Genomic DNA, 72,089 nt, shown 5'->3' on the forward strand with positions numbered 1-72,089 from the left:
GCCTTTATAGTCCTCTGTCAGCTTCGTGGCAGTGGTCCTTCTTCCCTCCCTCCTGGGTCCACTTCACGGTCCATTTTTGCCTCCAGGATGATGATGTCCATGGTCCTAATTGTATATATAAAGAATAAATTCATGTTTGAAATCACTGATATTGATTAGATATTTAATGAATGCCAAAAGTATGTATATACATGTATACAGAATTATTGAAGCACTTGTATCCTGAAATGCATGTTGTAACGAGCACATGACATCATATTGTAGATGAAAAGATTGAAAAGCTTGCCTCCCTGGTCCTCTGTCGGCTTTGTAGCACTCGTCCTCCCTCCCTCCCTCACTCCTGGGTCCACTTCTATCCATGGAGTTCTTCTCGGCAGTCGTCACTGCCTCTGGGGGACGTCATGGTCCATTTCTGCCCCCAGGATGATGATGTCCATGGTGCTGAGAGCAAAGATAATGAGAAGTTTAATGTTTAAAATAACTGATGTTAATTGATGTCTACTTGCCTTTATGGTCCTCTGTCAGCATCGTGGCAGTGATCCTTCGTCCCTCCCTCCTGGGTCCACTTCACGGTCCATTTTTGCCCCCAGGATTATGATGTCCATGGTCCTAATTGTATATATAAAGAATAAATTCATGTTTGAAATCAGTGGTATTGATTACATAGGTAATGAATCTCAAAAGTATGTATATACATGGATGTAGAATTATGGAAGCATTTGTATCCTGAAAAGCATGTTGTGACGGGCACATGACATCATGTTGTAGATGAAAAGATTGAAACGCTTGCCTCCCTGGTCCTCTGTCGGCTTTGTAGCACTCGTCCACCCTCCCTCCCTCACTCCTGGGTCCACTTCTATCCATGGAGTTCTTCTCGGCAGTCGTCACTGCCTCTGGGGGACGTCATGGTCCATTTCTGCCCCCAGGATGATCATGTCCATGGTGCTGAGAGCAAAGATAATGAGAAGTTTAATCTTTGAAATAACTGATGTTTTTTGATGTCTACTTGTCTTTATGGTCCTCTGTCAGCTTCGTGGCAGTTGTCCTTCGTCAATCCCTCCTGGGTCCACTTCACGGTAGATTTTTGCCTCCAGGATTATGATGTCCATGGTCCTAATTGTATATATAAAGAATAAATTCATGTTTGAGATCATTGATATTGATTACATAGGTTATAAATGCCAAAAGTATGGATATACATGGATATAGAATTATGGAAGCATTTGTATCCTGAAATGCATGTTGTAACGGGCACATGACATCATATTGTACATGAAAAGATTGAAAAGCTTGCCTCCCTGGTCCTCTGTCGGCTTTGTAGCACTCGTCCACCCTCCCTCCCTCACTCCTGGGTCCACTTCTATCCATGGAGTTCTTCTCGGCAGTCGTCACTGCCTCTGGGGGACGTCATGGTCCATTTCTGCCCCCAGGATGATCATGTCCATGGTGCTGAGAGCAAAGATAATGAGAAGTTTAATGTTTGAAATAACTGATGTTAATTGATGTCTACTTGCCTTTATGGTCCTCTGTCAGCATCGTGGCAGTGATCCTTCGTCCCTCCCTCCTGGGTCCACTTCACGGTCCATTTTTGCCCCCAGGATGATGATGTCCATGGTCCTAATTGTATATATAAAGAATAAATTCATGTTTGAAATCACTGATATTCATTACATATTTAATGAATGCCAAAAGTATGTATATACATGTATGCAGAAATATGGAAGCATTTGTATCCTGAAATGCATGTTGTGACGGGCACATGACGTCATGGTGAACATGAAAAGATTAAAACACTTGCCTCCCTGGTGCTCTGTCGGCTTCGTGGCACTCTTCCTCCCTCCCTCCCTCCCTCCTGGGTGCACTTGTGCCCATGGAGTTCTTCTCGGCAGTCGTCACTCCCTCTGGGGGACGTCACGGTCCATTTCTGCCCCCAGGATGATGATGTCCATGGTGCTGAGAGCAAAGATAATGAGAAGTTTAATGTTTGAAATAACTGATGTTATTTGATGTCTACTTGTCTTTATGGTCCTCTGTCAGCTTCGTGGCAGTGGTCCTTCGTCCCTCCCTCCTGGGTCCACTTCACGGTAGATTTTTGCCTCCAGAATTATGATGTCCATGGTCCTAATTGTATATATAAAGAATAAATTCATGTTTGAGATCATTGATATTGATTACATAGGTAATAAATGCCAAAAGTATGGATATACATGGATATAGAATTATGGAAGCATTTGTATCCTGAAATGCATGTTGTAACGGGCACATGACATCATATTGTAGATGAAAAGATTGAAACGCTTGCCTCCCTGGTCCTCTGTCGGCTTTGTAGCACTCGTCCTCCCTCCCTCCCTCCCTCCTGGGTCCACTTGTGTCCATGGAGTTCTTCTCGGCAGTCGTCACTGCCTCTGGGGGACTTCGTGGTCCATTTCTGCCCCCAGGATGATGATGTCCATGGTGCTGAAAGCAAAGATAATGAGAAGTTTAATGTTTAAAATAACTGATGTTTTTTGATGTCTACTTGTCTTTATGGTCCTCTGTCAGCTTCGTGGCAGTGATCCTTCGTCCCTCCCTCCTGGGTCCACTTCACGGTAGATTTTTGCCTCCAGGATTATGTCCATGGTCCTAATTGTATATATAAAGAATAAATTCATGTTTGAAATCACTGATATTCATTACATATTTAATGAATGCCAAAAATATGTATATACATGTATGCAAAATTATGGAAGCATTTGTATCCTGAAATGCATGTTGTGACGGGCACATGACATCATATTGTAGATGAAAAGATTGAAAAGCTTGCCTCCCTGGTCCTCTGTCGGCTTTGTAGCACTCGTCCACCCTCCCTCCCTCACTCCTGGGTCCACTTCTATCCATGGAGTTCTTCTCGGCAGTCGTCACTGCCTCTGGGGGACGTCATGGTCCATTTCTGCCCCCAGGATGATCATGTCCATGGTGCTGAGAGCAAAGATAATGAGAAGTTTAATGTTTGAAATAACTGATGTTAATTGATGTCTACTTGCCTTTATGGTCCTCTGTCAGCATCGTGGCAGTGATCCTTCGTCCCTCCCTCCTGGGTCCACTTCACGGTCCATTTTTGCCCCCAGGATGATGCTGTCCATGGTCCTAATTGTATATATAAAGAATAAATTCATGTTTGAAATCACTGATATTCATTACATATTTAATGAATGCCAAAAGTATGTATATACATGTATGCAGAAATATGGAAGCATTTGTATCCTGAAATGCATGTTGTGACGGGCACATGACGTCATGGTGAACATGAAAAGATTAAAACACTTGCCTCCCTGGTCCTCTGTCGGCTTCGTGGCACTCTTCCTCCCTCCCTCCCTCCCTCCTGGGTGCACTTGTGCCCATGGAGTTCTTCTCGGCAGTCGTCACTCCCTCTGGGGGACGTCACGGTCCATTTCTGCCCCCAGGATGATGATGTCCATGGTGCTGAGAGCAAAGATAATGAGAAGTTTAATGTTTGAAATAACTGATGTTATTTGATGTCTACTTGTCTTTATGGTCCTCTGTCAGCTTCGTGGCAGTGGTCCTTCGTCCCTCCCTCCTGGGTCCACTTCACGGTAGATTTTTGCCTCCAGAATTATGATGTCCATGGTCCTAATTGTATATATAAAGAATAAATTCATGTTTGAGATCATTGATATTGATTACATAGGTAATAAATGCCAAAAGTATGGATATACATGGATATAGAATTATGGAAGCATTTGTATCCTGAAATGCATGTTGTAACGGGCACATGACATCATATTGTAGATGAAAAGATTGAAACGCTTGCCTCCCTGGTCCTCTGTCGGCTTTGTAGCACTCTTCCAACCTCCCTCCCTCAATCCTGGGTGCACTTGTGCCCATGGAGTTCTTCTCGGCAGTCGTCACTGCCTCTGGGGGACGTCATGGTCCATTTCTGCCCCCAGGATGATCATGTCCATGGTGCTGAGAGCAAAGATAATGAGAAGTTTAATGTTTGAAATAACTGATGTTAATTGATGTGTACTTGCCTTTATAGTCCTCTGTCAGCTTCGTGGGAGTGGTCCTTCTTCCCTCTCTCCTGGGTCCACTTCACGGTCCATTTTTGCCTCCAGGATGATGCTGTCCATGGTCCTAATTGTATATATAAAGAATAAATTCATGTTTGAAATCACTGATATTGATTACATATTTAATGAATGCCAAAAGTATGTATATACATGAATGCAAAATTATGGAAGCATTTGTATCCTAAAATGCATGTTGTAACGAGCACATGACATCATATTGTAGATGAAAAGATTGAAAAGCTTGCCTCCCTGGTCCTCTGTCGGCTTTGTAGCACTCGTCCACCCTCCCTCCCTCACTCCTGGGTCCACTTCTATCCATGGAGTTCTTCTCGGCAGTCGTCACTGCCTCTGGGGGACGTCATGGTCCATTTCTGCCCCCAGGATGATGATGTCCATGGTGCTGAGAGCAAAGATAATGAGAAGTTTAATGTTTAAAATAACTGATGTTAATTGATGTCTACTTGCCTTTATGGTCCTCTGTCAGCATCGTGGCAGTGATCCTTCGTCCCTCCCTCCTGGGTCCACTTCACGGTCCATTTTTGCCCCCAGGATTATGATGTCCATGGTCCTAATTGTATATATAAAGAATAAATTCATGTTTGAGATCATTGATATTGATTACATAGGTAATAAATGCCAAAAGTATGTATATACATGGATATAGAATTATGGAGAATTGGTATCCTGAAATGCATGTTGTAACGGGCACATGACGTCATGGTGAACATGAAAAGATTAAAACACTTGCCTCCTTTTTCCTCTGTCGGCTTCGTGGCACTCGTCCTCCCTCCCTCCCTCCCTCCTGGGTCCACTTGTGTCCATGGAGTTCTTCTCGGCAGTCGTCACTGCCTCTGGGGGACTTCGTGGTCCATTTCTGCCCCCAGGATGATGATGTCCATGGTGCTGAAAGCAAAGATAATGAGAAGTTTAATGTTTAAAATAACTGATGTTTTTTTATGTCTACTTGTCTTTATGGTCCTCTGTCAGCTTCGTGGCAGTGATCCTTCGTCCCTCCCTCCTGGGTCCACTTCACGGTAGATTTTTGCCTCCAGGATTATGTCCATGGTCCTAATTGTATATATAAAGAATAAATTCATGTTTGAAATCACTGATATTCATTACATATTTAATGAATGCCAAAAATATGTATATACATGTATGCAAAATTATGGAAGCATTTGTATCCTGAAATGCATGTTGTGACGGGCACATGACATCATATTGTAGATGAAAAGATTGAAAAGCTTGCCTCCCTGGTCCTCTGTCGGCTTTGTAGCACTCGTCCACCCTCCCTCCCTCACTCCTGGGTCCACTTCTATCCATGGAGTTCTTCTCGGCAGTCGTCACTGCCTCTGGGGGACGTCATGGTCCATTTCTGCCCCCAGGATGATGATGTCCATGGTGCTGAGAGCAAAGATAATGAGAAGTTTAATGTTTGAAATAACTGATGTTAATTGATGTCTACTTGCCTTTATGGTCCTCTGTCAGCATCGTGGCAGTGATCCTTCGTCCCTCCCTCCTGGGTCCACTTCACGGTCCATTTTTGCCTCCAGGATGATGCTGTCCATGGTCCTAATTGTATATATAAAGAATAAATTCATGTTTGAAATCACTGATATTGATTAGATATTTAATGAATGCCAAAAGTATGTATATACATGTATACAGAATTATGGAAGCATTTGTATCCTGAAATGCATGTTGTGACGGGCACATGACGTCATGGTGAACATGAAAAGATTGAAACACTTGCCTCCCTGGTCCTCTGTCGGCTTCGTGGCACTCTTCCTCCCTCCCTCCCTCCCTCCTGGGTGCACTTGTGCCCATGGAGTTCTTCTCGGCAGTCGTCACTGCCTCTGGGGGACGTCATGGTCCATTTCTGCCCCCAGGATGATCATGTCCATGGTGCTGAGAGCAAAGATAATGAGAAGTTTAATGTTTGAAATAACTGATGTTAATTGATGTCTACTTGCCTTTATAGTCCTCTGTCAGCTTCGTGGCAGTGGTCCTTCTTCCCTCCCTCCTGGGTGCACTTCACGGTCCATTTGTGCCCCCAGGATGATGATGTCCATGGTCCTAATTGTATATATAAAGAATAAATTCATGTTTGAAATCATTGATATTGATTAGATATTTAATGAATGCCAAAAGTATGTATATACATGAATGCAAAATTATGGAAGCATTTGTATCCTGAAATGCATGTTGTAACGAGCACATGACATCATATTGTAGATGAAAAGATTGAAAAGCTTGCCTCCCTGGTCCTCTGTCGGCTTTGTAGCACTCGTCCACCCTCCCTCCCTCACTCCTGGGTCCACTTCTATCCATGGAGTTCTTCTCGGCAGTCGTCACTGCCTCTGGGGGACGTCATGGTCCATTTCTGCCCCCAGGATGATCATGTCCATGGTGCTGAGAGCAAAGATAATGAGAAGTTTAATGTTTAAAATAACTGATGTTAATTGATGTCTACTTGCCTTTATGGTCCTCTGTCAGCATCGTGGCAGTGATCCTTCGTCCCTCCCTCCTGGGTCCACTTCACGGTCCATTTTTGCCCCCAGGATTATGATGTCCATGGTCCTAATTGTATATATAAAGAATAAATTCATGTTTGAGATCATTGATATTGATTACATAGGTAATAAATGCCAAAGGTATGTATATACATGGATATAAAATTATGGAAAATTGGTATCCTGAAATGCATGTTGTAACGGGCACATGACGTCATGGTGAACATGAAAAGATTAAAACACTTGCCTCCTTTTTCCTCTGTCGGCTTCGTGGCACTCGTCCTCCCTCCCTCCCTCCCTCCTGGGTCCACTTGTGTCCATGGAGTTCTTCTCGGCAGTCGTCACTGCCTCTGGGGGACTTCGTGGTCCATTTCTGCCCCCAGGATGATGATGTCCATGGTGCTGAAAGCAAAGATAATGAGAAGTTTAATGTTTAAAATAACTGATGTTTTTTGATGTCTACTTGTCTTTATGGTCCTCTGTCAGCTTCGTGGCAGTGATCCTTCGTCCCTCCCTCCTGGGTCCACTTCACGGTAGATTTTTGCCTCCAGGATTATGTCCATGGTCCTAATTGTATATATAAAGAATAAATTCATGTTTGAAATCACTGATATTCATTACATATTTAATGAATGCCAAAAATATGTATATACATGTATGCAAAATTATGGAAGCATTTGTATCCTGAAATGCATGTTGTGACGGGCACATGACATCATATTGTAGATGAAAAGATTGAAAAGCTTGCCTCCCTGGTCCTCTGTCGGCTTTGTAGCACTCGTCCACCCTCCCTCCCTCACTCCTGGGTCCACTTCTATCCATGGAGTTCTTCTCGGCAGTCGTCACTGCCTCTGGGGGACGTCATGGTCCATTTCTGCCCCCAGGATGATCATGTCCATGGTGCTGAGAGCAAAGATAATGAGAAGTTTAATGTTTGAAATAACTGATGTTAATTGATGTCTACTTGCCTTTATGGTCCTCTGTCAGCATCGTGGCAGTGATCCTTCGTCCCTCCCTCCTGGGTCCACTTCACGGTCCATTTTTGCCTCCAGGATGATGCTGTCCATGGTCCTAATTGTATATATAAAGAATAAATTCATGTTTGAAATCACTGATATTGATTAGATATTTAATGAATGCCAAAAGTATGTATATACATGTATACAGAATTATGGAAGCATTTGTATCATGAAATGCATGTTGTGACGGGCACATGACGTCATGGTGAACATGAAAAGATTGAAACACTTGCCTCCCTGGTCCTCTGTCGGCTTCGTGGCACTCTTCCTCCCTCCCTCCCTCCCTCCCTCCCTCCTGGGTGCACTTGTGCCCATGGAGTTCTTCTCGGCAGTCGTCACTGCCTCTGGGGGACGTCATGGTCCATTTCTGCCCCCAGGATGATCATGTCCATGGTGCTGAGAGCAAAGATAATGAGAAGTTTAATGTTTGAAATAACTGATGTTAATTGATGTCTACTTGCCTTTATAGTCCTCTGTCAGCTTCGTGGCAGTGGTCCTTCTTCCCTCCCTCCTGGGTGCACTTCACGGTCCTTTTGTGCCCCCAGGATGATGATGTCCATGGTCCTAATTGTATATATAAAGAATAAATTCATGTTTGAAATCATTGATATTGATTAGATATTTAATGAATGCCAAAAGTATGTATATACATGAATGCAAAATTATGGAAGCATTTGTATCCTGAAATGCATGTTGTAACGAGCACATGACATCATATTGTAGATGAAAAGATTGAAAAGCTTGCCTCCCTGGTCCTCTGTCGGCTTTGTAGCACTCGTCCACCCTCCCTCCCTCACTCCTGGGTCCACTTCTATCCATGGAGTTCTTCTCGGCAGTCGTCACTGCCTCTGGGGGACGTCATGGTCCATTTCTGCCCCCAGGATGATCATGTCCATGGTGCTGAGAGCAAAGATAATGAGAAGTTTAATGTTTAAAATAACTGATGTTAATTGATGTCTACTTGCCTTTATGGTCCTCTGTCAGCATCGTGGCAGTGATCCTTCGTCCCTCCCTCCTGGGTCCACTTCACGGTCCATTTTTGCCCCCAGGATTATGATGTCCATGGTCCTAATTGTATATATAAAGAATAAATTCATGTTTGAGATCATTGATATTGATTACATAGGTAATAAATGCCAAAAGTATGTATATACATGGATATAGAATTATGGAAAATTGGTATCCTGAAATGCATGTTGTAACGGGCACATGACGTCATGGTGAACATGAAAAGATTAAAACACTTGCCTCCTTTTTCCTCTGTCGGCTTCGTGGCACTCGTCCTCCCTCCCTCCCTCCCTCCTGGGTCCACTTGTGTCCATGGAGTTCTTCTCGGCAGTCGTCACTGCCTCTGGGGGACTTCGTGGTCCATTTCTGCCCCCAGGATGATGATGTCCATGGTGCTGAAAGCAAAGATAATGAGAAGTTTAATGTTTAAAATAACTGATGTTTTTTGATGTCTACTTGTCTTTATGGTCCTCTGTCAGCTTCGTGGCAGTGATCCTTCGTCCCTCCCTCCTGGGTCCACTTCACGGTAGATTTTTGCCTCCAGGATTATGTCCATGGTCCTAATTGTATATATAAAGAATAAATTCATGTTTGAAATCACTGATATTCATTACATATTTAATGAATGCCAAAAATATGTATATACATGTATGCAAAATTATGGAAGCATTTGTATCCTGAAATGCATGTTGTGACGGGCACATGACATCATATTGTAGATGAAAAGATTGAAAAGCTTGCCTCCCTGGTCCTCTGTCGGCTTTGTAGCACTCGTCCACCCTCCCTCCCTCACTCCTGGGTCCACTTCTATCCATGGAGTTCTTCTCGGCAGTCGTCACTGCCTCTGGGGGACGTCATGGTCCATTTCTGCCCCCAGGATGATGATGTCCATGGTGCTGAGAGCAAAGATAATGAGAAGTTTAATGTTTGAAATAACTGATGTTAATTGATGTCTACTTGCCTTTATGGTCCTCTGTCAGCATCGTGGCAGTGATCCTTCGTCCCTCCCTCCTGGGTCCACTTCACGGTCCATTTTTGCCCCCAGGATGATGCTGTCCATGGTCCTAATTGTATATATAAAGAATAAATTCATGTTTGAAATCACTGATATTCATTACATATTTAATGAATGCCAAAAGTATGTATATACATGTATGCAGAAATATGGAAGCATTTGTATCCTGAAATGCATGTTGTGACGGGCACATGACGTCATGGTGAACATGAAAAGATTAAAACACTTGCCTCCTTTTTCCTCTGTCGGCTTCGTGGCACTCTTCCTCCCTCCCTCCCTCCCTCCCTCCTGGGTGCACTTGTGCCCATGGAGTTCTTCTCGGCAGTCGTCACTCCCTCTGGGGGACGTCACGGTCCATTTCTGCCCCCAGGATGATGATGTCCATGGTGCTGAGAGCAAAGATAATGAGAAGTTTAATGTTTGAAATAACTGATGTTATTTGATGTCTACTTGTCTTTTTGGTCCTCTGTCAGCTTCGTGGCAGTGGTCCTTCGTCCCTCCCTCCTGGGTCCACTTCACGGTAGATTTTTGCCTCCAGAATTATGATGTCCATGGTCCTAATTGTATATATAAAGAATAAATTCATGTTTGAGATCATTGATATTGATTACATAGGTAATAAATGCCAAAAGTATGGATATACATGGATATAGAATTATGGAAGCATTTGTATCCTGAAATGCATGTTGTAACGGACACATGACATCATATTGTACATGAAAAGATTGAAACGCTTGCCTCCCTGGTCCTCTGTCGGCTTTGTAGCACTCGTCCAACCTCCCTCCCTCACTCCTGGGTGCACTTGTGCCCATGGAGTTCTTCTCGGCAGTCGTCACTGCCTCTGGGGGACGTCATGGTCCATTTCTGCCCCCAGGATGATGATGTCCATGGTGCTGAGAGCAAAGATAATGAGAAGTTTAATGTTTGAAATAACTGATGTTAATTGATGTGTACTTGCCTTTATAGTCCTCTGTCAGCTTCGTGGGAGTGGTCCTTCTTCCCTCTCTCCTGGGTCCACTTCACGGTCCATTTTTGCCTCCAGGATGATGCTGTCCATGGTCCTAATTGTATATATAAAGAATAAATTCATGTTTGAAATCACTGATATTGATTAGATATTTAATGAATGCCAAAAGTATGTATATACATGTATACAGAATTATGGAAGCATTTGTATCCTGAAATGCATGTTGTGACGGGCACATGACGTCATGGTGAACATGAAAAGATTGAAACACTTGCCTCCCTGGTCCTCTGTCGGCTTCGTGGCACTCTTCCTCCCTCCCTCCCTCCCTCCTGGGTGCACTTGTGCCCATGGAGTTCTTCTCGGCAGTCGTCACTGCCTCTGGGGGACGTCATGGTCCATTTCTGCCCCCAGGATGATCATGTCCATGGTGCTGAGAGCAAAGATAATGAGAAGTTTAATGTTTGAAATAAATGATGTTAATTGATGTCTACTTGCCTTTATGGTCCTCTGTCAGCTTCGTGGCAGTGGTCCTTCTTCCCTCCCTCCTGGGTCCACTTCACGGTCCATTTTTGCCCCCAGGATGATCCTGTCCATGGTCCTAATTGTATATATAAAGAATAAATTCATGTTTGAAATCACTGATGTTGATTACATATTTAATGAATGCCAAAAGTATGTATATACATGTATACAGAATTATGGAAGCATTTGTATCCTGAAATGCATGTTGTGACGGGCACATGACGTCATGGTGAACATGAAAAGATTGAAACACTTGCCTCCCTGGTCCTCTGTCGGATTTGTAGCACTCGTCCACCCTCCCTCCCTCACTCCTGGGTGCACTTGTGCCCATGGAGTTCTTCTCGGCAGTCGTCACTGCCTCTGGGGGACGTCATGGTCCATTTCTGCCCCCAGGATGATGATGTCCATGGTGCTGAGAGCAAAGATAATGAGAAGTTTAATGTTTGAAATAACTGATGTTAATTGATGTCCACTTGCCTTTATAGTCCTCTGTCAGCTTCGTGGCAGTAGTCCTTCTTCCCTCCCTCCTGGGTCCACTTCACGGTCCATTTTTGCCTCCAGGATGATGCTGTCCATGGTCCTAATTGTATATATAAAGAATAAATTCATGTTTGAAATCACTGATATTGATTAGATATTTAATGAATGCCAAAAGTATGTATATACATGTATACAGAATTATGGAAGCATTTGTATCCTGAAATGCATGTTGTGACGGGCACATGACGTCATGGTGAACATGAAAAGATTGAAACACTTGCCTCCCTGGTCCTCTGTCGGCTTCGTGGCACTCTTCCTCCCTCCCTCCCTCCCTCCTGGGTGCACTTGTGCCCATGGAGTTCTTCTCGGCAGTCGTCACTGCCTCTGGGGGACGTCATGGTCCATTTCTGCCCCCAGGATGATCATGTCCATGGTGCTGAGAGCAAAGATAATGAGAAGTTTAATGTTTGAAATAACTGATGTTAATTGATGTCTACTTGCCTTTATAGTCCTCTGTCAGCTTCGTGGCAGTAGTCCTTCTTCCCTCCCTCCTGGGTCCACTTCACGGTAGATTTTTGCCCCCAGGATGATGCTGTCCATGGTCCTAATTGTATATATAAAGAATAAAATCATGTTTGAGATCATTGATATTGATTACGTAGGTAATGAATGCCAAAAGTATGTATATACATGTATACAGAATTATGGAAAAACTAGTTTCCTGAAATCCATGTTGTAACGGGCACATGACGTCATGGTGTACATGAAAAGATTAAAACACTTGCCTCCCTGGTCCTCTGTCGGCTTCGTGGCACTCTTCCTCCCTCCCTCCCTCCCTCCTGGGTGCACTTGTGCCCATGGAGTTTTTCTCGGCAGTCGTCACTGCCTCTGGGGGACGTCATGGTCCATTTCTGCCCCCAGGATGATGATGTCCATGGTGCTGAGAGCAAAGATAATGAGAAGTTTAATGTTTGAAATAACTGATGTTTTTTGATGTCTACTTGTCTTTATGGTCCTCTGTCAGCTTCGTGGCAGTGGTCCTTCGTCCCTCCCTCCTGGGTCCACTTCACGGTAGATTTTTGCCTCCAGGATGATGGTGGCCATGGTCCTAATTGTATATATAAAGAATAAATTCATGTTTGAAATCAGTGGTATTGATTACATAGGTAATGAATGCCAAAAGTATGTATATACATGGATATAGAATTATGGAAGCATTTGTATCCTGAAAAGCATGTTGTAACGGGCACATGACATCATATTGTAGATGAAAAGATTGAAAAGCTTGCCTCCCTGGTCCTCTGTCGGCTTTGTAGCACTCGTCCACCCTCCCTCCCTCCCTCCTCGGTCCACTTCTATCCATGGAGTTCTTCTCGGCAGTCGTCACTGCCTCTGGGGGACGTCATGGTCCATTTCTGCCCCCAGGATGATGATGTCCATGGTGCTGAGAGCAAAGACAATGAGAAGTTTAATGTTTGAAATAACTGATGTTAATTGATGTCTACTTGCCTTTATAGTCCTCTGTCAGCTTCGTGGCAGTGGTCCTTCGTCCCTCCCTCCTGGGTCCACTTCACGGTCCATTTTTGCCCCCAGGATGATGATGTCCATGGTCCTAATTGTATATAAAAAGAATAAATTCATGTTTGAAATCACTGATATTGATTAGATATTTAATGAATGCCAAAAGTATGTATATACATGTATACAGAATTATGGAAGCATTTGTATCCTGAGATGCATGTTGTGACGGGCACATGACGTCATGGTGAACATGAAAAGATTGAAACACTTGCCTCCCTGGTCCTCTGTCGGCTTCGTGGCACTCTTCCTCCCTCCCTCCCTCCCTCCTGGGTGCACTTGTGCCCATGGAGTTCTTCTCGGCAGTCGTCACTGCCTCTGGGGGACGTCATGGTCCATTTCTGCCCCCAGGATGATCATGTCCATGGTGCTGAGAGCAAAGATAATGAGAAGTTTAATGTTTGAAATAACTGATGTTAATTGATGTCTACTTGCCTTTATGGTCCTCTGTCAGCTTCGTGGCAGTGGTCCTTCTTCCCTCCCTCCTGGGTCCACTTCACAGTCCATTTCTGCCCCCAGGATGATCCTGTCCATGGTCCTAATTGTATATATAAAGAATAAATTCATGTTTGAAATCACTGATATTGATTACATAGGTAATAAATGCCAAAAGTATGTATATACATGGATATAGAATTATGGAAGCATTTGTATCCTGAAATGCATGTTGTAACGGGCACATGACATCATATTGTAGATGAAAAGATTGAAAAGCTTGCCTCCCTGGTCCTCTGTCGGCTTTGTAGCACTCGTCCACCCTCCCTCCCTCACTCCTGGGTGCACTTGTGCCCATGGAGTTCTTCTCGGCAGTCGTCACTGCCTCTGGGGGACGTCATGGTCCATTTCTGCCCCCAGGATGATGATGTCCATGGTGCTGAGAGCAAAGATAATGAGAAGTTTAATGTTTGAAATAACTGATGTTAATTGATGTCTACTTGCCTTTATAGTCCTCTGTCAGCTTCGTGGCAGTGGTCCTTCTTCCCTCCCTCCTGGGTCCACTTCACGGTAGATTTTTGCCTCCAGGATTATGCTGTCCATGGTCCTAATTGTATATATAAAGAATAAATTCATGTTTGAGATCATTGATATTGATTACATATTTAATGAATGCCAAAAGTATGTATATACATGTATACAGAATTATGGAAAAATTGGTATCCTGAAATGCATGTTGTAACGGGCACATGATGTCATGGTGTACATGAAAAGATTGAAACACTTGCCTCCCTTGTCCTCTGTCGGCTTCGTGGCACTCGTCCTCCCTCCCTCACTCGTGGGTCCACTTCTGTCCCTGGAGTTCTTCTCGGCAGTCGTCACTGCCTCTGGGGGACGTCATGGTCCATTTCTGCCCCCAGGATGATCATGTCCATGGTGCTGAGAGCAAAGATAATGAGAAGTTTAATGTTTGAAATAACTGATGTTAATTGATGTCTACTTGCCTTTATAGTCCTCTGTCAGCTTCGTGGCAGTAGTCCTTCTTCCCTCCCTCCTGGGTCCACTTCACGGTAGATTTTTGCCCCCAGGATGATGCTGTCCATGGTCCTAATTGTATATATAAAGAATAAAATCATGTTTGAGATCATTGATATTGATTACGTAGGTAATGAATGCCAAAAGTATGTATATACATGTATACAGAATTATGGAAAAACTAGTTTCCTGAAATCCATGTTGTAACGGGCACATGATGTCATGGTGTACATGAAAAGATTGAAACACTTGCCTCCCTGGTCCTCTGTCGGCTTCGTGGCACTCTTCCTCCCTCCCTCCCTCCCTCCTGGGTGCACTTGTGCCCATGGAGTTTTTCTCGGCAGTCGTCACTGCCTCTGGGGGACGTCATGGTCCATTTCTGCCCCCAGGATGATGATGTCCATGGTGCTGAGAGCAAAGATAATGAGAAGTTTAATGTTTGAAATAACTGATGTTTTTTGATGTCTACTTGTCTTTATGGTCCTCTGTCAGCTTCGTGGCAGTGGTCCTTCGTCCCTCCCTCCTGGGTCCACTTCACGGTAGATTTTTGCCTCCAGGATGATGGTGGCCATGGTCCTAATTGTATATATAAAGAATAAATTCATGTTTGAAATCAGTGGTATTGATTACATAGGTAATGAATGCCAAAAGTATGTATATACATGGATATAGAATTATGGAAGCATTTGTATCCTGAAAAGCATGTTGTAACGGGCACATGACATCATATTGTAGATGAAAAGATTGAAAAGCTTGCCTCCCTGGTCCTCTGTCGGCTTTGTAGCACTCGTCCACCCTCCCTCCCTCCCTCCTCGGTCCACTTCTATCCATGGAGTTCTTCTCGGCAGTCGTCACTGCCTCTGGGGGACGTCATGGTCCATTTCTGCCCCCAGGATGATGATGTCCATGGTGCTGAGAGCAAAGACAATGAGAAGTTTAATGTTTGAAATAACTGATGTTAATTGATGTCTACTTGCCTTTATAGTCCTCTGTCAGCTTCGTGGCAGTGGTCCTTCGTCCCTCCCTCCTGGGTCCACTTCACGGTCCATTTTTGCCCCCAGGATGATGCTGTCCATGGTCCTAATTGTATATATAAAGAATAAATTCATGTTTGAAATCACTGATATTGATTAGATATTTAATGAATGCCAAAAGTATGTATATACATGTATACAGAATTATGGAAGCATTTGTATCCTGAAATGCATGTTGTGACGGGCACATGACGTCATGGTGAACATGAAAAGATTGAAACACTTGCCTCCCTTGTCCTCTGTCGGCTTCGTGGCACTCGTCCTCCCTCCCTCACTCGTGGGTCCACTTCTGTCCCTGGAGTTCTTCTCGGCAGTCGTCACTGCCTCTGGGGGACGTCATGGTCCATTTCTGCCCCCAGGATGATCATGTCCATGGTGCTGAGAGCAAAGATAATGAGAAGTTTAATGTTTGAAATAACTGATGTTAATTGATGTCTACTTGCCTTTATGGTCCTCTGTCAGCTTCGTGGCAGTGGTCCTTCTTCCCTCCCTCCTGGGTCCACTTCACAGTCCATTTCTGCCCCCAGGATGATCCTGTCCATGGTCCTAATTGTATATATAAAGAATAAATTCATGTTTGAAATCACTGATATTGATTACATAGGTAATAAATGCCAAAAGTATGTATATACATGGATATAGAATTATGGAAGCATTTGTATCCTGAAATGCATGTTGTAACGGGCACATGACATCATATTGTAGATGAAAAGATTGAAAAGCTTGCCTCCCTGGTCCTCTGTCGGCTTTGTAGCACTCGTCCACCCTCCCTCCCTCACTCCTGGGTGCACTTGTGCCCATGGAGTTCTTCTCGGCAGTCGTCACTGCCTCTGGGGGACGTCATGGTCCATTTCTGCCCCCAGGATGATGATGTCCATGGTGCTGAGAGCAAAGATAATGAGAAGTTTAATGTTTGAAATAACTGATGTTAATTGATGTCTACTTGCCTTTATAGTCCTCTGTCAGCTTCGTGGCAGTGGTCCTTCTTCCCTCCCTCCTGGGTCCACTTCACGGTAGATTTTTGCCTCCAGGATTATGCTGTCCATGGTCCTAATTGTATATATAAAGAATAAATTCATGTTTGAGATCATTGATATTGATTACATATTTAATGAATGCCAAAAGTATGTATATACATGTATACAGAATTATGGAAAAATTGGTATCCTGAAATGAATGTTGTAACGGGCACATGATGTCATGGTGTACATGAAAAGATTGAAACACTTGCCTCCCTTGTCCTCTGTCGGCTTCGTGGCACTCGTCCTCCCTCCCTCACTCGTGGGTCCACTTCTGTCCACGGAGTTCTTCTCGGCAGTCGTCACTGCCTCTGGGGGACGTCATGGTCCATTTCTGCCCCCAGGATGATCATGTCCATGGTGCTGAGAGCAAAGATAATGAGAAGTTTAATGTTTGAAATAACTGATGTTTTTTGATGTCTACTTGTCTTTATAGTCCTCTGTCAGCTTCGTGGCAGTGGTCCTTCGTCCCTCCCTCCTGGGTCCACTTCACGGTAGATTTTTGCCTCCAGGATGATGGTGGCCATGGTCCTAATTGTATATATAAAGAATAAATTCATGTTTGAAATCAGTGGTATTGATTACATAGGTAATGAATGCCAAAAGTATGTATATACATGGATATAGAATTATGGAAGCATTTGTATCCTGAAAAGCATGTTGTAACGGGCACATGACATCATATTGTAGATGAAAAGATTGAAAAGCTTGCCTCCCTGGTCCTCTGTCGGCTTTGTAGCACTCGTCCACCCTCCCTCCCTCACTCCTGGGTGCACTTGTGCCCATGGAGTTCTTCTCGGCAGTCGTCACTGCCTCTGGGGGACGTCATGGTCCATTTCTGCCCCCAGGATGATGATGTCCATGGTGCTGAGAGCAAAGATAATGAGAAGTTTAATGTTTGAAATAACTGATGTTAATTGATGTCTACTTGCCTTTATAGTCCTCTGTCAGCTTCGTGGCAGTGGTCCTTCTTCCCTCCCTCCTGGGTCCACTTCACGGTAGATTTTTGCCTCCAGGATTATGCTGTCCATGGTCCTAATTGTATATATAAAGAATAAATTCATGTTTGAGATCATTGATATTGATTACATATTTAATGAATGCCAAAAGTATGTATATACATGTATACAGAATTATGGAAAAATTGGTATCCTGAAATGCATGTTGTAACGGGCACATGATGTCATGGTGTACATGAAAAGATTGAAACACTTGCCTCCCTTGTCCTCTGTCGGCTTCGTGGCACTCGTCCTCCCTCCCTCACTCGTGGGTCCACTTCTGTCCCTGGAGTTCTTCTCGGCAGTCGTCACTGCCTCTGGGGGACGTCATGGTCCATTTCTGCCCCCAGGATGATCATGTCCATGGTGCTGAGAGCAAAGATAATGAGAAGTTTAATGTTTGAAATAACTGATGTTAATTGATGTCTACTTGCCTTTATGGTCTTCTGTCAGCTTCGTGGCAGTGGTCCTTCGTCCCTCCCTCATGGGTCCACTTCACGGTCCATTTTTGCCGCCGGGATGATGATGTCCATGGTCCTAATTGTATATATAAAGAATAAATTCATGTTTGAGATCATTGATATTGATTAGATATTTAATAGATGCCAAAAGTATGTATATACATGGATATAGAATTATGGAAAATTGGTATCCTGAAATGCATGTTGTAACGGGCACATGACGTCATGGTGAACATGAAAAGATTGAAACACTTGCCTCCTTTTTCCTCTGTCGGCTTCGTGGCACTCGTCCTCCCTCCCTCCCTCCCTCCTGGGTCCACTTCTGTCCCTGGAGTTCTTCTCGGCAGTCGTCACTGCCTCTGGGGGACTTCGTGGTCCATTTCTGCCCCCAGGATGATGATGTCCATGGTGCTGAGAGCAAAGACAATGAGAAGTTTAATGTTTGAAATAACTGATGTTAATTGATGTCTACTTGCCTTTATGGTCCTCTGTCAGCTTCGTGGCAGTGATCCTTCGTCCCTCCCTCCTGGGTCCACTTCACGGTCCATTTTTGCCCCCAGGATGATGATGTCCATGGTCCTAATTGTATATATAAAGAATAAATTCATGTTTGAAATCACTGATATTCATTACATATTTAATGAATGCCAAAAGTATGTACATACATGTATGCAGAATTATGGAAGCATTTGTATCCTGAAATGCATGTTGTGACGGGCACATGACGTCATGGTGAACATGAAAAGATTGAAACACTTGCCTCCCTGGTCCTCTGTCGGATTTGTAGCACTCGTCCACCCTCCCTCCCTCACTCCTGGGTGCACTTGTGCCCATGGAGTTCTTCTCGGCAGTCGTCACTGCCTCTGGGGGACGTCATGGTCCATTTCTGCCCCCAGGATGATGATGTCCATGGTGCTGAGAGCAAAGATAATGAGAAGTTTAATGTTTGAAATAACTGATGTTAATTGATGTCTACTTGCCTTTATAGTCCTCTGTCAGCTTCGTGGCAGTGGTCCTTCTTCCCTCCCTCCTGGGTCCACTTCACGGTCCATTTTTGCCTCCAGGATGATGCTGTCCATGGTCCTAATTGTATATATAAAGAATAAATTCATGTTTGAAATCATTGATATTGATTACAGAGGTAATGAATGCTAAAAGTATGTATATACATGTATACAGAATTATGGAAAATTGGTATCCTGAAATGCATGTTGTGACGGGCACATGACGTCATGGTGTACATGAAAAGATTGAAACACTTGCCTCCCTGGTCCTCTGTCAGCTTCGTGTCACTCGTCCTCCCTCCCTCCCTCACTCCTGGGTCCACTTCTGTCCCTGGAGTTCTTCTTGGCAGTCGTCACTGCCTCTGGGGGACTTCATGGTCCATTTCTGCCCCCAGGATGATGATGTCCATGGTGGTGAGAGCAAAGATAATGAGAGGTTTAATGTTTGAAATAACTGATGTTAATTGATGTCTACTTGCCTTTATGGTCCTCTGTCAGCTTCGTGGCAGTGGTAATTCGTCCCTCCCTCCTGGGTCCACTTCACGGTCCATTTTTCACCCAGGATGATGATGTCCATGGTCCTAATTGCATATATAAAGAATAATTTCATGTTTGAAATCATTGTTATTGATTACATAGGTAATGAATGCCAAAAGTATGTATATACATGTATACAGAATTATGGAAGCATTTGTATCCTGAAATGCATGTTGTGACGGGCACATGACGTCATGGTGTACATGAAAAGACTGAAACACTTGCCTCCCTGGTCCTCTGTCGGCTTCGTGGCACTCGTCCTCCCTCCCTCCCTCCCTCCTGGGTCCACTTCTGTCCCGGGAGTTCTTCTCGGCAGTCGTCACTGCCTCTGGGGGACTTCATGGTCCATTTCTGCCCGAAGGATGATGATGTCCATGGTACTGAGAGCAAAGATAATGAGAAGTCTAATGTTTGAAATAACTGATGTTATTTGATGTCTACTTGCCTTTAAGGTCCTCTGTCAGCTTCGTGGCAGTGGTCCTTCGTCCCTCCCTCCTCGGTCCACTTCACGGTCATTTCTTGCCCCCAGGATGATGCTGTCCATGGTCCTAATTGTATATATAAAGAATAAATTCATGTTTGAGATCATTGATATTGAATACATAGGTAATGAATGCCAAAAGTATGTATATACATGTATACAGATTTCTGGAAAAATTGGTATTCTGAAATGCATGTTGTAACGGGCACATGACGTCATGGTGTACATGAAAAGATTGAAACACTTGCCTCCCTGGTCCTCTGTCGGCTTCTAGGCACTCGTCCTCCCTCCCTCCCTCAATCCTGGCTCCACTTCTGTCCCTGGAGTTTTTCTCGGCAGTCGTCACTGCCTCTGGGGGACTTCATGGTCCATTTCTGCCCCCAGGATGATGATGTCCATGGTGCTGAGAGCAAAGATAATGAGACTGCATATATAAAGAATAAATTCATGTTTGAAATCATTGATATTGATTACATAGGTAATGAATGCCAAAAGTATGTATATACATGTATACAGAATTATGGAAGCATTTTTATTCTGAAATGCATGTTGTGACGGGCACATGACGTCATGGTGTATATGAAAAGATTGAAACACTTGCCTCCCTGGTCCTCTGTCGGCTTCGTGGCACTCGTCCTCCCTCCCTCCCTCCCTCCTGGGTCCACTTCTGTCTCGGGAGTTCTTCTCGGCAGTCGTCACTGCCTCTGGGGGACTTCATGGTCCATTTCTGCCCCCAGGATGATGATGTCCATGGTGCTGAGAGCAAAGATAATGAGAGGTTTAATGTTTGAAATAACTGATGTTAATTGATGTCTACTTGCCTTTATGGTCCTCTGTCAGCTTCGTGGCAGTGGTCCTTCGTCCCTCCCTCCTAGGTCCACTTCACGGTCATTTCTTGCCCCCAGGATGATGCTGTCCATGGTCCTAATTGTATATATAAAGAATAAATTCATGTTTGAGATCATTGATATTGAATACATAGGTAGTGAATGCCAAAAGTATGTATGTACATGTATACAGATTTCTCGAAAAATTTGTGTCCTGAAATGCATGTTGTAACGGGCACATGACGTCATGGTGTACATGAAAAGATTGAAACACTTGCCTCCCTGGTCCTCTGTCGGCTTCGTGGCACTCATCCTCCCTCCCTCCTGGGTCCACTTCTGTCCCTGGAGTTCTTCTCGGCAGTCGTCACTGCCTCTGGGGGACTTCATGGTCCATTTCTGCCCCCAGGATGATGATGTCCATGGTGTTGAGAGCAAAGATAATGAGACTGCATATATAAAGAATAAATTCATGTTTGAAATCATTGATATTGATTACATAGGTAATGAATGCCAAAAGTATGTATATAGATGTATACAGATTTATGGAAAAATTGGTATCCTGAAATGCATGTTGTAACGGGCACATGACGTCATGGTGTACATGAAAAGATTGAAACACTTGCCTCCCTGGTCCTCTGTCGGCTTCGTGGCACTCGTCCTCCCTCCCTCCCTCCCTCCTGGCTCCACTTCTGTCCCTGGAGTTCTTCTCGGCAGTCGTCACTGCCTCTGGGGGACTTCATGGTCCATTTCTGCACCCAGGATGATGACGTCCATGGTGCTGAAAGCAAAGGTAATGAAAAGTTTAATGTTTGAAATAACTGATGTTAATTGATGTCTACTTGCCTTTGTGGTCCTCTGTCAGCTTCGTCCACTTCTGTCCCTGGAGTTCTTCTCGGCAGTCGTCACTGCCTCTGGGGGACTTCATGGTCCATTTCTGCCCCCAGGATGATGATGTCCATGGTGCTGAGAGCAAAGATAATGAGACTGCACATATAAAGAATAAATTCATGTTTGAAATCACTGATATTGATTACATAGGTAATGAATGCTAAAAGTATGTATATACATGTATACAGAATTATGGAAGCATTTGTATCCTGAAATGCATGTCCCTGGAGTTTTTCTCGGCAGTCGTCACTGCCTCTGGCGTGTTTCATGGTCCATTTCTGCCCCCAAGATCATGATGTCCATTGTGCTGAGAGCAAAGATAAGGAGAAGTTTAATGTTTAAAATAACTGATGTTAATTGATGTCTACTTGCGTTTGTGGTCCTCTGTCAGCTTCGTGGCAGTGGTCCTTCGTCCCTCCCTCATGGGTCCACTTCACGGTCCATTTTTGCCTCCAAACATGACGATGTCCATGGTCCTAGTTGTATATATAAAGAAGAAATTAATGTTTGAAATTATTGATATTGATTACATAGGTAATGAATGCCAAAAGTATGTATATACATGTATACAGAATTATAGAAGCATTTGTATCCTGAAATGCATGTTGTAACGGACACATGACGTCGTGGTGAACATGAAAAGATTGAAACACTTGCCTCCCTGGTCCTCTGTCGGCTTCGTGGCACTCGTCCTCCCTCCCTCCCTCCTGGGTCCACTTCTGTCCCTGGAGTTCTTCTCGGCAGTCGTCACTGCCTCTGGGGGACTTCATGGTCCATTTCTGTCCCCAAGATGATGATGTCCATGGTGCTGAAAGGAAAGATAATGAAAAGTTTAATACTTGAAATAACTGATGTTAATTGATGTCTACTTGCCTTTATGGTCCTCTCTCAACTTCGTCCACTTCTGTCCCTTGAGTTCTTCTCGGCAGTCGTCACTGCCTCTGGGGGACTTCACGATCCATTTCTGTCGCCAGGATGATGATGTCCATGGTGCTGAAAGCAGCGATAATGAGAAGTTTAATGTTTGAAATAACTGATGTTAATTGATGTCTACTTGCCTTTATGGTCCTCTGACAGCTTCGTGGCAGTGGTCCTTCGTCTCTCCGTCCTGGATCTACTTCACGGTCCATTTTTCCCGCCGGGATGATGATGTCCATGGTCCTATCTGTATACATAAAGAATAAATTAATCTTTAAAAATCATTGATGTTAATTGTATATTTAATGAATGCCAAAAGTATGTATATACATGTATACAGAATTATGAACAAATTTGTATACCGAAATGCAGGTTGCAACGGGTACATGACGTCATGGTGAACATGAAAAGATTGAAACACTTGCCTCCCTGGTCCTCTGTCGGCATCGTTGCACTCGTCCTCCCTCCCTCCCTCCATCTTCGGTCGATTTCTGTCCATGGAGTTCTTGTCGGCAGTCGTCACTGACTCTGGGGGACTTCATGGTCCATTTCTGCCCCCAGGATGATGATGTCCATGGTGCTGAGAGCAAAGAAAATGAGAAGTTTAATGTTTGAAATAAATGATGTTAATTGATGTCTACTTGCCATTATGGTCCTCTGTCAGCTTCGTCCACTTGTGTCCATGGAGTTCTTCTCGGCAGTCGTCACTGCCTCTGGGGGACTTCATGGTCCATTTCTGCCTCCAGGATGATGATGTCCATGGTGCTGAAAGCCAAGATAATGAGAAGTTTAATGTTTAAAATAGCTGATGTTGACTGATGTCTAGTTACCTTTATGGTCTTCTGTCAGCTTCGTGGCAGTGGTTCTTCGTCCCTCCCAAATGGGTCCACTTCACGGTCCATTTTTGCCGCCGGGATGATGATGTCCATGGTCCTATTTGGATACATATAGAATAAATTAATCTCTGAAATCATTGATATTGATTACATATTTCATGAATGCCAAGAGTATGTATATACATGTATACAGAATAATGAACAAATTTGTATCCCGAAATGCATATTGTAACGGGCACATGACGTCATGGTGAACATGAAAAGATTGAAACACTTGCCTTCCTGGTCCTCTGTCGGCATCGCTGCACTCGTCCTCCCTCCCTCCCTCCCTCCTGGGTCCACTTCTGTCCATGGAGTTCTTCTCGGCAGTCGTCACTGCCTCGGGGGGACTTCATGGTCCATTTCTGCCCCCAGGATGATGATGTCCATGGTGCTGAGAGCAAAGATAATGAGAAGTTTAATGTTTGAAATAACTGATGTTAATTGATGTCTACTTACCTCCCTGGTCCTCTGTCAGCTTGGTCCACTTGTGTCCCTGGAGTTCTTCTCGGCAGTCGTCACTGCCTCTGGGGGACTTCATGGTCCATTTCTGGCCCCAGGATTATGATTACCATGGTGCTGAAAGCAAAGATAATGAGAAGTTTAATGTTTGAAATAAATGATGTTAATTGATGTCTACTTGCCTCCCTGGTCCTCTGTCAGCTTCGTCCACATGTGTCCATGGTGTTCTTCTCGGCAGTCGTCACTGCCTCTGGGGGACTTCACGGTTCATTTCTGCCCCCAGGATGATGATGTCCATGGTGCTGAAAGCAAAGATAATGAGAAGTTTAATGTTTAAAATAACTGATGTTAATTGATGTCTACTTGCCTTTATGGTCCTCTGTCAGGTTCGTGGCAGTGGTCCTTCGTCCCTCCGTCCTGGATCTACTTCACGGTCCATTTTTGCCGCCGCGATGATGATGTCCATGGTCCTAATTGTATACATAAAGAATAAATTAATGTTTGTAATTACTGATATTGATTACATAGGTAATGAATGCCAAAAGTATGTATATACATGCATACAGAATTATGAACAAATTTGTATCCCGAAATGCACATTGTGACGGGCACAAGACGTCATTGTGAACATGAAAAGATTGAAACACTTGCCTTCCTGGTCCTCTGTCGGCATCGCTGCACTCGTCCTCCCTCCCTCCCTCCCTCCTGGGTCCACTTCTGTCCCTGGAGTTCTTCTCGGCCGTCGTCACTGCCTCTGGGGAACTTCATGGTCCATTTCTGCCCCCAGGATGATGATGTCCATGGTGCTGAAAGCAAAGATAATGAGAAGTTTAATGTTAAAAATAACTGATGTTGACTGATGTCTACTTGCCTTTATGGTCCTCTGTCAGCTTCGTCCACTTCTGTCCATGGAGTTCTTCTCGGCAGTCGTCAATGTCTCTGGGGGACTTCATGGTCCATTTCTGGCCACAGAATGATGATCTCCATGGTGCTGAAAGCAAAGATAATGAGAAGTTTAATGTTTAAAATAACTGATGTTAATTGATGTCTACTTGCCTTTATGGTCTTCTGTCAGCTTCGTGGCAGTGGTCCTTCGTCCCTCCCTCCTGGGTCCACTTCACGGTCCATTTTTGCCGCCGGGATGATGATGTCCATGGTCCTAATTGCATACATAAAGAATAAATTAATCTTTGAAATCATTGATATTGATTACATAGGTAATGAATGCCAAAAGTATGTATATACATGTATACAGAATGATGAGCAAATTTGTATCCCGAAATGCATATTGTAACGGGCACATGACGTCATGGTGAACATGAAAAGATTGAAACACTTGCCTCCCTGGTCCTCTGTCGGCATCGTTGCACTCGTCGTCCCTCCCTCCCTCCCTCCCTCTTGGGTCCACTTCTGTCCATGGAGTTCTTCTCGGCAGTCGTCACTGCCTCTGGGGGACTTCATGGTCCATTTCTGCCCCCAGGATGATGATGTCCATGGTGCTGAGAGCAAAGATAATGAGAAGTTTAATGTTTGAAATAACTGATGTTAATTGATGTTTACTTGCCTTTATGGTCCCCTGTCAGCTTCGTCCACTTGTGTCCATGGAGTTCTTCTCGGCAGTCGTCACTGCCTCTGGGGGACTTCACGGTTCATTTCTGCCCCCAGGATGATGATGTCCATGGTGCTGAAAGCAAAGATAATGGGAAGTTTAATGTTTGAAATAACTGATGTTAATTGATGTCTACTTGCCTTTATGGTCCTCTGTCAGCTTCGTCCACTTCTGTCCATGGAGTTCTTCTCGGCAGTCGTCACTGCCTCTGGGGGACTTGATTGTCCATTTCTGCCCCCAGGATGATGATGTCCATGGTGCTGAAAGCAAAGATGATGGGAAGTTTAATGTTTAAAATAGCTGATGTTGACTAATGTCTAGCTACCTTTATGGTCTTCTGTCAGCTTCGTGGCAGTGGCTCTTCGTCCCTTCCAAATGGGTCCACTTCACGGTCCATTTTTCCCGCCGGGATGATGATGTCCATGGTCCTATTTGGATACATAAAGAATAAATTAATCTTTGAAGTCATTGATATTGATTACATAGGTAATGAATGCCAAGAGTATGTATATACATGTATACAGAATTATGAACAAATTTGTATCCCGAAATGCATATTGTAACGGGCACATGACGTCATGGTGAACATGAAAAGATTGAAACACTTGCCTTCCTGGTCCTCTGTCGGCATCGCTGCACTCGTCCTCCCTCCCTCCCTCCCTCCTGGGTCCACTTCTGTCCCTGGAGTTCTTCTCGGCCGTCGTCACTGCCTCTGGGGAACTTCATGGTCCATTTCTGCCCCCAGGATGATGATGTCCATGGTGCTGAAAGCAAAGATAATGAGAAGTTTAATGTTAAAAATAACTGATGTTGACTGATGTCTACTTGCCTTTATGGTCCTCTGTCAGCTTCGTCCACTTCTGTCCATGGAGTTCTTCTCGGCAGTCGTCAATGTCTCTGGGGGACTTCATGGTCCATTTCTGGCCACAGAATGATGATCTCCATGGTGCTGAAAGCAAAGATAATGAGAAGTTTAATGTTTAAAATAACTGATGTTAATTGATGTCTACTTGCCTTCATGGTCTTCTGTCAGCTTCGTGGCAGTGGTCCTTCGTCCCTCCCTCCTGGGTCTACTTCACGGTCCATTTTTGCCGCCGGGATGATGATGTCCATGGTCCTAATTGCATACATAAAGAATAAATTAATCTTTGAAATCATTGATATTGATTACATAGGTAATGAATGCCAAAAGTATGTATATACATGTATACAGAATGATGAGCAAATTTGTATCCCGAAATGCATATTGTAACGGGCACATGACGTCATGGTGAACATGAAAAGATTGAAACACTTGCCTCCCTGGTCCTCTGTCGGCATCGTTGCACTCGTCGTCCCTCCCTCCCTCCCTCCCTCTTGGGTCCACTTCTGTCCATGGAGTTCTTCTCGGCAGTCGTCACTGCCTCGGGGGGACTTCATGGTCCATTTCTGCCCCCAGGATGATGATGTCCATGGTGCTGAGAGCAAAGATAATGAGAAGTTTAATGTTTGAAATAACTGATGTTAATTGATGTTTACTTGCCTTTATGGTCCCCTGTCAGCTTCGTCCACTTGTGTCCATGGAGTTCTTCTCGGCAGTCGTCACTGCCTCTGGGGGACTTCACGGTTCATTTCTGCCCCCAGGATGATGATGTCCATGGTGCTGAGAGCAAAGATAATGGGAAGTTTAATGTTTGAAATAACTGATGTTAATTGATGTCTACTTGCCTTTATGGTCCTCTGTCAGCTTCGTCCACTTCTGTCCATGGAGTTCTTCTCGGCAGTCGTCACTGCCTCTGGGGGACTTGATTGTCCATTTCTGCCCCCAGGATGATGATGTTCATGGTGCTGAAAGCAAAGATGATGGGAAGTTTAATGTTTAAAATAGCTGATGTTGACTAATGTCTAGCTACCTTTATGGTCTTCTGTCAGCTTCGTGGCAGTGGCTCTTCGTCCCTTCCAAATGGGTCCACTTCACGGTCCATTTTTCCCGCCGGGATGATGATGTCCATGGTCCTATTTGGATACATAAAGAATAAATTAATCTTTGAAGTCATTGATATTGATTACATAGGTAATGAATGCCAAGAGTATGTATATACATGTATACAGAATTATGAACAAATTTGTATCCCGAAATGCATATTGTAACGGGCACATGACGTCATGGTGAACATGAAAAGATTGAAACACTTGCCTTCCTGGTCCTCTGTCGGCATCGTTGCATTTGTCGTCCCTCCCTCCCTCCCTCCTGGGTCCACTTCTGTCCCTGGAGTTCTTCTCGGCAGTCGTCACTGCCTCTGGGGGACTTCATGGTCCATTTCTGCCCCCAGGATGATGATGTCCATGGTGCTGAAAGCAAAGATAATGAGAAGTTTAATGTTTAAAATAGCTCATGTTGACTGATGTCTACTTGCCTTTATGGTCCTCTGTCAGCTTCGTCCACTTCTGTCCATGGAGTTCTTCTCGGCAGTCGTCAATGTCTCTGGGGGACTTCATGGTCCATTTCTGGCCACAGAATGATGATCTCCATGGTGCTGAAAGCAAAGATAATGAGAAGTTTAATGTTTAAAATAACTCATGTTGATTGATGTCTACTTGCCTTCATGGTCTTCTGTCAGCTTCGTGGCAGTGGTCCTTCGTCCCTCCCTCCTGGGTCCACTTCACGGTCCATTTTTGCCGCCGGGATGATGATGTCCATGGTCCTAATTGTATACATAAAGAATAAATTAATCTTTGAAATCATTGATATTGATTACATATGTAATGAATGCCAAAAGTATGTATGTACATGCATACAGAATTATGAACAAATTTGTATCCCGAAATGCATATTGTAACGGACACATGACGTCATGGTGAACATGAAAAGATTGAAACACTTGCCTCCCTGGTCCTCTGTCGGCATCGTTGCACTCTTCGTCCCTCCCTCCCTCCCTCCCTCTTGGGTCCACTTCTGTATATGGAGTTCTTCTCGGCAGTCGTCACTTCCTCTGGGGGACTTCATGGTCCATTTCTGCCCCCAGGATAATGATGTCCATGGTGCTGAGAGCAAAGATAATGAAAAGTTTAATGTTTGAAATAACTGATGTTAATTGATGTCTACTTGCCTTTATGGTCCCCTGTCAGCTTCGTCCACTTGTGTCCATGGAGTTCTTCTCGGCAGTCGTCACTGCCTCTGGGGGACTTCACAGTTCATTTCTGCCCCCAGGATGATGATGTCCATGGTGCTGAGAGCAAAGATAATGGGAAGTTTAATGTTTGAAATAACTGATGTTAATTGATGTCTACTTGACTTTATGGTCCTCTGTCAGCTTCGTCCACTTCTGTCCATGGAGTTCTTCTCGGCAGTCGTCACTGCCTCTCGGGGACTTCACGGTGCATTTCTGCCCCCAGGATGATGATGTCCATGGTGCTGAGAGCAAAGATAATGGGAAGTTTAATGTTTGAAATAACTGATGTTAATTGATGTCTACTTGCCTTTATGGTCCTCTGTCATTTTCGTGGCAGTGGTCCTTCGTCCCTCCCTCCTCGGTCTACTTCACGGTCCATTTTTGCCGCCGGGATGATGATGTCAATGGTCGTAATTGTATACATAAAGAATTAATTAATGTTTGAAATCACTGATATTGATTAGATAGGTAATGAATGCCAAAAGTATGTATATACATGTATGCAGAACTATGGACAAATTTGTATACCGAAATGCATGTTGTGACGGGCACATCACGTCATGGTGAACATGAAAAGATTGAAACACTTGCCTCCCTGGTCCTCTGTCGGCATCGTTGCACTCGTCCTCCCTCTCTCCCTCCCTCCTGGGTCCACTTCTGTCCAGGGAGTTCTTCTCGGCAGTCGTCACTGCCTCTGGGGGACTTCATGGTCCATTTCTGCCCCCAGGATGATGATGTCCATGGTGCTGAGAGCAAAGATAATGAAAAGTTTAATGTTTGAAATAACTGATGTTAATTGATGTCTACTTGCCTTTGTGGTCCTCTGTCAGCTTCGTCCACTTGTGTCCATGGAGTTCTTCTCGGCAGTCGTCACTGCCTCTGGGGGACTTCATGATCTATTTCTGCCCCCAGGATGATGATGTCCATGGTGCTGAAAGCAAAGATAATGAGAAGTTTAATGTTTAAAATAACTGATGTTAATTGATGTCTACTTGCCTTTATGGTCCTCTGTCAGCTTCGTCCACTTGTTTCCATGGAGTTCTTCTCGGCAGTCGTCACTGCCTCTGGGGGACTTCATGGTCCACTTCTGCCCCCAGGATGATGATGTCCATGGTGCTGAAAGCCAAGATAATGAAAAGTTTAATGTTTGAAATAACTGATGTTAATTGATGTCTACTTGCCTTTATGGTCCTCTGTCAGCTTCGTCCACGTGTGTCCATGGAGTTCTTCTCGGCAGTCGTCACTGCCTCTGGGGGACTTCATGGTCCATTTCTGACCCCAGGATGATGATCTCCATGGTGCTCAAAGCAAAGATAATGAGAAGTTTAATGTTTAAAATAACTGATGTTAATTGATGTCTACTTGCCTTTATGGTCCTCTGTCAGCATCGTGGCAGTGGTCCTTCGTCCCTCCCTCCTGGGTCTACTTCACGGTCCATTTTTGCCGCCGGGATGATGATGTCCATGGTCCTAATTGTATACATAAAGAATAAATTAATCTTTGAAATCATTGATATTGATTACATAGGTAATGAATGCCAAAAGTATGTATATACATGTATACAGAATTATGGACAAATTTGGATCCTGAAATACAGGTTGTAACGGGCACATGACGTCATGGTGAACATGAAAAGATTGAAACACTTGCCTCCCTGGTCCTCTGTCGGCATCGTTGCAGTCGTCCTCCCTCCCTCCCTCCCTCCTGGGTCCACTTCTGTCCATGGAGTTTTTCTCGGCAGTCGTCACTGCCTCTGGGGGACTTCATGGTCCATTTCTGCCCCCAGGATGATGATGTCCATGGTGCTGAGAGCAAAGATAATGAGAAGTTTAATGTTTGAAATAACTGATGTTAATTGATGTCTACTTGCCTTTATGGTCCTCTGTCAGATTCGTCCACTTGTTTCCATGGAGTTCTTCTCGGCAGTCGTCACTGCCTCTGGGGGACTTCATGGTCCATTTCTGCCCCCAGGATGATCATGTCCATGGTGCTGAAAGCCAAGAAAATGAAAAGTTTAATGTTTGAACTAAATGATGTTAATTGATGTCTACTTGCCTTTATGGTCCTCTGTCAGCTTCGTCCACATGTGTCCATGGAGTTCTTCTCGGCAGTCGTCACTGCCTCTGGGGGACTTCATGGTCCATTTCTGCCCCCAGGATGATGATGTCCATGGTGCTGAAAGCCAAGATAATGAGAAGTTTGATGTTTAAAATAACTGATGTTAATTGATGTCTACTTGCCTTTATGGTCTTCTGTCAGCTTCGTGGCAGTGGTCCTTCGTCCCTCCCTCCTGGATCTACTTCACGGTCCATTTTTGCCGCCGGGATGATGATGTCCATGGTCCTAGTTGTATACATAAAGAATAAATTAATCTCTGAAATCATTGATATTGATTACATATTTAATGAATGTCAAAAGTATGTATATACATGTATACAGAATTCTGAACAAATTTGTATCCCGAAATACAGGTTGTAACGGGCACATGACGTCATGGTGAACATGAAAAGATTGAAACACTTGCCTCCCTGGTCCTCTGTCGGCATCGTTGCACTCGTCCTCCCTCCCTCCCTCCCTCCTGGGTCCACTTCTGTCCATGGAGTTTTTCTCGGCAGTCGTCACTGCCTCTGGGGGACTTCATGGTCCTCTTCTGCCCCCAGGATGATGATGTCCATGGTGCTGAGAGCAAAGATAATGAGAAGTTTCATGTTTGAAATAACTGATGTTAATTGATGTCTACTTGCCTTTGTGGTCCTCTGTCAGCTTCGTCCACTTGTGTCCATGGAGCTCTTCTCGGCAGTCGTCACTGCCTCTGGGGGACTTCACTTTGGATTTCTGCCCGAAGGATGATGATGCCCATGGTGCTGAGAGCAAAGATAATGAGAAGTTTAATGTTTAAAATTACTGATGTTAATTAATGTCTACTTGCCTCTATGGTCTTCTGTCAGTTTCGTGGCAGTGGTCCTTCGTTCCTCCCTCCTGGGTCCACTTCACGGTCCATTTTTCCCACCGGGATGATGATGTCCATGGTCCTAATTGTATACATAAAGAATAAATTAATCTTTGAAATGATTGATATTGATTACATATTTAATAAATGCCAAGAGTATGTATATACATGTATACAGAATTATGGACAATTTTGTATCCCGAAATGCACATTGAAACGGGAACATGACGTCATGGTGAACATGAAAAGATTGAAACACTTGCCTCCCTGGTCCTCTGTCGGCATCGTTGCACTCGTCCTCCCTCCCTCCCTCCCTCCTGGGTCCACTTCTGTCCATGGAGTTCTTCTCGGCAGTCGTCACTGCCTCTGCGGACTTCATGGTCCACTTCTGCCCCCAGGATGATGATGTCCATGGTGCTGAGAGCAAAGATAATGAGAAGTTTAATGTTTGAAATAACTGATGTTAATTGATGTCTACTTGCCTTTGTGGTCCTCTGTCAGCTTCGTCCACTTGTGTCCATGGAGCTCTTCTCGGCAGTCGTCACTGCCTCTGGGGGACTTCATGATCCATTTCTGCCCCCAGGATGATGATGTCCATGGTGCTGAAAGCAAAGATAATGAAAAGTTTAATGTTTGAAATAACTGATGTTAATTGATGTCTACTTGCCTTTGTGGTCCTCTGTCAGCTTCGTCCACATGTGTCCATGGAGTTCTTCTCGGCAGTCGTCACTGCCTCTGGGGGACTTCACTTTGGATTTCTGCCCCCAGGATGATGATGTCCATGGTGCTGAGAACAATGATAATGAGAAGTTTCATGTTTGAAATAAATGATGTTAATTGATGTCTACTTGCCTTTATGGTCCTCTGTCAGCTTCGTCCACTTGTTTCCATGGAGTTCTTCTCGGCAGTCGTCACTGCCTCTGGGGGACTTCATGGTCCATTTCTGCCCCAAGAATGATCATGTCCATGGTGCTGAAAGCCAAGAAAATGAAAAGTTTAATGTTTGAACTAAATGATGTTAATTGATGTCTACTTGCCTTTATGGTCCTCTGTCAGCTTCGTCCACATGTGTCCATGGAGTTCTTCTCGGCAGTCGTCACTGCCTCTGGGGGACTTCATGGTCCATTTCTGCCCCCAGGATGATGATGTCCATGGTGCTGAAAGCCAAGATAATGAGAAGTTTGATGTTTAAAATAACTGATGTTAATTGATGTCTACTTGCCTTTATGGTCTTCTGTCAGCTTCGTGGCAGTGGTCCTTCGTCCCTCCCTCCTGGATCTACTTCACGGTCCATTTTTGCCGCCGGGATGATGATGTCCATGGTCCTAGTTGTATACATAAAGAATAAATTAATCTCTGAAATCATTGATATTGATTACATATTTAGTGAATGCCAAAAGTATGTATATACATGTATACAGAATTCTGAACAAATTTGTATCCCGAAATGCACATTGAAACGGGCACATGACGTCATGGTGAACATGAAAAGATTGAAACACTTGCCTCCCTGGTCCTCTGTCGGCATCGTTGCACTCGTCCTCCCTCTCTCCCTCCCTCCTGGGTCCACTTCTGTCCATGGAGTTTTTCTCGGCAGTCGTCACTGCCTCTGGGGGACTTCATGGTCCATTTCTGCCCCCAGGATGATGATATCCATGGTGCTGAGAGCAAAGATAATGAAAAGTTTAATGTTTAAAATAACTGATGTTAATTGATGTCTACTTGCCTTTGTGGTCCTCTGTCAGCGTCGTCCACTTGTGTCCATGGAGCTCTTCTCGGCAGTCGTCACTGCCTCTGGGGGACTTCATGGTCCACTTCTGCCCCCAGGATGATGATGTCCATGGTGCTGAGAGCAAAGATAATGAGAAGTTTAATGTTTGAAATAACTGATGTTAATTGATGTCTACTTGCCTTTGTGGTCCTCTGTCAGCTTCGTCCACTTGTGTCCATGGAGCTCTTCTCGGCAGTCGTCACTGCCTCTGGGGGACTTCATGATCCATTTCTGCCCCCAGGATGATGATGTCCATGGTGCTGAAAGCAAAGATAATGAAAAGTTTAATGTTTGAAATAACTGATGTTAATTGATGTCTACTTGCCTTTGTGGTCCTCTGTCAGCTTCGTCCACATGTGTCCATGGAGTTCTTCTCGGCAGTCGTCACTGCCTCTGGGGGACTTCACTTTGTATTTCTGCCCCCAGGATGATGATGTCCATGGTGCTGAGAACAATGATAATGAGAAGTTTCATGTTTGAAATAAATGATGTTAATTGATGTCTACTTGCCTTTATGGTCCTCTGTCAGCTTCGTCCACATGTGTCCATGGAGTTCTTCTCGGCAGTCGTCACTGCCTCTGGGGGACTTCATGGTCCATTTCTGCCCCCAGGATGATGATCTCCATGGTGCTGAAAGCAAAGATAATGAGAAGTTTAATGTTTAAAATAACTGATGTTAATTGATGTCTACTTGCCTTTGTGGTCCTCTGTCAGCTTCGTGGCAGTGGTCCATCGTCCCTCCCTCCTGGGTCTACTTCACGGTCCATTTTTGCCGCCGGGATGATGATGTCCATGATCCTTATTGTATACATAAAGAATAAATTAATCTCTGAAATCATTGATATTGATTACATATTTAGTGAATGCCAAAAGTATGTATATACATGTATACAGAATTATGGACAAATTTGTATCCTGAAATGCAGGTTGAAACGGGCACATGACGTCATGGTGAACATGAAAAGATTGAAACACTTGCCTCCCTGGTCCTCTGTCGGCATCGTTGCACTCGTCCTCCCTCTCTCCCTCCCTCCTGGGTCCACTTCTGTCCATGGAGTTTTTCTCGGCAGTCGTCACTGCCTCTGGGGGACTTCATGGTCCATTTCTGCCCCCAGGATGATGATATCCATGGTGCTGAGAGCAAAGATAATGAAAAGTTTAATGTTTAAAATAACTGATGTTAATTGATGTCTACTTGCCTTTGTGGTCCTCTGTCAGCGTCGTCCACTTGTGTCCATGGAGCTCTTCTCGGCAGTCGTCACTGCCTCTGGGGGACTTCATGGTCCACTTCTGCCCCCAGGATGATGATGTCCATGGTGCTGAGAGCAAAGATAATGAGAAGTTTAATGTTTGAAATAACTGATGTTAATTGATGTCTACTTGCCTTTGTGGTCCTCTGTCAGCTTCGTCCACTTGTGTCCATGGAGCTCTTCTCGGCAGTCGTCACTGCCTCTGGGGGACTTCATGATCCATTTCTGCCCCCAGGATGATGATGTCCATGGTGCTGAAAGCAAAGATAATGAAAAGTTTAATGTTTGAAATAACTGATGTTAATTGATGTCTACTTGCCTTTGTGGTCCTCTGTCAGCTTCGTCCACATGTGTCCATGGAGTTCTTCTCGGCAGTCGTCACTGCCTCTGGGGGACTTCACTTTGGATTTCTGCCCCCAGGATGATGATGTCCATGGTGCTGAGAACAATGATAATGAGAAGTTTCATGTTTGAAATAAATGATGTTAATTGATGTCTACTTGCCTTTATGGTCCTCTGTCAGCTTCGTCCACTTGTTTCCATGGAGTTCTTCTCGGCAGTCGTCACTGCCTCTGGGGGACTTCATGGTCCATTTCTGCCCCAAGAATGATCATGTCCATGGTGCTGAAAGCCAAGAAAATGAAAAGTTTAATGTTTGAACTAAATGATGTTAATTGATGTCTACTTGCCTTTATGGTCCTCTGTCAGCTTCGTCCACATGTGTCCATGGAGTTCTTCTCGGCAGTCGTCACTGCCTCTGGGGGACTTCATGGTCCATTTCTGCCCCCAGGATGATGATGTCCATGGTGCTGAAAGCCAAGATAATGAGAAGTTTGATGTTTAAAATAACTGATGTTAATTGATGTCTACTTGCCTTTATGGTCTTCTGTCAGCTTCGTGGCAGTGGTCCTTCGTCCCTCCCTCCTGGATCTACTTCACGGTCCATTTTTGCCGCCGGGATGATGATGTCCATGGTCCTAGTTGTATACATAAAGAATAAATTAATCTCTGAAATCATTGATATTGATTACATATTTAGTGAATGCCAAAAGTATGTATATACATGTATACAGAATTCTGAACAAATTTGTATCCCGAAATGCACATTGAAACGGGCACATGACGTCATGGTGAACATGAAAAGATTGAAACACTTGCCTCCCTGGTCCTCTGTCGGCATCGTTGCACTCGTCCTCCCTCTCTCCCTCCCTCCTGGGTCCACTTCTGTCCATGGAGTTTTTCTCGGCAGTCGTCACTGCCTCTGGGGGACTTCATGGTCCATTTCTGCCCCCAGGATGATGATATCCATGGTGCTGAGAGCAAAGATAATGAAAAGTTTAATGTTTAAAATAACTGATGTTAATTGATGTCTACTTGCCTTTGTGGTCCTCTGTCAGCGTCGTCCACTTGTGTCCATGGAGCTCTTCTCGGCAGTCGTCACTGCCTCTGGGGGACTTCATGGTCCACTTCTGCCCCCAGGATGATGATGTCCATGGTGCTGAGAGCAAAGATAATGAGAAGTTTAATGTTTGAAATAACTGATGTTAATTGATGTCTACTTGCCTTTGTGGTCCTCTGTCAGCTTCGTCCACTTGTGTCCATGGAGCTCTTCTCGGCAGTCGTCACTGCCTCTGGGGGACTTCATGATCCATTTCTGCCCCCAGGATGATGATGTCCATGGTGCTGAAAGCAAAGATAATGAAAAGTTTAATGTTTGAAATAACTGATGTTAATTGATGTCTACTTGCCTTTGTGGTCCTCTGTCAGCTTCGTCCACATGTGTCCATGGAGTTCTTCTCGGCAGTCGTCACTGCCTCTGGGGGACTTCACTTTGTATTTCTGCCCCCAGGATGATGATGTCCATGGTGCTGAGAACAATGATAATGAGAAGTTTCATGTTTGAAATAAATGATGTTAATTGATGTCTACTTGCCTTTATGGTCCTCTGTCAGCTTCGTCCACATGTGTCCATGGAGTTCTTCTCGGCAGTCGTCACTGCCTCTGGGGGACTTCATGGTCCATTTCTGCCCCCAGGATGATGATCTCCATGGTGCTGAAAGCAAAGATAATGAGAAGTTTAATGTTTAAAATAACTGATGTTAATTGATGTCTACTTGCCTTTATGGTCCTCTGTCAGCTTCGTGGCAGTGGTCCATCGTCCCTCCCTCCTGGGTCTACTTCACGGTCCATTTTTGCCGCCGGGATGATGATGTCCATGATCCTTACTGTATACATAAAGAATAAATTAATGTTTGAAATCATTGATATTGATTACATAGGTAATGAATGCCAAAAGTATGTATATACATGTATACAGAATTATGGACAAATTTGTATCCTGAAATGCAGGTTGAAACGGGCACATGACGTCATGGTGAACATGAAAAGATTGAAACACTTGCCTCCCTGGTCCTCTGTCGGCATCGTTGCACTCGTCCTCCCTCTCTCCCTCCCTCCTGGGTCCACTTCTGTCCATGGAGTTTTTCTCGGCAGTCGTCACTGCCTCTGGGGGACTTCATGGTCCATTTCTGCCCCCAGGATGATGATCTCCATGGTGCTGAAAGCCAAGATAATGAGAAGTTTAATGTTTAAAATAACTGATGTTAATTGATGTCTACTTGCCTTTGTGGTCCTCTGTCAGCTTCGTGGCAGTGGTCCTTCGTCCCTCCCTCATGGATCTACTTCACGGTCCATTTTTGCCGCCGGGATGATGATGTCCATGGTCCTTATTGTATACATAAAGAATAAATTAATCTTTAAAAATCATTGATATTGATTACATATTTAATGAATGCCAAGAGTATGTATATACATGTATACAGAATTATGAACAAATTTGTATCCCGAAATGCAGGTTGTAACGGGCACATGACGTCATGGTGAACATGAAAAGATTGAAACACTTGCCTCCCTGGTCCTCTGTCGGCATCGTTGCACTCGTCCTCCCTCTCTCCCTCCCTCCTGGGTCCACTTCTGTCCATGGAGTTTTTCTCGGCAGTCGTCACTGCCTCTGGGGGACTTCACGGTGGATTTCTGCCCCCAGGATGATGATGTCCATGGTGCTGAGAGCAAAGATAATGAAAAGTTTAATGTTTGAAATAACTGATGTTAATTGATGTCTACTTGCCTTTGTGGTCCTCTGTCAGCTTCGTCCACATGTGTCCATGGAGTTCTTCTCGGCAGTCGTCACTGCCTCTGGGGGACTTCATGGTCCATTTCTGCCCGAAGGATGATGATCTCCATGGTGCTGAAAGCAAAGATAATGAGAAGTTTAATGTTTAAAATAACTGATGTTAAATGATGTCTACTTGCCTTTGTGGTCCTCTGTCAGCTTCGTGGCAGTGGTCCTTCGTCCCTCCCTCCTGGGTCCACTTCACGGTCCATTTTTGCCGTCGGGATGATGATGTCCATGGTCCTAATTGTATACATAAACAATAAATTAATCTTTGAAATCATTGATATTGATTACATAGGTAATGAATGCCAAAAGTATGTATATACATGTATACAGAATTATGGACGAATTTGCATCCTGAAATGCAGGTTGTAACGGGCACATGACGTCATGGTGAACATGAAAAGATTGAAACACTTGCCTCCCTGGTCCTCTGTCGGAATCGTTGCACTCGTCCTCCCTCTCTCCCTCCAACCTGGGTCCACTTCTGTCTATGGAGTTTTTCTCGGCAGTCGTCACTGCCTCTGGGGGACTTCACGGTGGATTTCTGCCCCCAGGATGATGATGTCCATGGTGATGAAAGCAAAGATAATGATAAGTTTCATGTTTAAAATAACTGATGTTAATTGATGTCTACTTGCCTTTATGGTCCTCTGTCAGCTTCGTCCACATGTGTCCATGGAGTTCTTCTCGGCAGTCGTCACTGCCTCTGGGGGACTTCATGGTCCATTTCTGCCCGAAGGATGATGATCTCCATGGTGCTGAAAGCAAAGATAATGAGAAGTTTAATGTTTAAAATAACTGATGTTAATTGATGTCTACTTGCCTTTGTGGTCCTCTGTCAGCTTCGTGGCAGTGGTCCTTCGTCCCTCCCTCCTGGGTCCACTTCACGGTCCATTTTTGCCGCCGGGATGATGATGTCCATGGTCCTAATTGTATACATAAAGAATAAATTAATCTTTGAAATCATTGATATTGATTACATAGGTAATGAATGCCAAAAGTATGTATATACATGTATACAGAATTATGGACGAATTTGCATCCTGAAATGCAGGTTGTAACGGGCACATGACGTCATGGTGAACATGAAAAGATTGAAACACTTGCCTCCCTGGTCCTCTGTCGGCATCGTTGCACTCGTCCTCCCTCTCTCCCTCCAACCTGGGTCCACTTCTGTCCATGGAGTTTTTCTCGGCAGTCGTCACTGCCTCTGGGGGACTTCACGGTGGATTTCTGCCCCCAGGATGATGATGTCCATGGTGATGAAAGCAAAGATAATGATAAGTTTCATGTTTAAAATAACTGATGTTAATTGATGTCTACTTGCCTTTATGGTCCTCTGTCAGCTTCGTCCACTTGTGTCCATGGAGTTCTTCTCGGCAGTCGTCACTGCCTCTGGGGGATTTCATGGTCCATTTCTGCCCCCAGGATGATGATGTCCATGGTGCTGAGAGCAAAGATAATGAGAAGTTTAATGTTTGAAATAACTGATGTTAATTGATGTCTACTTGCCTTTATGGTCCTCTGTCAGCTTCGTCCACATGTGTCCATGGAGTTCTTCTCGGCAGTCGTCACTGCCTCTGGGGGACTTCATGGTCCATTTCTGCCCGAAGGATGATGATCTCCATGGTGCTGAAAGCAAAGATAATGAGAAGTTTAATGTTTAAAATAACTGATGTTAATTGATGTCTACTTGCCTTTATGGTCCTCTGTCAGCTTCGTGGCAGTGGTCCTTCGTCCCTCCCTCCTGGGTCCACTTCAGGGTCCATTTTTGCCGCAGGGATGATGATGTCCATGGTCCTAATTGTATACATAAAGAATAAATTAATCTTTGAAATCATTGATATTGATTACATAGGTAATGAATGCCAAAAGTATGTATATACATGTATACAGAATTATGAACAAATTTGTATCCTGAAATGCAGGTTGTACCGGGCACATGACGTCATGGTGAACATGAAAAGATTGAAACACTTGCCTCCCTGGTCCTCTGTCGGCATCGTTGCACTCGTCCTCCCTCTCTCCCTCCCTCCTGGGTCCACTTCTGTCCATGGAGTTTTTCTCGGCAGTCGTCACTGCCTCTGGGGGACTTCACGGTGGATTTCTGCCCCCAGAACGATGATGTCCATGGTGCTGAAAGCCAAGATAATGAAAAGTTGAATGTTTGAAATAACTGATGTTTATTGATGTCTACTTGCCTTTGTGGTCCTCTGTGAGCTTCGTGGCAGTGGTCCTTCGTCCCTCCCTCCTGGGTCCACTTCACGGTCCATTTTTGTCGCCGGGATGATGATGTCCATGGTCCTAACTGTATACATAAAAAAAAAAATAATGTTTGAAATCATTGATATTGATTACATATTTAATGAATGCCAAAAGTATGTATATACATGTATACAGAGTTATGGACAAATTTGTATCCTGAAATGCAGGTTGTAACGGGACATGACGTCATGGTGAACATGAAAAGATTGAAACACTTGCCTCCCTGGTCCTCTGTCGGCATCGTTGCACTCGTCCTCCCTCTCTCCCTCCCTCCTGGGTCCACTTCTGTCCATGGAGTTTTTCTCGGCAGTCGTCACTGCCTCTGGGGGACTTCATGGTCCATTTCTGCCCACAGGATGATGATGTCCATGGTGATGAAAGCAAAGATAATGAGAAGTTTCATGTTTGAAATAACTGATGTTAATTGATGTCTACTTGCCTTTATGGTCCTCTGTCAGCTTCGTCCACTTGTGTCCCTGGAGTTCTTCTCGGCAGTCGTCACTGCCTCTGGGGGACTTCATGGTCCATTTCTGCCCCCAGGATTATGATGTCCATGGTGCTGAGAGCAAAGATAATGAGAAGTTTAATGTTTGAAATAACTGATGTTAATTGATGTCTACTTGCCTTTATGGTCCTCTGTCAGCTTCGTCCACATCTGTCCATGGATTTCTTCTCGGCAGTCGTCACTGCCTCTGGGGGACTTCATGGTCCATTTCTGCCCCCAGGATGATGATGTCCATGGTGCTGAAAGCCAAGATGATGAGAAGTTTAATGTTTAAAATAACTGATGTTGACTTATGTCTACTTGCCTTTATGGTCTTCTGTCAGCTTCGTGGCAGTGGTCCTTCGTCCCTCCCTCCTGGGTCCACTTCACGGTCCATTTTTTCCGCCGGGATGATGATGTCCATGCTCCTAATTGTATACATAAAGAATAAATTAATCTTTGAAATCATTGATATTGATTACATATTTAATGAATGCCAACAGTATGTACATACATGTATACAGAATTATGGACAAATTAGTATCCTGAAATGCATATTGTAACGGGCACATGACGTCATGGTAACATGAAAAGATTGAAACACTCGCCTTCCTGGTCCTCTGTCGGCATCGTTGCACTCGTCCTCCCTCCCTCCCTCCCTCCTGGGTCCACTTCTGTCCATGGAGTTTTTCTCGGCAGTCGTCACTGCCTCTGGGGGACTTCACGGTGGATTTCTCTCCCCAGGATGATGATGTCCATGGTGCTGAAAGCAAAGATAATGAAAAGTTTAATGTTTGAAATAACTGATGTTAATTGATGTCTACTTGCCTTTATGGTCCTCTGTCAGCTTCGTCCACATGTGTCCATGGAGTTCTTCTCGGCAGTCGTCACTGCCTCTGGGGGACTTCATGATCCATTTCTGCCCCCAGGATGATGATGTCCATGGTGCTGAAAGCAAAGATAATGAAAAGTTTAATGTTTGAAATAACTGATGTTAATTGATGTCTACTTGCCTTTGTGGTCCTCTGTCAGCTTCGTCCACATGTGTCCATGGAGTTCTTCTCGGCAGTCGTCACTGCCTCTGGGGGACTTCACTTTGTATTTCTGCCCCCAGGATGATGATGTCCATGGTGCTGAGAACAATGATAATGAGAAGTTTCATGTTTGAAATAAATGATGTTAATTGATGTCTACTTGCCTTTATGGTCCTCTGTCAGCTTCGTCCACATGTGTCCATGGAGTTCTTCTCGGCAGTCGTCACTGCCTCTGGGGGACTTCATGGTCCATTTCTGCCCCCAGGATGATGATCTCCATGGTGCTGAAAGCAAAGATAATGAGAAGTTTAATGTTTAAAATAACTGATGTTAATTGATGTCTACTTGCCTTTATGGTCCTCTGTCAGCTTCGTGGCAGTGGTCCATCGTCCCTCCCTCCTGGGTCTACTTCACGGTCCATTTTTGCCGCCGGGATGATGATGTCCATGATCCTTACTGTATACATAAAGAATAAATTAATGTTTGAAATCATTGATATTGATTACATAGGTAATGAATGCCAAAAGTATGTATATACATGTATACAGAATTATGGACAAATTTGTATCCTGAAATGCAGGTTGAAACGGGCACATGACGTCATGGTGAACATGAAAAGATTGAAACACTTGCCTCCCTGGTCCTCTGTCGGCATCGTTGCACTCGTCCTCCCTCTCTCCCTCCCTCCTGGGTCCACTTCTGTCCATGGAGTTTTTCTCGGCAGTCGTCACTGCCTCTGGGGGACTTCATGGTCCATTTCTGCCCCCAGGATGATGATCTCCATGGTGCTGAAAGCCAAGATAATGAGAAGTTTAATGTTTAAAATAACTGATGTTAATTGATGTCTACTTGCCTTTGTGGTCCTCTGTCAGCTTCGTGGCAGTGGTCCTTTGTCCCTCCCTCATGGATCTACTTCACGGTCCATTTTTGCCGCCGGGATGATGATGTCCATGGTCCTTATTGTATACATAAAGAATAAATTAATCTTTAAAAATCATTGATATTGATTACATATTTAATGAATGCCAAGAGTATGTATATACATGTATACAGAATTATGAACAAATTTGTATCCCGAAATGCAGGTTGTAACGGGCACATGACGTCATGGTGAACATGAAAAGATTGAAACACTTGCCTCCCTGGTCCTCTGTCGGCATCGTTGCACTCGTCCTCCCTCTCTCCCTCCCTCCTGGGTCCACTTCTGTCCATGGAGTTTTTCTCGGCAGTCGTCACTGCCTCTGGGGGACTTCACGGTGGATTTCTGCCCCCAGGATGATGATGTCCATGGTGCTGAGAGCAAAGATAATGAAAAGTTTAATGTTTGAAATAACTGATGTTAATTGATGTCTACTTGCCTTTGTGGTCCTCTGTCAGCTTCGTCCACATGTGTCCATGGAGTTCTTCTCGGCAGTCGTCACTGCCTCTGGGGGACTTCATGGTCCATTTCTGCCCGAAGGATGATGATCTCCATGGTGCTGAAAGCAAAGATAATGAGAAGTTTAATGTTTAAAATAACTGATGTTAAATGATGTCTACTTGCCTTTGTGGTCCTCTGTCAGCTTCGTGGCAGTGGTCCTTCGTCCCTCCCTCCTGGGTCCACTTCACGGTCCATTTTTGCCGTCGGGATGATGATGTCCATGGTCCTAATTGTATACATAAACAATAAATTAATCTTTGAAATCATTGATATTGATTACATAGGTAATGAATGCCAAAAGTATGTATATACATGTATACAGAATTATGGACGAATTTGCATCCTGAAATGCAGGTTGTAACGGGCACATGACGTCATGGTGAACATGAAAAGATTGAAACACTTGCCTCCCTGGTCCTCTGTCGGAATCGTTGCACTCGTCCTCCCTCTCTCCCTCCAACCTGGGTCCACTTCTGTCCATGGAGTTTTTCTCGGCAGTCGTCACTGCCTCTGGGGGACTTCACGGTGGATTTCTGCCCCCAGGATGATGATGTCCATGGTGATGAAAGCAAAGATAATGATAAGTTTCATGTTTAAAATAACTGATGTTAATTGATGTCTACTTGCCTTTATGGTCCTCTGTCAGCTTCGTCCACATGTGTCCATGGAGTTCTTCTCGGCAGTCGTCACTGCCTCTGGGGGACTTCATGGTCCATTTCTGCCCGAAGGATGATGATCTCCATGGTGCTGAAAGCAAAGATAATGAGAAGTTTAATGTTTAAAATAACTGATGTTAATTGATGTCTACTTGCCTTTGTGGTCCTCTGTCAGCTTCGTGGCAGTGGTCCTTCGTCCCTCCCTCCTGGGTCCACTTCACGGTCCATTTTTGCCGCCGGGATGATGATGTCCATGGTCCTAATTGTATACATAAAGAATAAATTAATCTTTGAAATCATTGATATTGATTACATAGGTAATGAATGCCAAAAGTATGTATATACATGTATACAGAATTATGGACGAATTTGCATCCTGAAATGCAGGTTGTAACGGGCACATGACGCCATGGTGAACATGAAAAGATTGAAACACTTGCCTCCCTGGTCCTCTGTCGGCATCGTTGCACTCGTCCTCCCTCTCTCCCTCCAACCTGGGTCCACTTCTGTCCATGGAGTTTTTCTCGGCAGTCGTCACTGCCTCTGGGGGACTTCACGGTGGATTTCTGCCCCCAGGATGATGATGTCCATGGTGATGAAAGCAAAGATAATGATAAGTTTCATGTTTAAAATAACTGATGTTAATTGATGTCTACTTGCCTTTATGGTCCTCTGTCAGCTTCGTCCACTTGTGTCCATGGAGTTCTTCTCGGCAGTCGTCACTGCCTCTGGGGGATTTCATGGTCCATTTCTGCCCCCAGGATGATGATGTCCATGGTGCTGAGAGCAAAGATAATGAGAAGTTTAATGTTTGAAATAACTGATGTTAATTGATGTCTACTTGCCTTTATGGTCCTCTGTCAGCTTCGTCCACATGTGTCCATGGAGTTCTTCTCGGCAGTCGTCACTGCCTCTGGGGGACTTCATGGTCCATTTCTGCCCGAAGGATGATGATCTCCATGGTGCTGAAAGCAAAGATAATGAGAAGTTTAATGTTTAAAATAACTGATGTTAATTGATGTCTACTTGCCTTTATGGTCCTCTGTCAGCTTCGTGGCAGTGGTCCTTCGTCCCTCCCTCCTGGGTCCACTTCAGGGTCCATTTTTGCCGCAGGGATGATGATGTCCATGGTCCTAATTGTATACATAAAGAATAAATTAATCTTTGAAATCATTGATATTGATTACATAGGTAATGAATGCCAAAAGTATGTATATACATGTATACAGAATTATGAACAAATTTGTATCCTGAAATGCAGGTTGTACCGGGCACATGACGTCATGGTGAACATGAAAAGATTGAAACACTTGCCTCCCTGGTCCTCTGTCGGCATCGTTGCACTCGTCCTCCCTCTCTCCCTCCCTCCTGGGTCCACTTCTGTCCATGGAGTTTTTCTCGGCAGTCGTCACTGCCTCTGGGGGACTTCACGGTGGATTTCTGCCCCCAGAACGATGATGTCCATGGTGCTGAAAGCCAAGATAATGAAAAGTTGAATGTTTGAAATAACTGATGTTTATTGATGTCTACTTGCCTTTGTGGTCCTCTGTGAGCTTCGTGGCAGTGGTCCTTCGTCCCTCCCTCCTGGGTCCACTTCACGGTCCATTTTTGTCGCCGGGATGATGATGTCCATGGTCCTAACTGTATACATAAAAAAAAAAATAATGTTTGAAATCATTGATATTGATTACATATTTAATGAATGCCAAAAGTATGTATATACATGTATACAGAGTTATGGACAAATTTGTATCCTGAAATGCAGGTTGTAACGGGACATGACGTCATGGTGAACATGAAAAGATTGAAACACTTGCCTCCCTGGTCCTCTGTCGGCATCGTTGCACTCGTCCTCCCTCTCTCCCTCCCTCCTGGGTCCACTTCTGTCCATGGAGTTTTTCTCGGCAGTCGTCACTGCCTCTGGGGGACTTCATGGTCCATTTCTGCCCACAGGATGATGATGTCCATGGTGATGAAAGCAAAGATAATGAGAAGTTTCATGTTTGAAATAACTGATGTTAATTGATGTCTACTTGCCTTTATGGTCCTCTGTCAGCTTCGTCCACATCTGTCCATGGATTTCTTCTCGGCAGTCGTCACTGCCTCTGGGGGACTTCATGGTCCATTTCTGCCCCCAGGATGATGATGTCCATGGTGCTGAAAGCCAAGATGATGAGAAGTTTAATGTTTAAAATAACTGATGTTGACTGATGTCTACTTGCCTTTATGGTCTTCTGTCAGCTTCGTGGCAGTGGTCCTTCGTCCCTCCCTCCTGGGTCCACTTCACGGTCCATTTTTTCCGCCGGGATGATGATGTCCATGCTCCTAATTGTATACATAAAGAATAAATTAATCTTTGAAATCATTGATATTGATTACATATTTAATGAATGCCAACAGTATGTACATACATGTATACAGAATTATGGACAAATTAGTATGCTGAAATGCATATTGTAACGGGCACATGACGTCATGGTAACATGAAAAGATTGAAACACTCGCCTTCCTGGTCCTCTGTCGGCATCGTTGCACTCGTCCTCCCTCCCTCCCTCCCTCCTGGGTCCACTTCTGTCCATGGAGTTTTTCTCGGCAGTCGTCACTGCCTCTGGGGGACTTCACGGTGGATTTCTCTCCCCAGGATGATGATGTCCATGGTGCTGAGAGCAAAGATAATGAGAAGTTTAATGTTTGAAATAACTGATGTTAATTGATGTCTACTTGCCTTTATGGTCCTCTGTCAGCTTCGTCCACTTGTGTCCATGGAGTTCTTCTCGGCAGTCGTCACTGCCTCTGGGGGACTTCATGATCCATTTCTGCCCCCAGGATGATGATGTCCATGGTGCTGAAACCAAGATAATGAGAAGTTTCATATTTAAAATGACTGATGTTAATTGATGTCTACTTGCCTTTATGGTCCTCTGTGAGCTTCATCCACATCTGTCCATGGAGTTCTTCTCGGCAGTCGTCACTGCCTCTGGGGGACTTCATGGTCCAATTCTGCCCCAAGGATGATGATGTCCATGGTGCTGAAAGCCAAGAAAATGAAAAGTTTAATGTTTAAAATAACTGATGTTAATTGATGTCTACTTGCCTTTATGGTCCTCTGTCAGCTTCGTGGCAGTGGTCCTTCGTCCCTCCCTTCTGGATCTACTTCACGGTCCATTTTTGCCGCCGGGATGATCATATCCATGGTCCTAATTGTATACATAAAGAATAAATTAATCTCTAAAAATCATTGATATTGACTACATATTTACTGAATGCCATGAGTATGTATATACATGTATACAGAATTATGGACAAATTTGTATCCCGAAATACAGGTTGTAACGGGCACATGACGTCATGGTGAACATGAAAAGATTGAAACACTTGACTTCGTGGTCCTCTGTCGGCATCGTTGCACTCGTCCTCCCTCCCTCCCTCCCTCCTGGGTCCACTTCTGTCCATGGAGTTTTTCTCGGCAGTCGTCACTGCCTCTGGGGGACTTCACGGTTCATTTCTGTTCCCAGGATGATGATGTCCATGGTGCTGAGAGCAAAGATAATGAAAAGTTTAATGTTTAAAATAACTGATGTTAATTGATGTCTACTTGCCTTTATGGTCCTCTGTCAGCTTCGTCCACTTGTGTCCATGGAGTTCTTCTCGGCAGTCGTCACTGCCTCTGGGGGACTTCATGGTCCACTTCTGCCCCCAGGATGATGATCTCCATGGTGCTGAAAGCAAAGATAATGAGAAGTTTCATATTTAAAATAACTGATGTTAATTGATGTCTACTTGCCTTTATGGTCCTCTGTCAGCTTCGTCCACTTGTGTCCATGGAGTTCTTCTCGGCAGTCGTCACTGCCTCTGGGGGACTTCATGGTCCATTTCTAGCCCCAGGATGATGATGTCCATGGTGCTGAAAGCCAAGAAAATGAAAAGTTTAATGTTTGAAATAAATGATGTTAATTGATGTCTACTTGCCTTTGTGGTCCTCTGTCAGCTTCGTCCACATGTGTCCATGGAGTTCTTCTCGGCAGTCGTCACTGCCTCTGGGGGACTTCATGGTCCATTTCTGCCCGAAGGATGATGATCTCCATGGTGCTGAAAGCAAAGATAATGAGAAGTTTAATGTTTAAAATAACTGATGTTAATTGATGTCTACTTGCCTTTATGGTCCTCTGTCAGCTTCGTGGCAGTGGTCCTTCGTCCCTCCCTCCTGGGTCCACTTCACGGTCCATTTTTGCCGCCGGGATGATGATGTCCATGGTCCTAATTGTATACATAAAGATAAAATTAATCTTTGAAATCATTGATATTGATTACATAGGTAATGAATGCCGAAAGTATGTATATACATGTATACAGAATTATGGACAAATTTGTATTCTGAAATGCAGGTTGTAACGGGCACATGACGTCATGGTGAACATGAAAAGATTGAAAGACTTGCCTCCCTGGTCCTCTGTCGGCATCGTTGCACTCGTCCTCCCTCTCTCCCTCCCTCCTGGGTCCACTTCTGTCCATGGAGTTTTTCTCGGCAGTCGTCACTGCCTCTGGGGGACTTCATGGTCCATTTCTGCCCACAGGATGATGATGTCCATGGTGATGAAAGCAAAGATAATGAGAAGTTTCATGTTTGAAATAACTGATGTTAATTGATGTCTACTTGCCTTTATGGTCCTCTGTCAGCTTCGTCCACTTGTGTCCATGGTGTTCTTCTCGGCAGTCGTCACTGCCTCTGGGGGACTTCATGGTCCATTTCTGCCCCCAGGATTATGATGTCCATGGTGCTGAGAGCAAAGATAATGAGAAGTTTAATGTTTGAAATAACGGATGTTAATTGATGTCTACTTGCCTTTATGGTCCTCTGTCAGCTTCGTCCACATGTGTCCATGGAGTTCTTCTCGGCAGTCGTCACTGCCTCTGGGGGACTTCATGGTCCATATCTGCCCCCAGGATGATGATCTCCATGGTGCTGAAAGCCAAAATGATGAGAAGTTTAATGTTTAAAATAACTGATGTTGACTGATGTCTACTTGCCTTTATGGTCTTCTGTCAGCTTCGTGGCAGTGGTCCTTCGTCCCTCCCTCCTGGGTCCACTTCACGGTCCATTTTTTCCGCCGGGATGATGATGTCCATGCTCCTAATTGTATACATAAAGAATAAATTAATCTTTGAAATCATTGATATTGATTACATATTTAATGAATGCCAACAGTATGTACATACATGTATACAGAATTATGGACAAATTTGTATCCTGAAATGCATATTGTAACGGGCACATGACGTCATGGTAACATGAAAAGATTGAAACACTCGCCTTCCTGGTCCTCTGTCGGCATCGTTGCACTCGTCCTCCCTCCCTCCCTCCCTCCTGGGTCCACTTCTGTCCATGGAGTTTTTCTCGGCAGTCGTCACTGCCTCTGGGGGACTTCACGGTGGATTTCTCTCCCCAGGATGATGATGTCCATGGTGCTGAGAGCAAAGATAATGAAAAGTTTAATGTTTGAAATAACTGATGTTAATTGATGTCTACTTGCCTTTATGGTCCTCTGTCAGCTTCGTCCACTTGTGTCCATGGAGTTCTTGTCGGCAGTCGTCACTGCCTCTGGGGGACTTCATGATCCATTTCTGCCCCCAGGATGATGATGTCCATGGTGCTGAAAGCAAAGATAATGAGAAGTTTCATATTTAAAATGACTGATGTTAATTGATGTCTACTTGCCTTTATGGTCCTCTGTCAGCTTCATCCACATCTGTCCATGGAGTTCTTCTCGGCAGTCGTCACTGCCTCTGGGGGACTTCATGGTCCAATTCTGCCCCAAGGATGATGATGTCCATGGTGCTGAAAGCCAAGAAAATGAAAAGTTTAATGTTTGAAATAAATGATGTTAATTGATGTCTACTTGCCTTTGTGGTCCTCTGTCAGCTTCGTCCACATGTGTCCATGGAGTTCTTCTCGGCAGTCGTCACTGCCTCTGGGGGACTTCATGGTCCACTTCTGCCCGAAGGATGATGATGTCCATGGTGCTGAAAGCCAAGATAATGAGAAGTTTAATGTTTAAAATAACTGATGTTAATTGATGTCTACTTGCCTTTATGGTCCTCTGTCAGCTTCGTGGCAGTGGTCCTTCGTCCCTCCCTTCTGGATCTGCTTCACGGTCCATTTTTGCCGCCGGGATGATGATGTCCATGGTCCTAATTGTATACATAAAGAATGAATTAATCTCTAAAAATCATTGATATTGATTACATATTTACTGAATGCCATGAGTATGTATATACATGTATACAGAATTATGGACAAATTTGTATCCCGAAATGCAGGTTGTAACGGGCACATGATGTCATGGTAAACATGAAAAGATTGAAACACTTGACTTCCTGGTCCTCTGTCGGCATCGTTGCACTCGTCCTCCCTCCCTCCCTCCCTCCTGGGTCCACTTCTGTCCATGGAGTTTTTCTCGGCAGTCGTCACTGCCTCTGGGGGACTTCACGGTTCATTTCTGTCCCCAGGATGATGATGTCCATGGTGCTGAGAGCAAAGATAATGAAAAGTTTAATGTTTAAAATAACTGATGTTAATTGATGTCTACTTGTCTTTATGGTCCTCTGTCAGCTTCGTCCACTTGTGTCCATGGAGTTCTTCTCGGCAGTCGTCACTGCCTCTGGGGGACTTCATGGTCCACTTCTGCCCCCAGGATGATGATCTCCATGGTGCTGAGAGCAAAGATAATGAGAAGTTTCATATTTAAAATAACTGATGTTAATTGATGTCTACTTGCCTTTATGGTCCTCTGTCAGCTTCGTCCACTTGTGTCCATGGAGTTCTTCTCGGCAGTCGTCACTGCCTCTGGGGGACTTCATGGTCCATTTCTACCCCCAGGATGATGATGTCCATGGTGCTGAAAGCCAAGAAAATGAAAAGTTTAATGTTTGAAATAAATGATGTTAATTGATGTCTACTTGCCTTTGTGGTCGTCTGTCAGCTTCGTCCACATGTGTCCATGGAGTTCTTCTCGGCAGTCGTCACTGCCTCTGGGGGACTTCATGGTCCATTTCTACCCCCAGGATGATGATCTCCATGGTGCTGAAAGCCAAGACAATGAGAAGTTTAATTTTTAAAATAACTGATGTTAATTGATGTCTACTTGCCTTTATGGTCCTCTGTCAGCTTCGTGGCAGTGGTCCTTCGTCCCTCCCTTCTGGATCTACTTCACGGTCCATTTTTGCCGCCGGGATGATGATGTCCATGGTCCTAGTTGTATACAACAAGAATAAATTAATCTTTAAAAATCATTGAGGTTGATTACATATTTAATGAATGCCAAGAGTATGTATATACATGTATACGGAATTATGAACAAATTTGTATCCCGAAATGCAGGTTGTAACGGGCACATGACGTCATGGTGAACACGAAAAGATTGAAGCACTTGCCTCCCTGGTCCTCTGTCGGCATCGTTGCACTCGTCCTCCCTCCTTCCCTCCATTTTGGGTCGACTTCTGTCCATGGAGTTCTTCTCGGCAGTCGTCACTGCCTCTGGGGGACTTCATGGTCCATTTCTGCCCCCAGGATGATGATGTCCATGGTGCTGAGAGCAAAGATAATGAAAAGTTTAATGTTTGAAATAACTGATGTTAATTGATGTCTACTTGCCTTTATGGTCCTCTGTCAGCTTCGTCCACTTCTGTCCATGGAGTGTTTCTCGGCAGTCGTCACTGCCTCTGGGGGACTTCACGGTGGATTTCTGCCCCCAGGATGATGATGTCCATGGTGCTGAGAGCCAAGATAATGAGAAGTTTAATGTTTGAAATAAATGATGTTAATTGATGTCTACTTGCCTTTATGGTCCTCTGTCAGCTTCGTCCACATGTGTCTATGGAGTTCTTCTCGGCAGTCGTCACTGCCTCTGGGGGACTTCATGGTCCATTTCTGCCCCCAGGATGATGATGTCCATTGTGCTGAAAGCCAAGATAATGAGAAGTTTAATGTTTAAAATAACTGATGTTGACTGATGTCTACTTGCCTTTATGGTCTTCTGTCAGCTTCGTGTCAGTGGTCCTTCGTCCCTCCCTCCTGGGTCCACTTCACGGTCCATTTTTGCCGCCGGGATGATGATGTCCATGGTCCTTTTTGCATACATAAACAAGAAATTAATCTTTGAAATCATTGATATTGATTACATATTTAATGAATGCCAAAAGTATGTATATACATGCATGCAGAATATTGAACAAATTTGTATCCCGAAATGCAGGTTGTAACGGGCACATGACGTCATGGTGAACATGAAAAGATTGAAACACTTGCCTCCCTGGTCCTCTGTCGGCATCGTTGCACTCGTCCTCCCTCCTTCCCTCCATTTTGGGTCGACGTCTGTCCATGGAGGTCTTCTCGGCAGTCGTCACTGCCTCTGGGGGACTTCATGGTCCATTTCTGGCCCCAGGATTATGATGTCCATGGTGCTGAAAGCCAAGATAATGAAAAGTTTAATGTTTAAAATAACTGATGTTTCCTGATGTCTACTTGCCTTTATGGTCTTCTGTCAGCTTCGTGGCAGTGGTCCTTCGTCCCTCCCTCCTGGGTCCACTTCACGGTCCATTTTTGCCGCCGGGATGATGATGTCCATGGTCCTAATTGTATACATAAACAATAAATTAATCTTTGAAATCATTGATATTGATTACATATTTAATGAATGCCAAGAGTATGTATATACATGTATAGAGAACTATGGACAAATTTGTATCCTGAAATGCATTTTGTGAAGGGCACATGACGTCATGGTGAACATGAAAAGATTGAAACACTTGCCTTCCTGGTCCTCTGTCGGCATCGTTGCACTCGTCCTCCCTCCCTCCCTTCCTCCTGGGTCCACTTCTGTCCATGGAGTTCTTCTCGGCAGTCGTCACTGCCTCTGGGGGACTTCATGGTCCATTTCTGCCCCCAGGATGATGATGTCCATGGTGCTGAGAGCAAAGATAATGAAAAGTTTAATGTTTGAAATAACTGATGTTAATTGATGTCTACTTGCCTTTATGGTCCTCTGTCAGCTTCGTCCACTTGTGTCCATGGAGTTCTTCTCGACAGTCGTCACTGCCTCTGGGGGACTTCATGGTCCATTTCTGCCCCCAGGATGATGATGTCCATGGTGCTGAAAGCAAAGATAATGAAAAGTTTAATGTTTGAAATAACTGATGTTAATTGATGTCTACTTGCCTTTATGGTCCTCTGTCAGCTTCGTCCACATGTGTCCATGGTGCTCTTCTCGGCAGTCGTCATTGCCTCTGGGGGACTTCATGGTCCAATTCTGCCCCCAGGATGATGATGTCCATGGTGCTGAGAGCAAAGATAATGAAAAGTTTAATGTTTGAAATAACTGATGTTAATTGATGTCTACTTGCCTTTATGGTCCTCTGTCAGCTTCGTCCACATCTGTCCATGGAGTTTTTCTCGGCAGTCGTCACTGCCTCTGGGGGACTTCACAGTGGATTTCCACCCCCAGGATGATGATGTCCATGGTGCTGAGAGCAATGATAATGAGAAGTTTAATGTTTGATATAAATGATGTTAATTGATGTCTACTTGCCTTTATGGTCCTCTGTCAGCTTCGTCCACATGTGTCCATGGAGTTCTTCTCGGCAATCGTCACTGCCTCTGGGTGACTTCATGGTCCATTTCTGCCCCCAGGATGATGACGTCCATTGTGCTGAAAGCCAAGATAATGAGAACTTTAATGTTTAAAATAACTGATGTTGACTGATGTCTACTTGCCTTTAAGGTCTTCTGTCAGCTTCGTGGCAATGGTCCTTCGTCCCTCCCTCCTGGGTCCACTTCACGGTCCATTTTTGCCACCGGGATGATGATGTCCATGGTCCTAATTGTATACATAAACAATAAATTAATCTTTGAAATCATTGATATTGATTACATATTTAATGAATGCCAAGAGTATGTATATACATGTATACAGAATTATGGACAAATTTGTATCCTGAAATGCATATTGTAAAGGGCACATGACGTCATGGTGAACATGAAGAGATTGAAACACTTGCCTTCCTGGTCCTCTGTCGGCATCGTTGCACTCGTCCTCCCTCCCTCCCTCCCTCCGGGCCCACTTCTGTCCCTGGAGTTCTTCTCGGCAGTCGTCACTGCCTCTGGGGGACTTCATGGTCCATTTCTGCCCCCAGGATGATGATGTCCATGGTGCTTAGAGCAAAGATAATGAATAGTTTAATGTTTGAAATAACTGATGTTAATTGATGTCTACTTGCCTTTATGGTCCTCTGTCAGCTTCGTCCACTTGTGTCCATGGAGTTTTTCTCGGCAGTCGTCACTGCCTCTGGGGGACTTCATGGTCCATTTCTGCCCCCAGGATGATGATGTCCATGGTGCTGAAAGCAAAGATAATGAAAAGTTTAATGTTTGAAATAACTGATGTTAATTGATGTCTACTTGCCTTTATGGTCCTCTGTCAGCTTCGTCCACATGTGTCCATGGTGCTCTTCTCGGCAGTCGTCATTGCCTCTGGGGGACTTCATGGTCCAATTCTGCCCCCAGGATGATGATGTCCATGGTGCTGAGAGCAAAGAAAATGAAAAGTTTAATGTTTGAAATAACTGATGTTAATTGATGTCTACTTGCCTTTATGGTCCTCTGTCAGCTTCGTCCACATCTGTCCATGGAGTTTTTCTCGGCAGTCGTCACTGCCTCTGGGGGACTTCACAGTGGATTTCTGCCCCCAGGATGATGATGTCCATGGTGCTGAGAGCAATGATAATGAGAAGTTTAATGTTTGATATAAATGATGTTAATTGATGTCTACTTGCCTTTATGGTCCTCTGTCAGCTTCGTCCACATGTGTCCATGGAGTTCTTCTCGGCAATCGTCACTGCCTCTGGGTGACTTCATGGTCCATTTCTGCCCCCAGGATGATGATGTCCATGGTGCTGAAAGCCAAGATAATGAGAAGTTTAATGTTTGAAATAACTGATGTTAATTGACGTCTACTTGCCTTTATGGTCCTCTGACAGCTTCGTGGCAGTGGTCCTTCGTCCCTCTCTTCTGGATCTACTTCACGGTCCATTTTTGCCGCCGGGATGATGATGTCCATGGTCCTATTTGTATACATAAATAAATAAATTAATCTTTGAAATCATTGATATTGATTACATATTTAATGAATGCCAAGAGTATGTATATACATGTATACAGAATTATGGACAAATTTGTATCCTGAAATGCATATTGTAAAGGGCACATGACGTCATGGTGAACATGAAAAGATTGAAACACTTGCCTTCCTGGTCCTCTGTCGGCATCGTTGCACTCGTCCTCCCTCCCTCCCTCCCTCCTGGGTCCACTTCTGTCCCTGGAGTTCTTCTCGGCAGTCGTCACTGCCTCTGGGGGACTTCATGGTCCATTTCTGCCCCCAGGATGATGATGTCCATGGTCCTGAGAGCAAAGATAATGAAAAGTTTAATGTTTGAAATAAATGATGTTAATTGATGTCTACTTGCCTTTATGGTCCTCTGTCAGCTTCGTCCACTTGTGTCCATGGAGTTCTTCTCGGCAGTCGTCACTGCCTCTGGGGGACTTCATGGTCCATTTCTGCCCCCAGGATGATGATGTCCATGGTGCTGAAAGCCAAGATAATGAGAAGTTTAATGTTTGAAATAACTGATGTTAATTGATGTCTACTTGCCTTTATGGTCCTCTGTCAGCTTCGTCCACTTCTGTCCCTGGAGTTCTTCTCGGCAGTCGTCACTGCCTCTGGGGGACTTCATGGTCCATTTCTGGCCCCAGGATGATGATGTCCATGGTGCTGAAAGCCAAGATAATGAGAAGTTTAATGTTTGAAATAACTGATGTTAATTGATGTCTACTTGCCTTTATGGTCCTCTGTCAGCTTCGTCCACTTCTGTCCCTGGAGTTCTTCTCGGCAGTCGTCACTGCCTCTGGGGGACTTCATGGTCCATTTCTGCCCCCAGGATGATGATGTCCATGGTGCTGAAAGCCAAGATAATGAGAAGTTTAATGTTTAAAATAACTGATGTTGACTGATGTCTACTCGCCTTTATGGACTTCTGTCAGCTTCGTGTCAGTGGTCCTTCGTCCCTCCCTCCTGGGTCCACTTCACGGTCCATTTTTGCCGCCGGGATGATGATGTCCATGGTCCTATTTGTATACATAAATAAATAAATTAATCTTTGAAATCATTGATATTGATTACATATTTAATGAATGCCAAGAGTATGTATATACATGTATACAGAATTATGGACAAATTCGTATCCTGAAATGCATATTGTAAAGGGCACATGACGTCATGGTGAACATGAAAAGATTGAAACACTTGCCTTCCTGGTCCTCTGTCGGCATCGTTGCACTCGTCCTCCCTCCCTCCCTCCCTCCTGGGTCCACTTCTGTCCCTGGAGTTCTTCTCGGCAGTCGTCACTGCCTCTGGGGGACTTCATGGTCCATTTCTGCCCCCAGGATGATGATGTCCATGGTCCTGAGAGCAAAGATAATGAAAAGTTTAATGTTTGAAATAACTGATGTTAATTGATGTCTACTTGCCTTTATGGTCCTCTGTCAGCTTCGTCCACTTGTGTCCATGGAGTTCTTCTCGGCAGTCGTCACTGCCTCTGGGGGACTTCATGGTCCATTTCTGCCCCCAGGATGATGATGTCCATGGTGCTGAAAGCCAAGATAATGAGAAGTTTAATGTTTGAAATAACTGATGTTAATTGATGTCTACTTGCCTTTATGGTCCTCTGTCAGCTTCGTCCACTTCTGTCCCTGGAGTTCTTCTCGGCAGTCGTCACTGCCTCTGGGGGACTTCATGGTCCATTTCTGGCCCCAGGATGATGATGTCCATGGTGCTGAAAGCCAAGATAATGAGAAGTTTAATGTTTGAAATAAATGATGTCAATTGATGTCTACTTGCTTTTATGGTCCTCTGTCAGCTTCGTCCACATGTGTCCATGGTGTTCTTCTCGGCAGTCGTCACTGCCTCTGGGGGACTTCACGGTCCATTTCTGCCCCCAGGATGATGATGTCCATGGTGCTGAAAGCCAAGATAATGAGAAGTTTAATGTTTAAAATAACTGATGTTGACTGATGTCTACTCGCCTTTATGGTCTTCTGTCAGCTTCGTGTCAGTGGTCCTTCGTCCCTCCCTCCTGGGTCCACTTCACGGTCCATTTTTGCCGCCGGGATGATGATGTCCATGGTCCTATTTGTATACATAAATAAATAAATTAATCTTTGAAATCATTGATATTGATTACATATTTAATGAATGCCAAGAGTATGTATATACATGTATACAGAATTATGGACAAATTTGTATCCTGAAATGCATATTGTAAAGGGCACATGACGTCATGGTGAACATGAAAAGATTGAAACACTTGCCTTCCTGGTCCTCTGTCGGCATCGTTGCACTCGTCCTCCCTCCCTCCCTCCCTCCTGGGTCCACTTCTGTCCCTGGAGTTCTTCTCGGCAGTCGTCACTGCCTCTGGGGGACTTCATGGTCCATTTCTGCCCCCAGGATGATGATGTCCATGGTCCTGAGAGCAAAGATAATGAAAAGTTTAATGTTTGAAATAACTGATGTTAATTGATGTCTACTTGCCTTTATGGTCCTCTGTCAGCTTCGTCCACTTGTGTCCATGGAGTTCTTCTCGGCAGTCGTCACTGCCTCTGGGGGACTTCATGGTCCATTTCTGCCCCCAGGATGATGATGTCCATGGTGCTGAAAGCCAAGATAATGAGAAGTTTAATGTTTGAAATAAATGATGTCAATTGATGTCTACTTGCTTTTATGGTCCTCTGTCAGCTTCGTCCACATGTGTCCATGGTGTTCTTCTCGGCAGTCGTCACTGCCTCTGGGGGACTTCACGGTCCATTTCTGCCCCCAGGATGATGATGTCCATGGTGCTGAAAGCCAAGATAATGAGAAGTTTAATGTTTAAAATAACTGATGTTGACTGATGTCTACTCGCCTTTATGGTCTTCTGTCAGCTTCGTGTCAGTGGTCCTTCGTCCCTCCCTCCTGGGTCTACTTCACGGTCCATTTTTGACGCCGGGATGATGATGTCCATGGTCCTATTTGTATACATAAATAAATAAATTAATCTTTGAAATCATTGATATTGATTACATATTTAATGAATGCCAAGAGTATGTATATACATGTATACAGAATTATGAACAAATTTGTATCCCGAAATGCAGGTTGTAACGGGCACATGACGTCATGGTGAACATGAAAAGATAGAAACACTTGCCTTCCTGGTCCTCTGTCGGCATTGTTGCACTCGTCCTCCCTCCCTCCCTCCCTCCTGGGTCCACTTCTGTCCATGGAGTTCTTCTCGGCAGTCGTCTCTGCCTCTGGGGGACTTCATGGTCCATTTCTGCCCCCAGGATGATGATGTCCATGGTGCTGAGAGCAAAGATAATGAAAAGTTTAATGTTTAAAATAACTGATGTTGACTGATGTCTACTCGCCTTTATGGTCTTCTGTCAGCTTCGTGGCAGTGGTCCTTCGTCCCTCCCTCCTGGGTCCACTTCACGGTCCATTTTTGAAACCGGGATGATGATGTCCATGGTCCTATTTGTATACATAAACAATAAATTAATCTTTGAAATCATTGATATTGATTACATATTTAATGAATGCCAAGGGTATGTATATACATGTATACAGAATTATGGACAAATTTGTATCCTGAAATGCATATTGTAAAGGGCACATGACGTCATGGTGAACATGAAAAGATTGAAACACTTGCCTTCCTGGTCCTCTGTCGGCATTGTTGCACTCGTCCTCCCTCCCTCCCTCCCTCCTGGGTCCACTTCTGTCCATGGAGTTCTTCTCGGCAGTCGTCACTGCCTCTGGGGGACTTCATGGTCCATTTCTGCCCCCAGGATGATGATGTCCATGGTGCTGAAAGCCAAGATAATGAGAAGTTTAATGTTTAAAATAACTGATGTTGACTGATGTCTACTCGCCTTTATGGTCTTCTGTCAGCTTCGTGTCAGTGGTCCTTCGTCCCTCCCTCCTGGGTCTACTTCACGGTCCATTTTTGCCGCCGAATGATGATGTCCATGTTCCTAATTGTATACATAAAGAATAAATTAATCTTTGAAATCATTGATATTGATTACATATTTAATGAATGCCAAGAGTATGTATATACATGTGTTCAGGAGAAGGAACGGTGTTTGTGAACGTAGAGTATTCGCCTGCGTTTTGTTTCTGAAATACGAACATTCGCGAAAACACTCTTGACTTCGTGAAACACGTGGAGTTGAGCCTGCACGAGTTTTTTCCCCCGATAGCAGTTTTCAAGATAGTTTTTGGTAGAACTTCCATGTTGTATCTGTTAGATTGGCGAGCAGTTTAGTTTTGATAGAACACTGCGTAACAAAAATGGTAGCAGAGCGTGGTTGTTAAGTTTAATGTTGTGTTATATCTGGGAATAGGGCTCAGTTCGCACGTTGGTGGTTGTTGTTGTGCGGACGCTTATTAAGGTAAGTTTAATTGAAGTTAGGTAGTAAACAATTGTACTGTGTGATTAGGTCACTATTAGTTAGTGAATCATACACACTGAAACATGTCACAAACAGGACCAAAACAGATTAACCATGACGGCCGTGACTATGTAACCGAGATAACAGAACTTAAACGCAAAAAGGCTTCAGCGAAAGCTGCATTTACTAAAGCAACCAATAGACTTGAGAGACTTATTGATGAACAGAATGTTCAGAACCGGAGAGAAATCAGAAATGCAATTGACATAGCTAATGATTATCAGCTTCGGGCTATCGAAATATGTGTGTCGTTGTCTGTAACATTTCAAAGAATAGGAGATAGAGATAACATGACAAAAGTTACAGACGAGATTACCCAAATGGAAGTAATTGGGAATGGAGTACAAGAACGAGCTCAAGAGTGTTTGAGAGCTAGGTCAGATGCGAGCTCATTTAGCAGTGGTAGAACTGGAATATCTAGATTGTTTAGGGTTGAAAAAGGAAAGTATATTCCTGTTGTCAATTCTCACACACAGCAAGTGGAACCACAGTCTAGGTTAATTGATGATAACTCGGGTCAGATGTCACAAGTCAATGCAATTGATTTAGGTCAGTTGAATAGGCCGGAAACCCCTACACAAGAACATGTTAGGCACACAGCTTCCCAAGAAAATGTAGCGACGAGCAGTTACAATTTGGGAAATGATATGTGGAGGCAATTGAGACGCGTTTCCATTCCTACTTTTTCGGGTGATGTCAAACAGTATGAAGGTTTTAAAGCGGCTTTCATGGCTTGTGTACACAAGGCTCCAGCTACATCTGAATATAAGCTCTTACATTTACGTCAGTACATCACTGGGGACGCAATGAAAGTCATTCAAGACTTGGGTCATAGTGCGGCTGCATATGACGTAGCACTGGATAGATTGGAGAGGAAATATGGTGGCAAAAGACGCCAAGTTACCTTACAGTTGGAAGAAGTGTCCAACTTTAGGCCCATTCGTCCAGGGATATTGAGAGGTTTGCAGACATGCTGGACATAGTCGTGATCAATATTAGAGATACTGACAGGCTAGAAGAGTTAGGCAGTGGAGCATTATACAATCAGTTACTAAAGAAAATGACAGAGTCCATGTTAACTGATTATCACAGATGGGTATTTGACCGAGAACGCCAAGAGTCAGTGGAAACATTGCGTGAATGGGTGTTGCAAGAGGCTGAATTTAGTGTTATGGCATCAGAACATTGCATGGTCTATCCCAGAAGGGAAAGACTATAGCTAGAGGTCAGAGCAAATCAGGTTCGTTCTTTGGTGATCGACAGACTGACATGAGAGTTCAGTGTGCTCTCTGTAAAAACAGTCATCACATTTGGAAGTGTAAACAATTCAAGTTGATGAGTGTTCCCGATAGATGGGAAACTGCTAAAAAATTAAACCTTTGCTTCAGATGTCTTGGCACTAACCACCAGGCTAAAAGTTGTAATCGTAGAATCACATGTGGAATAGATAACTGTGCTGCATCACATAACAGGTTTCTTCACTCGACAAAACGATGTGAAGCTACAGAAACTAAAAAGCAAAAACAGCATGACACACAGTCTCCACCTGTAGTTACAATGTCCTCATCTGAATCCAGCAGGTCAACGTTGTTGTCACTGAGGACAGTGCCAGTAGTTCTTAAGAATGGAAACAAAAGAATTATTGTTAATGCACTATTAGATGATGCCAGTACACAGACTTATATCAACAGGGATGCAGCCTTAGAATTAGGCTTATCTGGTCCTTCACAAAAAGTTTCTGTTAATGTCCTCAATGGGCAACATGAAATGTTGGACACCATGTCAGTTCAGGTTGGCTTAGAGAGTTTGGATGGATCAGTTAATACTACAATATATGCCTTGACAACAACTAGGGTTACTGGACAGATGCAAGTTGTTGATTGGCGTAAGTATGCAGGTAGGTGGAAACACATTGAAAACATTGATTTTCCTAAGGTAAAGTCTCCTCATATCATAGATCTCCTTATTGGCATGGACTACCTTGAACTACATAGGTCCTATCAGGATATCATTGGTAAAGAAGGTGATCCAATAGCACGACTGACTCCCTTAGGGTGGACCTGTGTTGGTAGAATACCAGGATTCAGAGATGTTCGTCACAATGCAGGCACATATTTCACAGACAATAGGGAAATTGAGTTGAGTTCAATGTTACAGAAACTCTGGGAAGTTGATGACGTTCCGTCTGTCACATCAACCCTTACCAAGGATGATGAATCTGTCTTAGCATCTGTGAAAGACACAGTCAAGTTTGAAAATGGTCGATATCAAATTGGCATTCCTTGGAAGGAGAGTGTGAGTCCTTTACCAGACAACTGGGATATAGCTTACAAACGCCTCTGTAACACAGAGAAGAAGTTATCAAAGAATGAACAGGTTGCTGTAACCTATGATGGTATCATATCTCATTATGTTGAGAAAGGTTACATTGAAAAGGTGTCTCTTGATGAAAACAATTCATCACGTGGATGGTATTTACCCCATTTTCCTGTCGTGCGTCCAGATAGGGAAACCACGAAAGTCCGAATTGTCTTTGATGCATCCGCAAAATGTGAAGGCGTATCACTGAATGACACTATTCACCAAGGTCCCAAACTACAAGGTGATCTCTTTCAGATATTGCTTCGCTTTAGAAGATACCCAGTAGCCATAGTATGCGACATAGCAGAAATGTATCTTCAGATAGAAATGTTGCCAAAAGACAAGTCATTCTTTCGATTTCTTTGGAGATCAAACAATCAGAATGAGAGACCAGATATTTACCAGTTCTCGCGAGTAGTATTTGGAGTCAATGCTTCTCCGTTTTTAGCTCAGTACATCACACAAGAACATGCCCGACGATTTCAAGACACTTTACCAAAAGCTGCTGAAACTGTGTTAAAATCGACGTACATGGATGACAACATAGACTCTGTTAGAAATGAGTTGGAAGCCACTGAGCTGTATGAACAGCTTTCGGAGTTGTGGGGAAATGCAGGAATGTGTGCAAGAAAGTGGCTAAGCAATTCTCCTGAAGTCTTGCAGAGAGTTCCAATAGAAAACAGAGCTACTGAAGTTGATCTTGGTAGAAACGAGTTGCCTTCTGCTAAAACACTTGGTCTGACGTGGGTTGCTAAAGATGATGAGTTCAGCTTTCATAATACCAATGCACACAACAATTGGATACTTACAAAGAGAGGTTTTCTTAGAGAACTGGCTAAGGTTTTCGATCCATTGGGATTTGTGGCACCATTCATCATCACAGCAAAAATCTTAATGCAGGAAATCTGGCTTAAAGGCTTAGATTGGGATGAAGAGCTTCAAACTGATTTGAAACAAAAAGCATTGCTTTGGCTCAGCCAATTGAAAGAATTAGAAAGTGTTACCATTCCAAGGTGCTTGCAATTCAGTTTGGATATTGAAAACAGGAGATTGCATGTGTTCGTTGATGCATCAGAAAAAGCATATGGGGCAGTTGTATATAGTGTGACTACCTATCAAAATGGGACAAAGACCAGTCGATATACAGCATCAAAAAGTCGGGTGGCACCTCTAAAATCAGTCAGCATTCCCCGAATGGAGTTGGTGGCGGCAGTATTAGGAGTCAAGTTGATCTTGCCTGTTCTTAAAGCTCTTGAAATGAATATTGCTGCTGTGACACTTTGGACAGATAGTCAAAATGTGTTGTGTTGGATAAAAAACCACAGTCGCAAGTTCAAAACATTTGTAGCCAATCGTGTAGCTTTCATCCAAGAATACACCACTCCTAGTCAATGGAAGTATGTTCCTTCCCTTCAAAATCCATCAGATGTTCTGTCCAGGGGTGCAACAATTGCTGATCTTAAAGGCAAAGCATGGATGTCAGGGCCTGACTTTCTGGAAGATGTAGCTGAAGAACCAAATCAAACTGTGATCACACCAGCATCAGATGATTGTGAAGTGAAAATGCCTAAAAAAATGAAAACTCAGTTATATACATTAGTGACATCTGACTGGTGTTGGCGGCTTGATGCAAGGAGACATTCAGATTGGCAAAAACTCCAAAGGATTACTGCATGGGCTTGTAGATTCGTGAACAACAGTAGGTCTGAACTAAGTTTGAGAATCTCTGGAGAACTTACTTATGAGGAGCTTCTTGATGCAGAGATCTATCACATAAGCCGTGCACAAAGGGAAGAATTTAACAAGGAAGTCTCCGCTCTGGAAAATAGAAACCAGTTGTCGACAAGCAGTAAACTCCTTGGACTGGATCCCATGCTTGATGAAGATGGGTTGATCAGATGTAGAGGTAGATTGCAACATGCCAGGTTTTTACCATTTGATGCAAAGTTCCCTATAGTATTACCAAGGAGAAACTGGGTAACAAAACTGATAGTGAAAAAATGCCATGAAGATGGAAAGCACATCATTCCTACAAACCAGATTCTTGCATTACTATCTGCACGTTACTGGGTCATATCTGCTCGCGAAGAAATCCGTGAATATGAAAAGGAATGTCCATGGTGTCGCAGAGTCAAGGCGAAGCCTATTGTGCAGATTATGGCTCCACTTCCACAGGTTAGACTGAAGTACTCGTTACGGGCGTTTGATCAAACTGGTGTTGATTTTGCAGGACCTTTCATGACAATACAAGGTAGAGGAAAACAAAGAGTTAAGCGCTATCTTTGTCTTTTCACATGCCTGGCAACGAGAGCTGTGCACTTGGAAATGGCATATTGTCTTGACAGCGACTCATTCCTAAATGCCTTTTACAGGATGGTAAACCGCAGAGGCTTGCCTAGTGTTGTGGTGTCAGATAATGGAACAAATTTTACAGGAGCTGTCAAAGAGTTGAAACTACTTGTAGACCAACTTGATAGAAATCATATCCAAAGTTCATTGGCAAATCGTGGAGTTGTTTGGAAATTCAACCCACCATATGCTCCGCATTTTGGTGGCAGTTTTGAAGCAATGATCAAGGCCTCAAAAAGAGCTATATATGCAATCTTAGGCAATAGTGACATTACTGATGAAGAACTGATCACTGCCTTTACTGGCGCTGAATCATTGATCAATTCAAGGCCTTTAACTTACCAAAGCACACATCCAAATGATGACGTTCCACTTACACCAAATCATTTTCTTCACGGTCAGTGTGGTGGAAACTTTGCTCCTGAGTCAGTTGATTATGCAGAATTCAGCCCAAGAACTTGTACACCACTTTTGGAAACGGTGGATGTCTGAATGGCTTCCTTCTCTACAAGGAAGGAAGAAATGGTTTACACCAAGTCGTGATCTTGAGGTTGACGATGTTGTTGTGGTTATTTCCCCGCAATCACCAAGAGGGAGCTGGATCACAGGACGAATCATAAAGACATATCCAGGCAGAGATGGGCACGTTCGAGTTGTCGACATACAGACGAATCAAGGCGTTATGACAAGACCAGTGACAAAGGTGTGTCCACTTGAATGGAATGTGTCAGAAACCAACACCGAAGAATGCTTCAGGAAACGGACAGGAGGTCAACAGGAGGATTCAAGGAGCGTAAGAAGGATTCAAGCAGCAGAGGAATTCATAGAGGAGCAGCAGAAGGATTCATGGAATTAAGTGAAACATAATTTGTGTGGAATATTCAAACATTAAGGACTATTGATGGAAGAATTCAAGAATTCATGGATGGAGGATTTAAAGAACAATTCAGGGATGGACGATTCGATGGAATCGAAGCCAGGACATAATCATTAAAGGGAAGTATTCAATTGACTGTATATTGACATGTTTTTTCTTTTCAGGAGATAAACTGTTTTGTGGCATTGAACAGTATACTTAACGAAGTGTTATGAACAGACTTGCATTTTTTCCATTTCCAGGACTGGATATTACAAGAACTTTCTTTCAGGATGTGTTTCTTTGTATTTAAGGAAGTGTGTGGACTTTCTGAAGTTTAGTTGCGTCATTGTCACATATATTTATATATTATGTACTGTTTTTGTGATTGATTAGTTCATTTGAAATGGACCCGTGAAGGTCCCGGGGTAGAATAGGCCTTCAGCAACCCATGCTTGCCATAAAAGGCGACTGTGCTTGTCGTAAGAGGCGACTAACGGGAGGATCGGGTGGTCAGGCTCGCTGACTTGGTTGACACATGTCATTGGTTCCCAGTTGTGCAGATCGATGCTCATGTTGTTGATCACTGGATTGTCTGGTCCAGACTCGATTATTTACAGACCGCCGCCTTACAGCTGGAATATTGCTGAATGCGACGTAAAAGTAAACTCACTCATTTGAAATGATAGACTTGGATCTATCATTTGTAGGGGGGAATGTTCAGGAGAAGGAACGGTGTTTGTGAACGTAGAGTATTCGCCTGCGTTTTGTTTCTGAAATACGAACATTCGCGAAAACACTCTTGACTTCGTGAAACACGTGGAGTTGAGCCTGCACGAGTTTTTTCCCTCGATAGCAGTTTTCAAGATAGTTTTTGGCAGAACTTCGGACGGGAGCGGTCGTGTTTTTTGCGACCCCTTCCATGTTGTATCTGTTAGATTGGCGAGCAGTTTAGTTTTGATAGAACACTGCGTAACATACATGTATACAGAATTATGGACAAATTTGTATCCTGAAATGCATATTGTAAAGGGCACATGACGTCATGGTGAACATGAAAAGATTCAAACACTTGCCTTCCTGGTCCTCTGTCGGCATCGTTGCACTCGTCCTCCCTAGCTCCATCCCTCCTGGGTCCACTTCTGTCCATGGAGTTCTTCTCGGCAGTCGTCACTGCCTCTGGGGGACTTCATGGTCCATTTCTGCCCCCAGGATGATGATGTCCATGGTGCTGAGAGCAAAGATAATGAAAAGTTTAATGTTTGAAATAACTGATGTTAATTGATGTCTACTTGCCTTTATGGTCCTCTGTCAGATTCGTCCACTTGTGTCCATGGAGTTCTTCTCGGCAGTCGTCACTGCCTCTGGGGGACTTCATGGTCCATTTCTGCCCCCAGGATGATGATGTCCATGGTGCTGAAAGCCAAGATAATGAAAAGTTTAATGTTTGAAATAACTGATGTTAATTGATGTCTACTCGCCTTTATGGTCCTCTGTCAGATTCGTCCACTTCTGTCCATGGAGTTCTTCTCGGCAGTCGTCACTGCCTCTGGGTGACTTCATGGTCGATTTCTGCCCCCAGGATGATGATGTCCATGGTGCTGAGAGCAAAGATAATGAAAAGTTTAATGTTTGAAATAACTGATGTTAATTGATGTCTACTTGCCTTTATGGTCCTCTGTCACCTTCGTCCACTTGTGTCCATGGAGTTCTTCTCGGCAGTCGTCACTGCCTCTGGGGGACTTCATGGTCCATTTCTGGCCCCAGGATGATGATGTCCATGGTACTGAAAGCCAAGATAATGAGAAGTTTAATGTTTGAAATAACTGATGTTAATTGATGTCTACTTGCCTTTATGGTCCTCTGACAGCTTCGTGGCAGTGGTCCTTCGTCAATCTGTTCTGGATCTACTTCATGGTTCATTTTTGCCGCCGGGATGATGATGTCCATGGTCCTAATTGTATACATAAAGAATAAATTAATCTTTGAAATCATTGATATTGATTACATATTTAATGAATGCCAAAAGTTTGTATATACATGTATACAGAATTATGGACAAATTTGAATGCTCAAATGCATATTGTAAAGGGCACATGACGTCATGGTGAACATGAAAAGATTGAAACACTTGCCTTCCTGGTCCTCTGTCGGCATCGTTGCACTCGTCCTCCCTCCCTCCCTCCCTCCTGGGTCCACTTGTGTCCATGGAGTTCTTCTCGGCAGTCGTCACTGCCTCTGGGGGACTTCATGGTCCATTTCTGCCCCCAGGATGATGATGTCCATGGTGCTGAAAGCCAAGATAATGAAAAGTTTAATGTTTGAAATAACTGATGTTAATTGATGTCTACTCGCCTTTATGGTCCTCTGTCAGATTCGTCCACTTCTGTCCATGGAGTTCTTCTCGGCAGTCGTCACTGCCTCTGGGTGACTTCATGGTCGATTTCTGCCCCCAGGATGATGATGTCCATGGTGCTGAGAGCAAAGATAATGAAAAGTTTAATGTTTGAAATAACTGATGTTAATTGATGTCTACTTGCCTTTATGGTCCTCTGTCAGATTCGTCCACTTGTGTCCATGGAGTTCTTCTCGGCAGTCGTCACTGCCTCTGGGGGACTTCATGGTCCATTTCTGGCCCCAGGATGATGATGTCCATGGTACTGAAAGCCAAGATAATGAGAAGTTTAATGTTTGAAATAACTGATGTTAATTGATGTCTACTTGCCTTTATGGTCCTCTGTCAGCTTCGTGGCAGTGGTCCTTCGTCCCTCTGTTCTGGATCTACTTCACGGTCCATTTTTGCCGCCGGGATGATGATGTCCATGGTCCTAATTGTATACATAAAGAATAAATTAATCTTTAAATATCATTGATATTGATTACATATTTAATGAATGCCAAAAGTATGTATATACATGTATACAGAATTATGAACAAATTTGCATTCCGAAATGCATATTGTAAAGGGCACATGACGTCATGGTGAACATGAAAAGATTGAAACACTTGCCTTCCTGGTCCTCTGTCGGCATCGTTGCACTCGTCCTCCCTCCCTCCCTCCCTCCTGGGTCCACTTCTGTCCATGGAGATCTTCTCGGCAGTCGTCACTGCCTCTGGGGGACTTCATGGTCCATTTCTGCCCCCAGGATGATGATGTCCATGGTGCTGAGAGCAAAGATAATGAGAAGTTTAATGTTTGAAATAAATGATGTTAATTGATGTCTACTTGCCTTTATGGTCCTTTGTCAGCTTCGTCCACATGTGTCCATGGTGCTCTTCTCGGCAGTCGTCACTGCCTCTGGGGAACTTCATGGTCCATTTCTGCCCCCAGGATGATGATGTCCATGGTGCTGAGAGCAATGATAATGAGAAGTTTAATGTTTGAAATAAATGATGTTAATTGATGTCTACTTGCCTTTATGGTCCTCTGTCACCTTCGTCCACTTCTGTCCATGGAGTTCTTCTCGGCAATCGTCACTGCCTCTGGGGGACTTCATGGTCCATTTCTGCCCCCAGGATGATGATGTCCATTGTGCTGAAAGCCAAGATAATGAAAAGTTTAATGTTTAAAATAACTGATGCTGACTGATGTCTACTCGCCTTTATGGTCTTCTGTCAGCTTCGTGGCAGTGGTCCTTCGTCCCTCCCTCCTGGGTCTACTTCACGGTCCATTTTTGCCGCCGGGATGATGATGTCCATGGTCCTAATTGTATACATAAAGAATAAATTAATCTTTGAAATCATTGATATTGATTACATATTTAATGAATGCCAAGAGTATGTATATACATGTATACAGAATTATGAACAAATTTGTATCCCGAAATGCAGGTTGTAACGGGCACATGACCTCATGGTGAACATGAAAAGATTGAAACACTTGCCTTCCTGGTCCTCTGTCGGCATCGTTGCACTCGTCCTCCCTCCCTCCCTCCCTCCTGGGTCCACTTCTGTCATTGGAGTTCTTCTCGGCAGTCGTCTCTGCCTCTGGGGGACTTCATGGTCCATTTCTGCCCCCAGGATGATGATGTCCATGGTGCTGAGAGCAAAGATAATGAAAAGTTTAATGTTTGAAATAACTGATGTTAATTGATGTCTACTTGCCTTTATGGTCCTCTGTCAGCTTTGTCCACTTGTGTCCATGGAGTTCTTCTCGGCAGTCGTCACTGCCTCTGGGGGACTTCATGGTCGATTTCTGCCCCCAGGATGATGATGTCCATGGTGCTGAGAGCAAAGATAATGAAAAGTTTAATGTTTGAAATAACTGATGTTAATTGATGTCTACTTGCCTTTATGGTCCTCTGTCAGCTTCGTCCACTTCTGTCCATGGAGTTCTTCTCGGCAGTCGTCACTGCCTCTGGGGGACTTCATAGTCCATTTCTGGCCCCAGGATGATGATGTCCATGGTGCTGAAACCCAAGATAATGAGAAGTTTAATGTTTAAAATAACTGATGTTAATTGACGTCTACTTGCCTTTATGGTCCTCTGACAGCTTCGTGGCAGTGGTCCTTCGTCAATCTGTTCTGGATCTACTTCATGGTTCATTTTTGCCGCCGGGATGATGATGTCCATGGTCCTAATTGTATACATAAAGAATAAATTAATCTTTGAAATCATTGATATTGATTACATATTTAATGAATGCCAAAAGTTTGTATATACATGTATACAGAATTATGGACAAATTTGAATGCTCAAATGCATATTGTAAAGGGCACATGACGTCATGGTGAACATGAAAAGATTGAAACACTTGCCTTCCTGGTCCTCTGTCGGCATCGTTGCACTCGTCCTCCCTCCCTCCCTCCCTCCTGGGTCCACTTCTGTCCATGGAGATCTTCTCGGCAGTCGTCACTGCCTCTGGGGGACTTCATGGTCCATTTCTGCCCCCAGGATGATGATGTCCATGGTGCTGAGAGCAAAGATAATGAGAAGTTTAATGTTTGAAATAAATGATGTTAATTGATGTCTACTTGCCTTTATGGTCCTTTGTCAGCTTCGTCCACATGTGTCCATGGTGCTCTTCTCGGCAGTCGTCACTGCCTCTGGGGAACTTCATGGTCCATTTCTGCCCCCAGGATGATGATGTCCATGGTGCTGAGAGCAATGATAATGAGAAGTTTAATGTTTGAAATAAATGATGTTAATTGATGTCTACTTGCCTTTATGGTCCTCTGTCACCTTCGTCCACTTCTGTCCATGGAGTTCTTCTCGGCAATCGTCACTGCCTCTGGGGGACTTCATGGTCCATTTCTGCCCCCAGGATGATGATGTCCATTGTGCTGAAAGCCAAGATAATGAAAAGTTTAATGTTTAAAATAACTGATGCTGACTGATGTCTACTCGCCTTTATGGTCTTCTGTCAGCTTCGTGGCAGTGGTCCTTCGTCCCTCCCTCCTGGGTCTACTTCACGGTCCATTTTTGCCGCCGGGATGATGATGTCCATGGTCCTAATTGTATACATAAAGAATAAATTAATCTTTGAAATCATTGATATTGATTACATATTTAATGAATGCCAAGAGTATGTATATACATGTATACAGAATTATGAACAAATTTGTATCCCGAAATGCAGGTTGTAACGGGCACATGACCTCATGGTGAACATGAAAAGATTGAAACACTTGCCTTCCTGGTCCTCTGTCGGCATCGTTGCACTCGTCCTCCCTCCCTCCCTCCCTCCTGGGTCCACTTCTGTCATTGGAGTTCTTCTCGGCAGTCGTCTCTGCCTCTGGGGGACTTCATGGTCCATTTCTGCCCCCAGGATGATGATGTCCATGGTGCTGAGAGCAAAGATAATGAAAAGTTTAATGTTTGAAATAACTGATGTTAATTGATGTCTACTTGCCTTTATGGTCCTCTGTCAGCTTTGTCCACTTGTGTCCATGGAGTTCTTCTCGGCAGTCGTCACTGCCTCTGGGGGACTTCATGGTCGATTTCTGCCCCCAGGATGATGATGTCCATGGTGCTGAGAGCAAAGATAATGAAAAGTTTAATGTTTGAAATAACTGATGTTAATTGATGTCTACTTGCCTTTATGGTCCTCTGTCAGCTTCGTCCACTTCTGTCCATGGAGTTCTTCTCGGCAGTCGTCACTGCCTCTGGGGGACTTCATAGTCCATTTCTGGCCCCAGGATGATGATGTCCATGGTGCTGAAACCCAAGATAATGAGAAGTTTAATGTTTAAAATAACTGATGTTAATTGATGTCTACTTGCCTTTATGGTCCTCTGACAGCTTCGTGGCAGTGGTCCTTCGTCAATCTGTTCTGGATCTACTTCATGGTTCATTTTTGCCGCCGGGATGATGATGTCCATGGTCCTAATTGTATACATAAAGAATAAATTAATCTTTGAAATCATTGATATTGATTACATATTTAATGAATGCCAAAAGTTTGTATATACATGTATACAGAATTATGGACAAATTTGAATGCTCAAATGCATATTGTAAAGGGCACATGACGTCATGGTGAACATGAAAAGATTGAAACACTTGCCTTCCTGGTCCTCTGTCGGCATCGTTGCACTCGTCCTCCCTCCCTCCCTCCCTCCTGGGTCCACTTCTGTCCATGGAGATCTTCTCGGCAGTCGTCACTGCCTCTGGGGGACTTCATGGTCCATTTCTGGCCCCAGGATGATGATGTCCATGGTGCTGAAAGCCAAGATAATGAGAAGTTTAATGTTTAAAATAACTGATGTTAATTGATGTCTACTTGCCTTTATGGTCCTCTGACAGCTTCGTGGCAGTGATCCTTCGTCAATCTGTTCTGGATCTACTTCATGGTTCATTTTTGCCGCCGGGATGATGATGTCCATGGTCCTAATTGTATACATAAAGAATAAATTAATCTTTGAAATCATTGATATTGATTACATATTTAATGAATGCCAAAAGTTTGTATATACATGTATACAGAATTATGGACAAACTTGAATGCTCAAATGCATATTGTAAAGGGCACATGACGTCATGGTGAACATGAAAAGATTGAAACACTTGC

The sequence above is a fragment of the Haliotis asinina genome, chromosome 6 (genome assembly GCF_037392515.1).
Source record: "Haliotis asinina isolate JCU_RB_2024 chromosome 6, JCU_Hal_asi_v2, whole genome shotgun sequence".
Lineage (NCBI taxonomy): Eukaryota > Metazoa > Mollusca > Gastropoda > Lepetellida > Haliotidae > Haliotis > Haliotis asinina.